General features: G+C 48.9%; 1 protein-coding gene across 2 annotated transcripts; it reads right to left on the bottom strand.

Moving 5' to 3' along the window:
- Nucleotides 1–11,648: 11,648 nt before the first annotated feature.
- On the bottom strand, nt 11,649–45,792 carry BPIFB1 (BPI fold containing family B member 1). 2 transcript variants are annotated; one of them, XM_016937714.2, is made up of 18 exons: nt 45,697–45,792; nt 44,853–45,168; nt 38,092–38,293; nt 35,152–35,307; nt 32,478–32,619; nt 31,381–31,488; nt 30,268–30,417; nt 29,381–29,462; nt 23,835–23,898; nt 21,423–21,508; nt 19,993–20,172; nt 18,995–19,048; nt 18,335–18,493; nt 17,384–17,451; nt 16,518–16,563; nt 15,340–15,403; nt 14,424–14,500; nt 11,649–14,157 (listed from the first exon to the last, which is right to left on the bottom strand). In XM_016937714.2, exons 4-18 carry the CDS (start codon nt 35,264–35,266, stop codon nt 14,107–14,109), a joined length of 1,446 nt encoding a protein of 481 aa, XP_016793203.1. In that variant the 5' UTR covers nt 35,267–35,307; nt 38,092–38,293; nt 44,853–45,168; nt 45,697–45,792; the 3' UTR covers nt 11,649–14,106. The 2 variants fall into 2 exon arrangements, with proteins under 2 accessions (XP_016793203.1, XP_016793202.1); XM_016937713.2 differs by having other exon boundaries at nt 11,649–11,819.
- Between the last annotated feature and the right edge of the window lie 24,921 nt (nt 45,793–70,713).

The following is a 70,713-nucleotide window of genomic DNA, read 5'->3' as shown; positions in this document are numbered from 1 at the left end:
TCTCTAGTTTGCTGTGGTCCCCACCAGGCCAGTGGTCAGGTTCCATTTTTACTGCACTATCCCTACAAGGGGAATGATGTGTTTACCATATTGCAGAGAAATATTTCTCTGTGTCCATGTGTCTATCAAAGAAATATTTATTTGTACTCATATCTCTATTAAAAGGGGGAAGTTTGGCCAGGCGCGGTGGCTCACCCCTGTAATCCCGGCACTTTGGAAGGCTGAGGCGGGTGGATTACTTGAGGCCAGGAGTTTGAAACCAGCCTGGCCAACATGGTGAAACCCTGTCTTTACTAAAAATAAAAAAATTACCTGGGTGTGGTGGCGCATGCCTGTGATCCTAGCTACTAGGGAGTCTGAGGCATGAGAATTGCTTGAATCTGGGAGGCAGAGGTTGTGGCGAGCCCAGATCGCGCCACTGCACTCCAGCCTGGGCAACAGAGCAAGATTCTGTCTGAAAAAAATAAAAAATAAGAAAAAAAGGTGGAAGCTAGATGAAGAGAGCCAAATTTTACAAGAAAAACAAGAGTGGACACATTCCTAAAGGGCATTTAGGAATATTTCTGTTTTACTTGCAAACACTGGTTTGTATCACTGCCTCTGTTGGCTGTTGTGTTTGCAACCTCTGGTCTGTCCAACCAGCTGCAGTTCAGAATTTTGCAGGTGAACTCTCACAACAGCCTAGTGCAGCAGAAAACCAGAATTATATCTTTTTTTTTTTTTTTTGAGACGGAGTCTTTCTCTATCGCCCAGGCTGGAGTGCAATGGCACAATCTTGGCTCACTGCAACCTCCATCTCCCAGGTTCAAGCGATTCTCCTGCCTCAGCCTCTCAAGTAGCTGGGATTACAGGCGCCCACCACCATGCCCAGCTAATTTTTGTGTTTTTAGTAGAGACAAGGCTTCACCATGTTGGCCAGGCTAGTCTCAAGCTCCTCACCTCAAGTGATCTGCCCACCTCAGCTTCCCAAAGTGCTGGGATTACAGGCCTGAGCCATCGTGCCTGGCCAATTATACCCATTTTATAGATGAGGAAGCTGAAGCCCAGAGAATGGACACCTCTTGCCCAAGTTGCCCAGCCCAGGAGTGCCAGACTCCAAGGCGTGCTTGAACCATACCTTCCTCGGGTAATCCTGTTAATACACTGTCCTGCCCATTTGCTCAGATGGGCTCACGTCCCCTGACATGAAAGTCAGAGGGTTTTATGCAACCTGCACCACCGACTTACTGTGTGTTCCTGGGCAGGTTCCTCTCCCACTCCGTGCTTCAGTTTCCTTATCAGTAAAAATGGCTTTGAAACATGCCCAAGTGGAAAGGATCGTGTGGTGACATGAGGCATGTGACTTTTGCTAGCCCTGCATGGCTGCCTCTTGATTCATGGCAGTGAGGGGTTGGTCTGCCTGGCACCCAAATGGGTGATGCGGAAGTGCCCGTGTGTACTTACTCCTGGAGTGAGAGGTACAGTTTGCAGCGCAACGTGACCTGCAGCAGGCTATCACTTAGGATTTGCAGGGTGATCTCAGGTCTTTTGGCGTCTTCTATGACCAACCTGTGAGAGGCATGGAGGATGTTGGTGTGGCCTGGCCAGGCCTCTGTGACTCTGTGGGGTGTGAGTATCTGGATCTGCTGGAATAGGGGCAGAGCCCAGGAGGGGTGGGAGCAGCTTTGGGACAACCCCTTCCCTTGCCCCCAGCCCAGCTGTAGAACGCTGAGCTCTAGTTCCATTCTCCAAGGCTGGACGACCCAGGCAAGTCCCTTCCCTTCTCTGGGCCTCCGTGTCAGCCTCTGTAAAATGGGGGAGGGAACAGTAGAGGAGCGTAAGCATCTGCAAAAGAGAAGCAGGCCAGCGAGTCAGGGAAGGCAAGGTGGCAGGTAAGCCCTCTGCCATCTGCTCAGGACCCATCTGCTCTGCTCCCTTCTGCACTATCAGCTACCAGCACCTCCCTGAGCTGAGAGGAGCCGAGTTTTAGGTATTTTTTGAATGTTAGGTACAAGCTGGTGACTCCTCTGGTGCCCACTGGAAGAGGCAGCAACAAATTCAAATGCCAGAGGAAAACTTTTCTGGGTCAGGCTCCCTGCTGTATATCTGCCTTTAGCACGGATTTTTTTTTTTTTTTTGAGATGGTGTCTCGCTATGTTGTCCAGGCTGGAATGCAGTGGCTATTCACAGGTGCAATCACATTACAAATTCCTGGGCTCAAGCGATCCTCCTCTCCAGCCTCCTGAGAAGCTGGGACTACAGGTGTGTGTCACTGTGCCAGCTCTGGTGGGTTTTGTTTGTTTGTTTGTTTTTGAGATGGAGTCTCACTCTGTTGCCCAGGTTGGAGTGCAGTGGTGTGATCTTGGCTTACTGCAATCTCTGCCTCCCAGGTTCAGGTGATTCTCCTGCCTCAGCCTCCCAGTCAGCTGGAATTACAGGTGCGTGCCACCACACCTGGCTGATTTTTGTATTTTTATTAGAGACTGGTCTTTACCATGTTGACCAGGCTGTTCTCGAACTCCTGATCTCAAGTGATCCACCCGCCTTGGCCTCCCGAAGTGCTGGGATTACAGGTGCGAGCCCCCTTGCCTTACCTGGAGGTTTTGTTTTGAGACAGAGACTTACTCTGTTGCCCAGGCTGGAGTTGCAGTGTCACAATCATGGATTGCTGCAGCCTTGAACTCCCGGGCTCAGGTGATCCTCACACCTCAGATTCCAGGGTAGCTGGGACTACAGGCACGTGTCACCATGCCTGGCTAATTTTTGTATTTTTTGTGGAGATGGGGTTTCATCATGTTGCCCAGGCTGGTTTTGAACTCCTAGGTTCAAATGATCTGCCCATCTTGGCCTCCCAAAGTGCTGGGATTACTGATGTCAGCCGCTGTGCCTGGTGACAATATGTTTCTGTTGTCCAGGGTGCTCAGTTTGTATTAATAGTACTTTGTTATGGCAGTCCTCACAATCTAATACAATTGGGAAACCCAGATTTTGATTAAAATCTTCTTGATTTTTATATGTTGGCAATTCATTAAAAATATTTTTCAAAAACCTATGTAGGTTTGCAGAAAACCCAGTTGTAGGCTGAATGTAGAGAGCAGGAGGGCTGCCGGGCTGAGGTCCCAGATTGAGACCCTACTTTCTTCCTAGGAAGATTTCAAGCAGCTTGGAGAGACATAGGGTCAAGAAAAGTAGACTTGCTTAGCACTTTCCAGGCTATAGAGAACCTCCAAAGACACCGTGCTGAGAACACAGCTGCTCAGGGTACCAGGAAAGGCCAGAGGCAGTCCTAGCCCTCCACTTATCCACCTGCCCCGAGTAGCTCCCACAGCTGGGGGAGGCTCTTCCCTGAAAGCAGTTCCCCGACCGACCTGCGACAGGTCCAGCCCACTGCTCTTCTTGGAGAGGCGTTTGCCTAGAAAGGGCAGGTGGTCCAGGACAGCAACACCTTTGCTCCTGGCCCCTGTCACAGGCAGGCTGAGCATGCAGTCCAGGGTGCAGTGCTCTGAGAACAGGTCTGAACTGTCCGAGGATGCAAGCCCCGCTTCAGTGTGGGGCTGTACCGTTCTTTCAACCTTTCACCAAATTCACTCAGTCATTTGGCAGCCAGCACTTACTGAGCGCTTACTCTCTCCTGGGCTCAGGGGACAGAAGCAGTGTGGCTCCTGCCCTCATGGAGTTTACTTCCTGGTAGGGAGAGAGACAAAAGCCGAGCACTCAGATCAGCAAGCAAGGCAATATTCCAGAGTGATCTGTGCAAAAGAAAAAATACAGTGGAGTCGGAGCATGACTGGGTGAAGATCTGTTTCTGATGGGGTGAAAAGGAAGCGCCTCTCTGAGGAGGAGGCCTCTGAGCTGAGGCCTGAGTGAGGTGGAGGAATCCATCATGCAGGCTGACCTCGGGGACAGCCATGGTGGCAGAGGGAACAGAACGTGCAAAGGCCCTGAGGTGCTGGTGAGCCTGGCGTGGTAGGAAACAGAAAGATAAGTGAGGCTGCAGCGTGGCGAGCGGGGACGGGGCTGGATGGATGACAAACAGCTCAGTCAGGAGTTAGGGACAGAGGCAGCCAGCCCTACAGACAGATGGGACAGCAGGCGCAGCACACTTGGATAAGGCCGCAGAGGAGACGTCACCAAAGGGCTGTGGGAACTCAGAGGAAGGAGAGATCCCTTCTGCCTGGGGAAATTGAGAGGAATTCCCAGAGGAGGTGGTTAGAACTTTGCGTTCAAGCATGGGCCCAGATGCACCAGGTTGAGCAGGAGGGAAAGACATTTCAGGCCAGAGGAACAGCCTAGCACAGGAGGGAGCTGTGAAGTCTGTGGGGGTGGTCAGGGAAGGAGGCAGTGGAAGAGGCTGGAGATGCAGGGCCTTGAATGCCAGGATAAGGGGCTCAGAGGTTCTCCTGAGGGCACTGAGGAGCCATGGCAAGTGTTAGAGCAGGGGAGAGACAGGATCAGCTCTGGGTGAGGGAAGGTGAATTCTGCGGCAAAGGGGAGGCCTGTACAGGAGAAGCATTGAGCAGGGAGGTGGTGCCGTCTCCCACCCCTGGCCTTTCCTGAGTTCGTGCCTCTGACACTCACCCCTTAACATTTACCTGTTTCCCGCTGATTCTTGTCCTCTGAAGGCAGAGTAGGTGCTGGGCCTTCCCCTGGGCCTGGGGCAGCAGCGTCCAGCAAGCAGTGACATCCAGAGCAGCAGCATCCTCTTGGCCAGGACCTGCAGACACAGAGGTGGGAGCCTTGACGTCCTCACCGGGGCCCTGTCACTGTGTATCTCCCAGCTCTGCCTCTCCTAGGACCATCTCTCCAGCTTTCCTTCCCTTGCCTCTGCCCCCAGCTCCAGATCCGCTAGTCCTCGAACACAGCCTGCACTTCCTGCCACTGTACATTTGTGCTTGTGGATCCCTCGGCCTGGAGTGCCCTTCTCCAGAGTGTGGGCTGGCTTCAAAGCTGGGCCCTGCCACTTCCTGAGGGTGGGACCTGAGCAAGTCACAGGACCTCTTCATGCCTCGGTTTTCTCATCTGTAAAATGGGGACAATTCTAGGTCGTTGTGAGGAATATGTTCCATAATATGTGCAAAGCACTTAGCAAGCAGTGAGTGCCCAACAGCTGTTAATATGGCTGGATGACATTGTGAGAGGTTAAAGGATGTATTACTTCCCCCTTTTTTTTGAGACAGGGTCTTGCCTTGTCACCCAGGCTGGAATGTAGTGGCACAATCTTGGCTCACTGCAGCCTCGACTTCCCAGACTCAAGGAATCCTCCTGCCTCAGCCTCCAAGTAGCTGAGACTACACGAGCATGCCACTATGCACAGCTAATTTTTGTATTTTTAGCAGAGGCTAGATTTCGCCATGTTGCCCAGTTTGGTCTCGAACTCTTGGACTCAAGCGATCCTCCTGCGTTGGTCTCCTAAAGTGCCGCGATTACAAGTGTGAGTCATTCCTCATAGCCTGGCACTCCCTTTTAACACTGGAGGCTTCTGGATCTTGAGTTTGCTATGGGATAGAGGCTCTGGGGGAGGTGTCAGAGAGGTGGTAGGGGTAGGCACCTGGGTTGCTTAAAGCTACAGATCTTTACCAGCTAGCAGAGAAATATTCCAAACACTGCATTTGTACCACCAGTTCCTACCAGCAGAACCTCAGCCCTGCCACGTGTCTGAAAGGGCATAGCTGGGACCCCAGAATCTGCAGGCAGGGGCTGCCTGGGTGGGCAGGAGCATTCCACTAGGAAACGAAGCTTCTGGAACTGCAAGGCAGGGACCAGCCAAAATGCAGACATCTCTAGGGCAGATGTCACTATAAACAGGGCCCACAGAGGAGCTACCATTGCCCTCCATGCCACGCCCATGAAGAAGCCACCCAGAGGGTAGACGCTGCCCTTGAGCAAGGTGAGGAGACCCCTGAAGTGGCTAAGCCTACGCTGGAGTGCCTTAGAATGTCCTGGCATTGCCTTGAGTATCCAGTTTTTTGCTACTTGGTGGCACAGGATTTCAAAACAGTGACCAAATCGGATAACGGAAAGAGAATGGTTTTGTGTTTGTTTGCATACACAAACTGCTTTGTATTGATTGGGCTGTGAAATTTGTGCTTGTGGCTTTGCTCTTCCAAGCTGATGTCAAATGCATCCACTATTCATCCAACCAGCACTTAGTCAGTCTCTGTGTCAGACACTTTTCTCTATCAGTTCACTCAAGTCAGATCTCTTTCCCCCATTGCCCTCAGCACAGCACACTCATCTTTCCACCCTCTCCACTTCCTGGGTTGAGCCAGCCATACCAACCCTGACTTCTGGAGTCCATACTATATGCCAGGCACCATGCTGAGGGCTGCACAAGCTTCATCGCATCATTGAGTCCTCACCCCAATGGTCTCAGATCATTGATATCAGGCCCAAGATACAGATGATGAAACTGAGGCTCAGAATGGAGAGATAACTTACCCAAGGTGACACAGGTAGTGAGTGGCAGAGCCGGCATTCCGGCCCAGGTTCGCCTGGTGCTAAAAATCTGTGTGCCACTTCACAACGTTTTTATAGGTGCTCAAGAAATATTTGAGAAATGCCCCATTGACCTCCTTGGCCTTACATCTCCAAGAATGGGGTTATCTGGAATCTCTCCTTGGCCTCTGTCTCCAGCTTCCCAGAAAGAAAACTTTTTAAACCTGAGCTCAGAAGCCCAGGCGGGTGGGTACCCGGGCAGGAAGTCCAGCCCCTTGGCCGGGCTTGCGGCTCAGAGGAACTCTTCAGTGGAGGGAGAGGTCCTCTTGGCACTGGGTGGCAAGGGGCTTCTGGCCAAAACTGAGGCTTGAGGGGCAGGCCCTGAGTCCTGGACCAACAGGCTTTAGGGAGGAGGTGGGTGGGGCCCTGTGATTTTGAGAGTGGGTCATTTCCGTTTGGAACGTCCTTGGAGCTGTGGAGCCCTGGTAGGGACCCCAGCTCTCGGGAGGGGCCCTGCGGGGGCTCCTAGTACAGGATGTGGCAGTCATAGAACCCACGGGAGTGATTGTGTGGGGGTGAGGCAGAGGGAGGAGAGCAGGTGGGTGGCAAGGGCCAGGCAGGGAGGCTCTGGGGTCCACCTTCTGGTAGCCATTCTCTATAGTCTTTAAAAAATTTTTTTAATTTTAAAATTACTTTCAAGCTCTGCCAAGTCTCAGGACCTATGCCCTTTCTGTCTAGGTTATCCAAGCCATCAGTTTTTGCTATGACGTGGTCACCAATGGCATGATCTCTGCAGCCAGACAGGCCTGGGCTCAAACTGCCACCTTCAATCAGGAGCTGTGTGACTGTGGGCAAGTGGCTTTCTCTTCTGAGCCTCACTTTTCATGTCTGTAACATGGGAATGATAGATCCATTTATGTCTTTTGGGTATGGTGAAGGTTCGTTGAGGCAATTCAGTACAGGGCCTAGCATATAGGAAGTGTTCAAAAAGTTATTTCTTTTAACTTCCATTTTATGGATGAGAAAACTGAGACTCAGAGACGTTAAGTACCTTGCTCTGGGTCACACAGCATGTCCATGATAAAGCTGGGATTTGAAATCAGGGCCCAGAGAGGGGTCTGACCACTCAGTGAAAGAGAAATTTGGTGTCACTATGCCACGCAGCTCCAAGACTCGGAGACCTAGCTCCCAACCAAACTGCTGTGCCAGGGTCCTTTGATGTGGGAATCCTGGCATCCCCACTGCGAGTGTGCACAGCTGGCTGTGTCAGCTTTGACGGCTTCATTAATTGCTGTCTAGTATGGGCACCCCAATGGCAGGTGTGACTCTTCTCTAGGTGGATTTTGGATTTTTCACAGGGTTTCCTCCTGGGGTTAATGTCTTTCCCTTTCACAACTCAGAGGCATGGACAGAGCAGGTGTTAAACTGTGTTCTTTGGCTGGAGACCTGGGGCAGAGAGGCTGACAATGGAAGGGCAAGTTCTTTTTTTTTTTTTCTTTTTTTGAGATGGAGTCTCTCTCTGTTGCCCAGGCTAGAGTGCAGTGGCGTGATCTCGGCTCACTGCAACCTCCGCCTCCCAGGTTCAAGCGATTCTCCTGCCTCAGCCTCCCGAGTAGCTGGGACTACAGGTGCGTGCCACCATGTCTGGCTAATTTTTGTATTTTTATTAGAGACGGGGTTTCTCCATGTTGGCCAGGCTGGTCTCGATCTCTTGACCTCGTGATCTGCCTGCCTCAGCCTCCCAAAGTGCTGGGATTACAGGCATGAGCCACCGTGCCCAGCCTGAAGGGTGGGGTCTAGAAGACAGCAGCTGTGCAGGAAGCACAAGGTCAATGGCAGCTCTGAAGTTCTCATTTTGGCTAACCTCAAAAGCAAAGGGCTAGTGTCAGTATTAAGTTGCTGCATCAACCTAATATGACTTGGCAGCATAGATTAGATGGGATATTCTTATTTTAGAATCTCAGATTTTTTGGGTTAGAATACGATTTAAGAGTTGATAGGTCCCCTTCATTTCGCAAACTGGTTCTCAATATTATTGTGAAGGGCTGTCTTCCTTCTGCCAAGGGCAGAGAAAAGCTTTTGGGTTAACTGCTCACCTGAGTCACCAGGAAGGCGCAGGGTGTTAGTGGAACCACTGAGGTCTTCTTTCCTTCCCAAATCTGGTCTCTAAATGAAAAAGACCGGAGCCCCACGGCCTCCATATGCTAATTGACTAATCTCTGCTGAGAGATGGGAGGTTTCATGGGGGTGTCTTCCACAAAAGGGAAGCCCTAGGCAGGACACGGAGATGGGCAAGACACTGTCACTGCCTCTCTCTGAGCCTCAGTTTATTGATCTGTAAAAGGGGAATGCTCAACTCACAGGAAGTAGATAACACTCTGCTGGGAGCAGAGGCTGCTGGTTGTTACCGTTATTTTGAAGAAAAAGAAAACTGGGGCCCGGCGCGGTGGCTCATGCCTGTAATCCCAGCACTCTGAGAGGCCGAGGCGGGTGGATCACTTGAGGTCAGGAGTTCGAGACCAGCCTGGCCAGCATGGCGAAACCCCGTCTCTACTAATAACACAAAAATCAGCCGGGCATGATGGCACATGCCTGTAATCCCAGCTACTCGGCAGGCTGAAGCAGGAGAATTGCTTGAGCCTGGGAAGGCGGAGGTTGTAGTGAGCAGAGATTGCACCACTGTACTCTAGCCTGGGCGACAGAGTGAGACCCTGTCTCAAAAAAAAAAAGACATAAAGAAAGAAAGAAAATTGGATCTATAACCTGCTGTGGATTCAGCTGGGAGGCTCAGGGCAAAGTGGGTGAGGCCTGGGTTCCCGCCCCAGCCCCATCACATCACCAGCTGTTTGTTACTTCATCTCCCATCTGTAAGACAAACACAGTACTAATTCCTGCAAGGCACGATGATTTAATGAGAGCTCTTGGTGTTTTCTCTTTGCTGCTGCTGCTAAGACAGCAGGAAATTGAGGAGTTTTCCTCCCGCAGCCCAGCAAGGCAGTGGAGTCGTGGAATTCCCAGTCTGGAGGAGCCTCAGCAGTTCATGGAGGGTGGTTGTGTTTCAAGGCCCAAATCAGGAGGCTGGCACAGGAGAACGACCCCTCTCTTTTTTTGGGGGAGGTGGAAACCCAAGTGGGTAGGTGATAAAGGAGCAGAGAGAAGAAGGAGGTGGTGTGGGGTAATAGTTGGGGGCTGCTTGGGAGTGGTGCAGAGTTGTCAGAGCCTTGGTTTCTTCATTTGTCAGGTGCAGGTGTGGGGGGAGCCTGTGCCACAGGCGCTGGGGAAGGTGGCGTGACTGAAGGTCTGGAAGATCCTTAGAATAGTGCCTGCCTGGAGCAAATGGCTATCTTGATTGAGGTTCACCGGAAGCAGACCCTGAGAACAGGATTGGAGTGCAGGTAGTTGATTTGGGAGATGACCCCAGGGAACACTGGTAGGGGAGTGGGGAAGTGAGGTGGGGAGGTGAGGCAACCTATAAAGAGCATATTGGGCCGGGCATGGTGATGCACATCTATAATTCAAGCTACTTGGAATGTTGAGGCAGGAGGATAACTTGAATCTAGGAGTTTGAGGCTGCAGTAAACAGATTGTGTCATTGCACTCCAGCCTGGGCAACAGAGCAAGACCTTGTCTCAAAAAACAAAACAAAACAAAACAAAACAAAACCCCAAACCCCCCCCCCCCCCCAAAAAAAAACACTGTGTCAGCACGCTGGTTATCAGCATGGACAACTGGGGCCCAGTCCCGCTGGGGAGCTGGGAGCCTGTCTACAGCAGGTGTCCTAGAGTTGTTCCCTCCCCCAAAGGGTGAGGAAGCCAGGGTTATGTATCTGCTGACCCCCAGGAAGCCCCAGAGGGTGTGGGTGATGGGACCCGGAGGATACACGACTCGGGCTGTTTTGGAGAAGGATCCCTGTGCCCCGCTTGGCTGGGGTGGAGGAGCTACTTGCCTCTGACAGGGTCACGTGGACTGGGACAGGGATCCCTTCATTGGGACTAGGTGGGACCCAGACTAGAGGGGCTACCCCATCCTCCAGGCTCCCTGGAAGCCCCCAAAAGATCCTTGTATGACCCTAGGGAGCCAGAAGAGTCCAACCCTAGGCAAGATGGAGATGGACTTTGTCACCTCCTTTGTGAATGGGAGTTCAAATGCAGATTGAATATGATTTAGAAAAATAATGGAATGTGATGTGTGGGGAACAAAATCCTACCCAAAGTGTGGCTGGGATCTGGGATGCGTGGGGAGCTCCCACATAGCCCTGGCACTGGGCAGCTGTTTGGCTGGGAGCTGGGATGTGTGGGGAACTTCCACACAGCCCTGGCACTCAGTAGCTGTTGGGTAAGTGGTCATTGACAATGGCGTAGGCACCTTGTGCAAGGCTGTGGCCTGGCCCCTCTGTGTCCCTCTTGGCCTGGCCAATGTCCCTGGCTGCCCTTTTGGGCTGTGAGCTGTATATCTTATGCCTGTTTGCGCTCTCATGATGAGCAATGCATTTTCCTGGGATGCCTACCCTATCCCTTCCTGCAAGGCCCTCGTGTAACTGAAGGTACTGGGCAGGCCTGAGGTCTGGAGAACAGGGACCCTATTGTCTGTCCCAAGCGCCCTGACATCAGGGAGGCCAGAAAGACAAGGCAGTCATGCACTGTCTGAGCAGGATGGCACTTTGGTGATAAGGCTGAACACTCCAGAGGCCAGGCAACAGCAGTAATGACTTCACCCACAGACGACATTGTCTGAGTACCTACCATGTATCTGGAACTGTTCTCTCATTTACTCCTCACCAAAGCCCTCCAAGGCAGAGACAATGACTATCCCCATTTTATGGAGAAGGAAACTGAGGCCCACAGAGGGGAAACTACATCCCAGAGTCAAAGAAGCATTAAGAGGCCAGGCCAGAGCTCCAAGCCTAGGTCATCTGCCCCCAGATCCACATTGTTCAGAGAGTCCTCTGTCTACCACACTGCCAAGATAAACAAAACATATGTCCCCCACCCTAAAGCCATCCCACTGAAGATGGTCTTGAGGCTGACATGAAGGCAGGTGGGAAGAGCTGGCTTTCTGATTCCTGAAGCACGGGGAGGTGGTCAAGACTGTGGACATCATCCACATGTGGCCCAGACATCACCCAGATTGGCTCAGATGTGCCTGAACATGACCCAGGTGTGGCTCAGCCATCCAGTCCCCAAGCCTGCCAGGGGCAAAATGATTCCTGTGCCGGGACAAAGAGACTCCAGACGGCAGGCAACACCGGCAAGTGTTTATTGATTGCAGAGAGGGATGGTCTATGGAGCTCACACCCATACTCCCAGCTGGGACCCAGCCTTCCCTGATGGCTGCCATCCAAGTCTTCACTGGGAGACAGGAGAGGTGGGTTTCCACAAGGAGGCTGGAGTAAGCACAAGGGCATCCTGGAATTGGAGGGGAAAAGTCAGAAAACAGGTTTCTTTAACCTTTTGCCTTGTGGTTTATGCTGGTTTTGTCCTCCATAAGGTGACTGCTGGCACTGGGGGACCATGACCCTGAACCCACAAATACAGAATTCTTAGAAGGGTCGGGGTGGAGGGTCTGTGTGTGAACATTAATGCCACACCAGGTCCTGATGTCATCTCCATTTTGCAGATGGGGACACTGAGACTTGAAGATGGCAAAAGCCCCTTTCCAAAGTCACGCACTCAGTAGGTGGCAGAAGTGGGATTTGCACTTAGCACCCGCCTTGATCACCCCCTGCTTTGGGCCCCTCCTCTGCATGAGCTAATGACAGTAAGGTGTCCATCTCAGTTAGCAGGCATTTACTAAACACCTACTGTGTGCAGCCACTGATCACAACAGAGAACAAAGCAGACAGAAACCCCTGCCTTCTTGGAGTTTTGGCTCCACTCTAGAGGGGGAGAGATGCCCCAGAGCCTGGCACACAGTGACTGCGAGCTGTTCTTCTTAAGGGTAGTATTTGGGAGCGAGGGTGACACTGCCATAGATCCTCTCCCCAGCAGATGCCACGGAGAGTCATTTGCTCACCAAGCATTTATTGAACACCTACTGTGTGCCAGGCCATGCTGAGCACCGGGGACAGAGGCATGGACAAGATGGACATGATCCTGGCCTTGAGCTGAGACCATCTGGCCACATGGTGTGTGTGTGTGTGTGTATGTGTATGTGCATGTGTAGTGTGTGTATGTGTGTATATGTGTATGTGTGCGTCTCTGTGTATGTGTGTGTATGTGTGTGGTGTGTGTGTAGTGTGTATGTGTGTGGTGTGTGTATTGTGTGTGTGTAGTGTGTATGTGTGTGGTGTGTGTATTATGTGTGTGTGTAGTGTGTATGTGTGTGGTGTGTACGTGTGCAATATATATGTGTGTGTGTATGTATGTGTATAGGTGTATAAAGGTGTGTGTGTATGTATGTGTATAAAGGTGTATGTGTGTGTGTATGTGCGTGTGTATGTGTATAGGTGTATAAAGGTGTGTGTGTATGTATGTGTATAAAGGTGTATGTGTGTGTGTATGTGCGTGTGTATGTATGTGTATAGGTGTATAAAGGTGCGCGTGTGTGTGTGTATATGTGTGTGTGCATGCATGCTTCTCAGGCCTATGAGGTTACCTGCCTTGGATGTTGCCTCAGATCCTGGGCCTCCTTCCTCATCTTTCCTGGAACACCAACAATCCCTGCCTCAGGGCCTTTGCACTTGACATCTGATATGGTTTAGATCTGTGTCCCTGCCCAAATCTCATGTAGAACCCGATGTTGGAGGTGGGGTCTAAGCTGATTGGATCATGGGGCTGGTTTCTTGTGAATGGTTTAGCGCCATCCCCTTGGTGCTGTTCTCGTGATGGTGAGTGTGTTCTTGTGAGATCTGGTTGTTTAAAAGTGTGTAGCACCTCCCACCCCTTGCTCCTGCTTGGGCCATGTGATGTGCAGTCTTCCCCTTTGCCTTCCGCCATGATTGGAAGTTTCCTGAAGCCTCCCCAGAAGCTGAGCAGATGCCAGCATCATGTTTCCTGTACAGCCTGCAGAACCACAAGCCAATTAAACCTCTTTTCTTCATGAATTACCCAGTCTCAGGTATTTATTTTCTTTCCTTTTTTTTTTTTTTGTGGGGGGATGGATTTCACTCTTGTTGCCCAGGCTGGAGTGCAATGGCGTGATCTCAGGTCACTGCAACCTCCGCCTCCTGGGTTCAAGCAATTCTTCTGCCTCAGCCTTCCGAGTAGCTGGGATTACAGGTACCCGCCATCACGCCCAGCTAATTTTTGTATTTTTAGTAGAGACTGGGTTTTGCATGTTGGCCAGGCTGGTCTCGAACTCTTGACCTCAGGTGATCTGCCCACCTTGGCCTCCCAAAGTGCTGGGATTATAGGCACAAGCCACTGAGCCCAGCCTCAGGTATTTCTTTATAGCAGTGTGAGAACGGCCTAATACCCTGTCCCTCTGACAGGACACTTCTCCCAGCTACCCACAGGGCTCACCCCTCACCTCCTCAGGCATTGGCTCAAATGTTACCTCCTCAGAGAGGCCCTCCCTGACCACCCCATCTGAAAGAGCACCCCCTTCCCTGACATCACTCTCTCCTCCTGAGCCTGCTTTATTTTTCTCCTCAGCCTTCCTCCACTCAGCCTGATGTTACATCTTTAGGGCTTGTGTATCTGCCTCTTCTGCTAAAAGGTAGGCTTGAAAAAGATGGGAGTGTTTTCCATTTGTTCATTTCGGTGGCCTCGAGCACTCAGAAGCATGGCTTGCGTATAGAAGACCCTTGAAAAATATTTAGTGAATTACTGAATGAATGAATGAATGACAAGGGGGTGGAAAAAGTGTACTGACCCCAGGCTAGGAGGGCTCCATCCTCAGCACAGCCAGCCTTCTCACTTGCAGATGAGGAGGTGAGGCCCTGAGAGGGGAAGGGACTTGCCCAGGGTCACCTGCAGGCTGGGGTTGGAGTGCAGGCCCCACCTCCCAGCCAGGGCTCTCAGTGGCTGTGCCCTCCCTGGGGCAGGATGTTTAGGGCCACACCCACTCACCTTGGTCAGTGAGGACTCAGCTGCCTCGAATCCCAAGGCCTTCACCAATGACACTGGGACCCCAGATCTTAATTTGCCTGAAATAACAAATGTGGTCAGAAACTGATGGGCCTGGGGTGAGACTGGGCAGCCAGGGGCAGGCTCAGGGTTCCTGAAGGGGAGCCCTGGCCTGGCAGGCCTGATCAGACAGCCCCCTCTGCCTCTGCTCGCCTGTTCTCTGGCCCCAGCATTGACCCAGCCTCGTCTACCCTCCCTTTGCCTCTGGCACTGGCTTCTGGCCAAAATGCAGTCCTCACATTCTCTTACGCTCTTGCTCAAGAACCATCAGGGGCTCCCATTATCCCCAGCAGAGGTTTCTATACTTTGAGATTTTTCCAGTCTAATAAAATAAAGAAATTAAAAAGGTGGAACTGTATAGGTTACAAACCCTTCCCACCCCTCATTCAACCTGGGGCTGAATTAGAGTATTGGGCACTGACTGTGCCAGGCACCTCCTGATTTGTGCCTCTGAAGAAGGTACTTCTACGTCCCCATTTTACAGATGGAGAAACTGAGGCTCAGAAGGATTGTGCAGCTTGACCAAGGCCAGGCACTAGCAAGAGGGGGAACAGGGTCTGCTGAGGCACCTCCAGTTGTCTCTTACACCTCTCTCATTGCTCTCATTGTCTGCTTATGCCTCTGTCTCCTTCCAGCCCTGCAAGTCTGGCCCACTGCTTGGTTCATCTTTACGAGCCCAGCCTCTGGCACTAGCAAAGGAATTGGGCTGAGAAGGTTCTTGGGAGGAGGCAGATTTTGAAGTAGGCTCTGAGGGATGGCTGGGAGATGAATGAAAGGGGCCCCATTCATGGAGATGAGGGCAGGGGAAGTAAAGCCAAGCCCTGGGGAGAGAGGGGGCACAGATGGCAGAGGTACGCACCATTCTGGTTCGGCAGCAGGATGGAGTGGATGATCTCAGTGATGATGTTTTTCAGAACATCAGGCTGTGAGAGAGAGAAGGGGCACTGTCACCCTGGTTGAGCATCTGAAGTTCCCCTCCATCATTCTTCGTGGGTGTGGCTCCTCCCCATGGGTGAGGTGGCTGGTGGAGATGTAGGAATTCCAGGTCCCCTGCTGATCAGAGCTGTGGGGGCTCCCAGGGACCAGATGGGCTGGGTTGGGGCATGAACTCAGCCGCCCCTGGGGCCTGGTAGATGGGGGGATTGGGGTGCATTGGAGGATGCCCCATCCTCAGGGGCCCCACCACTCTGTTGCAGCTGAATTTGCCCTGAGGGAATTTTGCCCTGCATTGCCTGAACTTCTGACTTCTGGAGGGAAGCCAGAAGTCCTGATTTGCATGTGGAACTCTCCCTGTTTTAAAATATTAGTCACCGGGCATGGTGGCTCATGCCTGTAATCCCAGCACTTTGGGAGGCCAAGGCGGGCAGATCATGAGGTCAGGAGATCAAGACCATCTTGGCTAACATGGTGAAACCCTGTCTCTACTAAAAGTACAAAAAATTAGCCGGGCGTGGTGGTGGGCGCCTGTAGTCCCAGCTACTCAGGAGGCTGAGGCAGGAGAATTGCTTGAACCCGGGAGATGGAGGTTGCAGTGAGCCAAGATCACACCACTGCACTCCAGCCTGGGCGACAGAGCGAGACTCCATCTCAAAAAAAAAAAAAAAAAAAAAAAGTCAAAAATAGTGAAAAACAAACCATAAAAACCAGAGAAAACACGCCAGACTGAGGTATTGGGGTTCGGTCTGAATCCCAGCAGGAAGGGGCTGTCTAGGGGCACTGAGGCACGTCTACGTGTGCAGAATGAGATTGTGAGTCAAGGGCACTTGTGTTCTAATTCAGGATCAAAACTTCACTGAAAGAAAGTGTGTACCTGTGAGTGTATTTGTGTGTGCGTGTGTGTGTTCTCAGCTGTGTCTGACACACAGTGGCTTCTCTGTAAACATTCGAGGGAAGTTGGACTTTGGTGGAGACCGGCCAGCCCCCCATGGTGCTTCTGTGGGGACCTTGTTTGAAGCAAATCCTGGGCAATATCTGTTTTGAGAGTGGACCATTCCAGGCCACCCCCTGTGCCCTCAGGCACCACCTGTTAACACTTACTTGGAACCAGCCAATCCCAGAGTTCATCAGCTGGATCCGATCAGAGCTGCAATGGAAGATGCCTGTGAGAGCGGCCCCTGAAGTCCCACTCATTCACCATCCACTCATTCAACAGTGATTTATTGAGCACCTATTATGTGCCAGGCACAGTGCGGGCTCCAGTGAACCACATGAAGTCCTTGCGTCGTGGAGCTTGCATTCTAATGGCAGGGGTGGGGTGGGGGGCATAGAGGGGGCACAGAAAACAAATAGCAGTCCAATGAGCAGAAAAATCAACCTCAGGAGTCAGGGCTGTGGTGGACAAGGAGGCCCAAGCTCCTTCAAAGGGCGCCCCAATTCCTGGCTCGACAGTTTGTTGCTATGTAGGATTGTGGGCACAGGGCAGCCAGATAGTCTGATTTGATATGTGCACAACTCATTTATATTAAACAGCCCAGCCCTATGTGGGCTGATCAAAAGAGCCCTGGGCCTGACTTGTCCCCAGAGGCTCCAGCTGGCAGCCCCTGCACTCACTCTGGGGCCACAGGAAAGTGGTGGGGAGGGAGAACAGGCAGGGTGCAGGAGGCAGCTGGAGCCCTGCACTTCTGTGCCGGGTGACTGTCACTGCCAGGGCCTGGGAGGTGTCCAGAGTGGGCTGCCCGCGGCTAGGGTTTGCCTGTGCTATGGCTGCTGCAAAGCCTACTTCATTTTCCTCCCCATTCCCTCACATGCAGTCCTTGTCAGCAGGAGCATCCGGAAGGACCTCCCTGCCCACCCTGGAGCCGCCTTCACCTGACAGCCACAAAGTCGGTGTTTAAAGAAACCCATGGTTACCAGGCGGGACTCATTTCCGTCAGCAGAATCTTCATGATGATTTGTGTGTTTACCTGATGTTATTCAAGTTGAGTATAAGTTGGTCACCTTTGGTGTAAAACTGAGCTTCCGAGCTGGCTTCCTGCAACAAGAGAAGCCCAGGCCCCATTGTTCTCAAGAGGATCCGAGTGTGGAGTTAGGGGTTATGCAGGGAGGCTCTGGGGTCTGAATCTCAGTTCCTAGCTCTGTGACCTTGGCAAAGGGTTTGACCTCTCTGGGCCTCACCTGCCTCATCTGTTAAATGAGATAGTACTTGCCTCCACTCCCCATTTAACAGATGACAATCTAGGCTTGCTGTGGGGAACGATAATGATGATGATGACAACAACGAAAGCAGCCACTATTCATAGAGCCCTCACTCCCTTACCCTAGTGTGTAGGTGGCCCAGCTCAGGAAGTTTTCATATTCCATTTTTCTGGACACACTGATTGGCTCAAGAATGGGCAACTGACTCAGGCTCATTCAGTGAGAGTCAGCCCTGAGATGTTTGCTGGAACTATTGGAAAGATAGGTTCTTCCTGCAGTGATTGCCAAGCTGATAGGATATGAGCCTAATGCAGCCTGGGGCACTTCCATGAGGGAATAGCTTGCCTGAGGATGAAGGCAGCACAGAGGAAAACAAGGCTGCTAGGTGGGAGAGAGGAGAATGAAGAGGATATTGTTTGAGCACCTGGGTCCAGCTATTCCCGAAGTCAATAGCATCTAGACTTTTTAGTTATAGGAACTAATACAATTCCTTTTGTGCATATGAGTTGAGTTTCTGTCCAGAGATTCCTGACTAAGAAAGTCACAGGGTTAGAATTGGACCCACAAAGCTTCTGGCTCTTGGTTCAGAGCTCCCTGTCCCCTGTCCCTGCTAAGTGATGAGAGTGGTGGAAATGTTTAACAAAGCAAGAGGGTGAACAGGAAAAGTAGACAGAAGGGTCCCCCTGGTTGCTGCCAATATTGCAGACAACTGAACTCACGATGCCCAGGGTGAACAAAGGGCGGAGGGCTTCACTGGAGGGAAACACTTCCAGCACGATCAGTTGGGCCACCTTGGCACGGCCTTGGTCTATAAAAAACTCGGGAGTGTCCTGAGTTAGGATCTTCACGATCTGGGTAGACCCCAGCTTATCTGCAGCCTGGAAGGAGATCAGACCCACATGTGGCCTCCCAAGTGCCCACCACGGCCCACAGGCTCTGTGTGGCCTGGCCCCTGCCTGCCTTCCTGGGCTCCCTGCTCCCTCTCGTGTTCCAGCCACCCTGTCCTTCTTGCAGATCCTTGAATGTTGTGTTGTTCTCCCTACCTGGCAGCCTTTGGTCTCCTGTTCCCTCTGTCTGGAATGCCCTTCCCTTCAGGGAGGCCTCCCTGACGTCCCAGACTATATCAGGGGCCCAGAGTGTTCTCACGGCCCCTAGAACCTGTCCTGTGTTACTGCACCTGTAATGGAAATACTATCCATGTGATGATTTGCTTCAGGTCAAACTGGCCTGCTAGACTGAAATCTCTGTGCGGACAGGGATGCGGTTTGAGTGTCCCAGTGATGGAATGAAACACTAGTCCCACTAGATTCTCCTCCCCAGAGGCCTGTGTCCAGACCACAGCAAACACCCCTCAAGCTGCAGATGGCAAACAGACCAACCTTTTCATTGATCAGCCCGATGCTTGACTTCAGCCGATGGGCAATCTCAGGAAGCTGAGGGTGAGAGGAGCCAGAGAAGGTCAGTTGGAGGGCACAGGGAGGCACATCTCCTGCACCCCACTGCTGGGAGGAAGGTTTCCCAGGACCCCAGAAAAGCTGGGTGGGCCCAGTGACCCAAGCCATGTGTCTGTCATTGGTGGAAAAACAGCCCCTAGGTCAGCTTCTATGGGGCATGGGGTCCTGCTGGCCTGGACTTTTACTGTGGGCTGGTGATGGTTGTGGGTCTGGGGCAGCTTCCTGATCTCAGAGGACATAGAGAGGTGATTTCATTCTTACTGCAATCATGAATGGGCTAGTTGGTGACCACTCCCTATTTTCTCACCATCCCAGTCCCCTGAGAGCTTGGTTATTGGTTGTCTGTCAGCTGCCCTGAAGTTCTGCCATCCTCCCATAACGTTGGACCAAACATTCCCCCTCTGGACCTCAATTTCCCCGTCAGTCACCCGGGAGGAGGTGGCACAACATAGTTGACTGGTGGTGGTTATCGGCTGTGCCCTGTTAATAAGGATTCCAAGGTTGTGTCAGCATCCAGACTCAGTAGAAAGGAGAGCCTTGATTGATTAGTGATGTCTGCCATGAGTGTCATAGTGGTGAGCAGTGGCACAGTCGCCATCCCTGGACTACTCACTATCTGAGATGTATTTATCACCCCTGGACTACTGCATATCTAAGATGCCTTTTGATTTCACAAGACTGTTATTTGGTAGAGGAAACATTTGCATCAGATTCCAGAGGGTAGAACCATGACTGGGGCTGGATGTTACAGGGAGGATTTTAGGTTTAGAGCTATGTCAGAGGCAGGGTCTATTAGGGGAGGGAGTGAGATCTCCATTAAACTGAGCCTGATGGAGGATTCCTGCTTAGGGGCACCCTGTGTTCAGGAAATTCCTATGATGCGGCCTGGGCGGCCCTATTCTCTGCCTTGTGCTGAGGTTTACCACAGAGTCCAACAGGACCATGAATTCTTCTGGAGGGAGCGCAGCAGCCACTGCAGCTTTCACCACGTCCTGACTCACGATGAGGCTGAACGGGATGTTGTCCAGGGTGGGCATTGTCAGGGAAGCTGCAGAGTTATTGAACCACTTGGTCACCTTTCCCTGTGAGTCCAACAACTTGGCCTGAGGAGACAGAGCAGGGAGTCGGCTAAGAATTTTAACTCTGCAGCTTACCCAATAGCAACCTAGAAGGAAATGACACCATTCAGCCTGTTTCCTTTTTGTGCATTTGTTGCCAGGAAGCTTAGCCTGGAGCTCAGGTGCGTGGCAACATCTACTCCATCTTTGCCCCTCGGATAATCTCTGACTTTTATTTTTTGTACCAGATATCTTAGTTTTTTTCCCCATGCTTCAACTTCTCAGACACCTCAAACCCTTTGGACGGAGGGAAAATTAAAAACTACAACAAAATGGAAGAAACGATTTGATGCTGCAGTTTTCCAAAGGATCCATAGAAACTAGTCCAGGGGCCAGGCGTGGTGGCTCATGCTTGTAATCTTAGCACTTTGGGAGGCCGAAGTGGGAGGATCATTTGAGCCCAGGAGTTTGAGACCAGCCTGGGCAACATGGCAGAACCCCATCTTTACAAAAAATACAGAAAATTAGCCAGGCGTGGTGGCGAGTGCCTGCAGTCCCAGCTACTCAGGAGGTTGAGGTGAGAGGATCGCTTGAGCCCAGGAGGTCAAGGCTGCAGTGAGCTGTGATGGCACCACTGCACTCCAGCCTGGGTGACAGAGTGAGACTCAGTCTCAAAAAAACAAAACAAAAGAAACCTAGTCTGGGATTCATGCTACCAGGATGGTCTGGCCCTTTGGGGCGTCCAGCCACAGCATGGCTGTGCAGCTCCACATTGGAAAGGGAGCTGACAGTTACTGGGCACTTCTGGTCTGCCAGGCATGGTGTGGTCTCATTTCATCCTCTCCTCAGTGGCCATTATTACTGACATTTTGCAGACAAGGAAACTGAGGCTCAGGGAGGTAAAGGAACTTGCCCAAAGTCACACAGCCAGGGAATCATAGAGCTGGGAGAGAAACTTAGGTCTGTGTTTCTTGATCCTTGGCTTTTGTTTCAAGGTTGTCATAGGTTTGGGGATTGGCAGGGACTTGCCTGAGAGAAAGGCTGAGGGCCCAGTGTCCCCACTCGGACCCCCCCATGTCACTCTGGGTGACAGAGTGAGACTCAGTCTCAAAAAAACAAAACAAAACCAACTTGCATGGGACATATTCAGCCTGCAATGATTTTTCTAGATCAGCCCGTGTCCTAACGGTGACCAGGATTTTCTCTCCTAACACAGGCCCATGCTATCTGACTCCTGGTGGTCAGAGAAGGGCAGCAATGTCCCCACTTCACCCTCAAGGTCCTGGGACACTCACCCCCAGGTAGAGCTGAATGGTGTCACCCTTGATGGCAGGATACAGAAGGTCAAACTCCAGACGGTCAATGCTGAGGGAAATGGGCACTGCTCAAGGACAAGAAGAAAGTTCTGTGAGGGTGGAGGGCAGTACTGGAGGGGGAAGTTGGGGGGGCTGCTTCCAGGTGGAGCTGTACTGTTGCATGGGGGGCAGGTAGGGAGGAGCAGATAATAATGATGTTGATAATAATGATGCAAACAGTGATGACAGTGACATTTATCGAGCATCCACTAAGTGCCAGGCCTCTGCATGTCAGCTGGTTCATCTGCATGATAACGTTAGGAAGTAGGTTTTATTATTACCCCCTTTTACAGATGGTGAAACCAAGTCTGAGGAAAGGGAAATGACCTGTTCAAAGCCGTACTATGAGAGCATGGGAACCCAGTCGGTTTTATGCCAAAGTCCCGGTTTGGAACGGAACTGAACTGTTGTATGTAACACTCCACCGCCCCTACCAGACTGAAAGCCGCGTCCCCGACGCAGGTGGTTCTGGGTCTGGACACCCTATGAGCACCTGGATCTCAAGGAAGCTTAGGCTGGAAGCCAGAGGCCTGGTAACATCTACTCTGAAATCCAAACTGGCTCCTCTGCTCCCCCAAAGATCTCGTGTTCGCGTCAGAATTCCCCACTTGGCCGCCAGGTGGCGGTGGCGTGTCACCTGCCCCGGTGTATGGCCGAGGATGGGGAGTGCTGGAGGGCCAGGGACCGGCCGCCTACCGCTCCAGGGAGACCTCCGGGCCCGTCCTCGGGGCAGCGGAGGAGCCAGCTGGACTTCGGTTTGAGCCCCAGTGACCTTGGCTGGTCTCTTCTCGAGTCTGAATCTGTTTCCTCGTCTTAAAATGAGGGTATAGTGCCCGCCAGGGCAGCACATGTACTAAAATCGGAAGGACATAGAGACGATGAGCATGACTCCTGTAAAAATTACTTTAAAAAAAGAAAAAAGGTCCGTCTCCGAAAAAAAAAAAAAAGTATATTAGAGTCAATAAGGTCCCCGAAAATGGCTATAACAACAACAAAAAAATGTGATTTACAAAGAGAAATCTACAGACTTGTCAACAAAATGTAATGTGTGAACTCTGGATCCTACTCTGAATACTGACCAAATATCTGACGATTGGAAGAACTCTTTGGGAATTAAAAAAAAAAAAAGAAAAAAGGAAAGAAACGGCGGTAGAATAGTAATTCCTGCTTCATGTATACAACTGGCACCTAGTAACGGCTCAATCCGAATGACACTCGCTCAGAACTCAAGTCTTCCTCTATCACCAACTGCCTCTGTGAACTTGGACAGTGACTTCATTGCTCGGAGCCTCTTTCATCACAGTGAAGGGGGGTCATGACTGCCACCTCATGGAGTTGTCTGAGGAGTCAGTGAGATGTGCCTACAAAACACCCAGCGGGAGGGCGTGGCCCATGGCAGATGCCCTGTGGTGCTCAGTGCATGCTGCTCTCCCTTCTCCTCTCTGGTCGCCCTTGGAATGAGCCTCTTCTGATCCCAAAGAGCAGTTGGTAGACTTTTCTTCTTCTCCGCCAGTTTCCACTCTGGGGGCCTGAGCATGGCAGAGTTCTGATGTGGGGGCAGGAGCCTGTGCCCTCCCGTATCTGCTATGCTGGGGGAGGGAGAAATGACTTCCTTCCATCTTTGCCCTTCGAATCATCTCTGATTTTTATTTTTTAAACCAGATATCTCAGTTTTTAACCCATGCTTTAACTTCTCAGATACCTCAAACCCTTTGGATGGAGGGAAAATTTGAAACTGCAACGAGATGGATAGAACTATTTGATGCTGCAGTTTTCCAAAGTATCCATAAAAACTAGTCCGGGGGCTGCGTGTGATGGCTCATGCTTGTAATCTTAGCATCTTCTGTCTGTCCATCCATCCATCCATCCATCCATCTATCCATCCATCCATCTATCCATCCATCCATTTAGCATGTATTTGTAAGTGCTTCTCTGTGCCAAGAGGAACACCTGCTATGTGCCCAGAACTTTCCTGTAGACTTTTATTCCTCACTAACAATCCTATGTTGTAGGGATGGTTAAGCCCCATTTTATGGATGAGGAAACCGAGGATGAGGAGGTAAATTAGCTTTCCCAAAGTCATGGAGCAAGTCAGGGGCAGAGCTGGGATTTGAACTTGGGGCATCCACTGACCTGACAACTGTACAAATAGTAAGAGCTCATGAAGTCCTAGTCGTGGCGAATTTCTGTCTGCGCGTCTGGGGCAGGGATCAACTGATGCTTGTCTCACCTGCTTCTGGGCCTGAGTTGCAGCTCAGGCCTGACTTGGGGAGGCCTTCCCTTGGTGGAGTCAGGGTCTGGAGGCCAGCTCCGTAGTAAAGGAAAAAGTGGGAGAGAGAGCAGAGCACCTACCCTTCACCAGCTGCAGGAGGTCTGCATACATGCCATTGAAGGAAGCCTCGATCACAGGACACAGCTGCAACAGCATAAGCAAGGGGCTCCATCAGGGAGGGGCCAGAATGCAGCCCCACAGCAGCCCCGGGCTGTGCCCGGCCCACCTGGCCTGTGTCCTACTGCTGTGCCCATGGCCAGCCAGGTTCCATCCATGGGTTGAGGATTCATTCGTGTGTTGAACCCAGCCTGCAGGGCCACCTGGGACCTTTTGCAGTGGTTTGTCCCTTTCCCTGTGCCCAGGGTATACTTGGCCTGCCAGCAGCCCTCCCTCTCTGACTCCTTGTCTTGCTCACAGGTGTCTGTGTTTTCCATGAGAGTGAAATGGAGGCTGGGCGCAATGGCTCATGCCTGTAATCCCAGCACTTTGGGAAGCCAAGGTGGGTGGATCGCTTGAGGCCAGGAGTTTGAGACCAGCCTGGCCAGCATGGTGAAACCTCATCTCTACTAAAGATACAAAAAGCCAGGCATGGTGGTGCACTCCTGTAATCCCAGCTACTTGGTTGGCTGAAGCACAAGGATTGCTTGAACCTGGGAGGTCGTGGTTGCAGTGAGCTGGAATCGTGCTACTGCACTCCAGCCTGGGTGACAGAGCAAGACTCTACTTTAAAAGAGAAAACAAAAGAGTTAAATGGAGAATTTGTTTATTCATACAGCAAGTTGCTACTGAGTTCTTTTCACATGTCAGACTCTGGAACAGAGGCCAGCAAGGCAGACCCGACCAGACTCCTGGGCAATCTCTTTGTGCCCTTTGTGGCTTTCCAGCCCAACACATCCCTTTGCTCACTGGGCACTTCTCTTCCTAAAATTGCCAGCAGTTCTCAACAGGGGGCGATTTTGTCCCCAAGGAGACATTTGGAAATTTCTAGAGACATTTTTAGTTGTCACAACTTGGAGGGGATGACAACTAGCGGGTAGAGGCATCTAGTGGGTAGAGGCCAGGGATGCAGCTAAACATCCTACTGTGCATAGGACAGCATCCAGACAGAGAATTATCCAGCCCAAAATGTCAGTACCACCAAGGCTGAGAAACTCTGACCTAACCTAACCCTGACCTGAGCTGTTCTGCTTAGGGAGAAGGTCAAACATTTGACTCACTTTTCAGGGCAGTGCTCCAAGATTATTGAGGGCATTTTTGTCTTGTTGACCACCCCTTAATACTCTTGAGGAATGACAATGCCTCTGAGAAATGTTAACTCCTATGAATAACCGTTCCCTGCTCCTGGCTGCATTGCCAATCTAGAGCCCAGAGAGGATGGAAGAGTTTCAGCTCAGAGACTCCCAGCAGGCACTGCCAGGGGAGCCTGTTTCTCACCGGAAAGGTGTCCCGGGGAACCTCTGCATTTTATCCCACAATTCCCCATCCTTCATTTCTATCAGCAGGTCTCAACCCTGGCTACACAGTAGAGTCCTCTGGGATACTAGGACCCACCCAGACCAGTTACTTCTGAATCTCGGGTAGGGCCTAGCTATTAGTATTTTTTAAAGGCTTCTCAGGTTCTGATGGCTCTGATGTGCAACGAGGGTTGAGACCCATGGATTTACACTGAAAAAGATTTCAACATTTTCCCTCCCTCCCTCCCTTCCTTCCTTCCCTCCCTCCCTCCCTCTCTCTCTCTTTCCGTCCTTCCTTCCTTCCTTCCCTTTCCCTTCCCCTTCCTTCCTTCCTTCCTTCTTTCCTTCCTTCCTTCCTTCCTTCCTTCCTTCTCTCTCTCTTTCTCTCTCTCTCTCCTTCCTTCCTTCCCTCTCTCTCTTTTTCCTTCCTTGCTTCCTTTTCTCCCTTTCTTTCTTTTCTTTCTTTCTTTCTTTCTTTCTTTCTTTCTTTCTTTCTTTCTTTCTTTCTTTCTTTCGTTCTTTCTCTCTTTCTTTCTTTCTTTTTCTCTCTTTCTTTCTTCTTTTGAGTCTCACTCTGTCACCCAGGCTGGAGTGCAGTGGTGCAGTCTCGGCTCACTGCAACCTCCACCTCCCAGGTTCAAGCAATTCTCCTGCCTCATCCTCCCGAGTAACTGGGATTACAGGCGCCCACCACCATGTCTGGCTAATTTTTGTATTTTTAGTAGAGATGGGATTTCACCATGTTGGCCAGGCTGGTCTCAAGCTCCTGATCTCAGGGGATCCTCCTGCCTTGGCCTCCCAAAGTGCTGGGATTACAGGAGTGAGCCGCCACGACCAGCCTAGCTAGATTTTTTTCCATGCATCTTATGGAATACTCACAATTATATAAAGCAAGTCATTCCATCATCCCCATTTTATTTATTTATTTATTTTTAATTTTTTTTTTTTGAGATAGAGTCTCTCTCTGTCGCCCAGGCTGGAGTGCAGTGGCGTTATCTCAGCTCACTGCAACCTCCGCCTCTTGGGTTCAAGTGATTCTTCTGCCTCAGCCTCCCAAGTAGTTAGGATTACAGGCCTGCGCCACTGCGCCCAGCTAATTTTTGTATTTTTAGTAGAGATGGGGTTTTGCCATGTTGGCCAGCCTGGTCTCTAGCTCCTGATCTCAGGGGATCCTCCTGCCTTGGCCTCCCGAAGTGCTGGGATTACAGATGTGGGCCACTGCGCCTGGCCTCAACATTTTCTAAATGAGCTCCTACCAGACGCTCACCTCTTAAACGTGCTGTGCCTTTTCTCTTCATGCCAAATAAAATATTTCTATGACCGTCATATCAAATCCAGTGAACGTAGTGGATTTGCTGATGATAATGGGATGCCGGCTTTCGCACATTGTTCTTTCTACTTAGCTTTTCACCATTAAAGACAGATACTATGCAAGGAGCATTGTATAATTCCAAGTTTTTGTCATCTTTTCTACTGGAAAATATATTTTTAACTATTAAAGTGTGATGCCAGATAAAATATGATTTTGCTGGAGGCTGGGAAGAAAATCTACAGCTGTGTCCTACTTTATGAAATTCCCACCTTGAAACAGATAAATAAAATTATTCAAAGAAGCAAAATTTTCTTTCTTACATAAGAAAATTCCAATGTTATGAAATTTTTCACTTTTGGATTCCCTTTAAAAAACTCCCTGGATACGTACCTTTGCTAACAGGTCGGAGTCTCAACATTCTACCTATAAGAAGCCATTGTCTTGAACTTTGAGATCACACAATTCATTATATTCATTGTTCATTATATTCATTATATCACACAATTCATTAATTCATTATATTGGTTCCCTCCCTTCTCATCTCTCTCTGTCTCTCCCCATTCTCTTCCAAAAAAGTACTGGAGAAAGGTAGCTTGAATTGGGCTGAATCAGTATTGCTTCTGAAATTAACCTTTTAAGATCTTATTTGAGCTTTATTTAGTTTTTGATTATTCACTTATTTTTCCCTGGCCTCTTTAATATGTAGATATTTCGACTATTAAAATAATGGATCTTCCTTTGACTATACATGCTACTCTTAAGCTTTACTAGTGCAGAAGCAGAAGTTGAAAATCATAACTCCAGCTTATTAGAGAAACAAACGTAATTGTATATTGTACAGTTGATGTATATTTCACAAAATGGAGATTAAATGTTTTACTGTATTTTTCTTGAAGGTAAGGACATGGAAGCCAACTTGGAGAAAAATAAAAATCTCCATTGTTTTAAAGTACTCTTAATAAGAATCACATTGTTTATATAAAGCATTGTGTTATTTATTTATTTAGTTTTTGAGACAGAGTCTTGCCGTGTTGCCTAGGCTGGAGTGCAGTGGCACAATTGTGACTCACTGCAGCCTCAACATCCTAGACTCAAGCGATCCTTCTGCCTCAGCCACCTGAGTAGCTGGGACCATAGGGACACACCATCATGCCCAGCTATTCTAATTTTTTATTTTTTTGTAGAGATGGGTTTCTCTGTGTTTTCCAGGCAAGTCTCAAATCCTGGGCTCAAGTGATCCTCCCGCCTCGACCTGCCAAAGTGCTGAGATTACAGGTGTGAGCCACTGGCCCTGGCCTAAAATACTGTTTTAAATATTGCTACTGTCATTTTAAAGTACTCTTAATAAAATCACATTATTTTAAAAAGGATTTGCTGGAATGTTTTCATAAATTATTAAACACAATGTACCTATTTAATAATTACAAGTATTGTATAATGACTTCGAAACATAGATCTGATTTAAAGGCTGACACCAAGAGCAGCCTCTTAAAAACACTAGTGCGTGTGGATGGAGGTGGGAAGGCAATCTGCAAAAGATCAAAGCGCTCCTGGGTGAAAGTAAAAGGATTAGGGATTCTTTTTTCCCCAAATTTTTTCATTTATTACATCATCTTTTCAAAGAAAAAAGTCGCCAGGCACAGTGGCTCATGCCTATAATCCCAGCACTTTGGGAGGCTGAGGCAGGCGGATCACCTGAGGTCAGGGGTTTGAGACCAGCCTGGCCAACATGGCGAAAACCTTGTCTCTACAAAAAATATAAAAACTAGCCATGCCTGGTGGTGCTCATCTGTCATCCCAGCCACTTGGGAGGCTGAGGCATGAGAATTGCTTGAACCTGGGAGGCGGAGGTTGCAGTGAGCTGAGATTGCGCCACTGCACTCCCACCTGGGCGACAGAGCAAGACTCTGTCTCAAAACAAACAAAAACAAAAATCAAAGAAAAAAGTCTTATTCCAAGAAATATTAGCTATTTGACAAGGTGTTTTGACCCTAGATAGGGTGGCCCATTGTTACGAACACATCTTGGAATTTACAGTGGAAATCGCTGGTCAATGTGGATGAATTCAATTTACAAAGTTTTAGTATACCTGTGACAAATAGGGGCAACTAAAGTGAGAGTCACCTGTGTTTACTGACTCAGAAAAAAAATCCAACAGGACCTGGTGGGTGGTGCAGCCCTGAATACCACAGCCAGATTGATGTGTGACAGTGCCATGCTAGAGCCAGCTTGTACTAGCTTTTAGAAACAATTGTTAAATTTCCACAAATTTCTGAGCTGGGTACTAAGCCCAGACATTGTTACAGATTAGACATATAAACTTACAGTTAAATAAATTATATTAAAACAAATTTAATAAAAATTTAAAACGCATTGCTTCCTAATTATTTTGCTGTATTTTACTACTATCTATTACTCCTGAGGTCATGTTTATGTATCTGTTTAGTGGAAATATACAATCGTGTGCTATTGTACATCTTTTCCCAACTCTGTTCAGTGACATCACACTGGTCGCCTAAAATTGGCCCCGAAGGGAGTATTTCCACCAGGGAAATCCGCAAAAGCTACAAATCAGGGTTGCCTCCCTTCAACAACCCCTCCAGGGACAATTGCTAAAAATTTATCAGCACGTCACTGTTCACGGGCTCCTGGCTGACTTTTAGCAGTCCCATGACCTTGCCTGTCTGCCTGGGTCAATGGCCCACCCCACTCCATGACTCTTTGCTATCCAGCCCCAGATAATCCTTTCAGCAAAACCCACCCAAGGAGACTCCAGTCACTTAGCACCAACTTGCAGTTCCACCCAAGCCCCACAGGGGGCGCAATGTCCACAGGCCAGAGAGGCCCTGATTCCACTCACCTGGTTTTTCACTAGATTGGGCAGGGATGGCACTAGCAGGTTCATGACCTGCTTAGCTAAGGCGTTCACCAGGAAGGAGAGCCTTTCAGGGAAGAGAGCACGAGAGACATTAGGAAGGGTCAGAGATGATCACCCCCTCCTCTATTTTACAGAGGGGGAGGCTGAGTCTAAGGGAGGAAGGAACCTGCCCAAGGTCACAGGACGTGTTAGAGACGGGGCTGGGAGTAGCCCCTGAGCCAGGTGTAGGCAGTGGCAAAGAGTTATCAGAAAGCAGCGGCTGGGTGTTGCCATTGGAACTTTATGCTGGGCATTGGGATGATGGGAGCTGGCATTTCTCCCTGTCCTCCTGCTAAGAAGGGAAGGGGGGGGGGGGCGCCATGTTTTTTGGCACCACCATGCGCTTGCACTATTCTGAGTGCTTGATGGCTGTTGTCTGATCAGTTTTCTCACCACTGCCTGGAAGGTGTCATTACCTGCACTTTACAGGTGAGGAAAGTGAGACACAGGGTGGCCACTTGGCCACCATCACCCGGAGAGCAAATGAAGAGAATGTGTTGGCCTGACCCAAAGCCTATGTTTTTGCCCCTGGCTCCACCTACACCTGCCCTGGTGTTTGGAGGAGCTTCTAGGCCTCCCCCTTCAAAGATTTGCCCCACCTCCCGGTGTCATGCCTGAAACCCACCATGGTTGCTTCCGACCTTGATGTCCTGAACTTCCCTTGGCATCACAGATTCCCTGGAAGGAGCCCCAGATCAGGAATCAGGAGGGGATAAGTCCCTTTCTTTCTCTAGGCCTCAGCGTTCTCCATTTGTAAAATGGGGGAAGTCCACTGCCTGGCGTTCCTTCCAGGCAGGATGGGAGCCCGGCTGGTGGCCAGCAACACTCACTTATGCAGCAGTTGGATGCGCAGGCTCCCATGGCTGGTGGCACAGTCACTGAGGACCAGGCGAGTGGGGCCACTTGCACTGGTGTCCATGCGGACGATGGCTTGGGCCTCAGTCGTCATGTGGAACTCCACGATGGTCTTGACCAAGGGCCTAGTGGATGGAGGCACCTGACCATGTGAGCACCAGGCAAGCTCGGGCTGGAGCAACCCTGCCATCCATCTCTGTCTTCCAGCCCTCACCTCCTTCCTCAGTCTCCTTTGCTGGTTTCTCCTCATCTCCACCCACCTTCACCCCAGCATGTCCCAGGCTCAGTTTTCAGAGTCCTCTTTGGTTGAAACTTCTTTCGTCTGCTGACAGCTTCCAAACTTACCCCCAGCCCCCTACTCCGATGTCTCACGGGCTTCTCAAGTTTAGCGCATGCAACACTGGACTGGCTCTTCCCCAGACCTGCTCCTCTCATGGCCTTGCCTGTCTTGGTTACTGACCACTCCATCCTGCCAGTAGTGCAGGCAGAACTCTTGGAGTCATCCTTGACTTCTCTCTCTTTCCCCCTGAATACACATGCATATTCAGTTCCCCGGGATATCCTGGTGTCCCACCTACCTCCAAAACATATCCAGAATCCAATCAACTTCTCAGCACCTCCCTGCCCCAAACCCTGGTCTAAGCCATCATTATCTGCTCCTGAATTGTTGCAGTAGCTTTGGGATAGCCTTTCTGTCTCCACTCTTGCCCCCAGAAAGTCTTTTTTCCCCACAGCAGCCAGGAGTCTTTAAAAATGTGAAAGCACAGCATATCCCTCCTCTGCTCAGAATCCTCTCTGGCTCCCGTCCTACTCAGCAAAAGCCAAGTCCTTATCTTCTCCCAAGAGGCCTTGTATGTTCTGGCCTCGGCTGCCTGCTGGCCTCATCTCCTACCATGCCCCCTCTCTCTTTCCCCTGTCTTTGCCATTCTTTGAGCAAGGCAAGTACACTGCTGCCGCAGGGCCTCTGCACTTGCTCTTCTCTCTGCTCGGAACTCTCTTTTCCAGACACCTGCATGGTGGGGGCGGGGGAGGGGGAACGAGCAGATGAGCCTATCAAGCCTACTGTACTTGATGGAGGGGTCACTCACGTGTTGAATCCGGCCACCATGTCCAGGGGGATCTTGACTAGCAGCTCCTGGTCATTGGCCGAGGGCTTCACCTGCAGCTGGAGGATGTTAGCTGTGATGACCTTCAGCCTGGATGGGGTTTAGGAGAGATCAGAATCATGCCTCCGGCTCATTGTTCCCAAATCTACTCCCTCTCTATCTTTTCCATCTCCCTGGGGTGCCTAGGCAACAGCGGGACCCTGGCCCTGCCCACTGACTCCTCTCCAGATGGTCTTGCCTCCATCCCTCCACTCCTGCTCACAATGCTATTATGGTGCCTTCTCTTCTAGGTGGTGACTCCCAGCTCCTTGAGCTGACTCATAAGACCCTCTGTGACCTGACCCTGCTGATCCCTTACTCCTTGCCTTGAGGTTTGAGCTCTAGCCATTCTGACCGACTGTCACTTCTCCATGCCTTTGCCCAGCCTGATTCTTCTACCTGGATGCCATTTGCTTCTTGTCTCCTGGTGATCATTGAGTCGTCGGCTCCACTGTCACCTCCAGTGAGAAGCATCACCTCATCCCTTCCCTGTGCCACCCCAGACAACCTTGCTCTGGGTTTTTTTTTTTTTTTTTTTTTTGAGACAGAGTCTCACTCTTGTCACCCAGGCTGGAGTGCAATGGCACCATCTCAGCTCACTGCAACTTCCACTTCCCAGGTTCAAGCGATTCTCCTGCCTCAGCCTCCTGAGTAGCTGGGATTACAGGCTTCTGCCACCATGCCTGGCTAATTTTTATATTTTTAGTAGAGATGGGGTTTTGCCACGTTGGCCAGGCTGGTCTCGAACTCCTAACCTCAGGTGATCCACCCACCTTGGCCTCCCAAAGTGCTGGGATTACAGGCTTGAGCCACCGTCCCTGGCCTTGCTCTGGGGTTGTTGTATTAGGGTTCCTGCATCACTGTCTTATGGTTCTTGTTAACTATTCTGGGAGCTTCTTGACGGAGGGGCTTTGTTTGATCCACTCTTTGTGATCTGACACAAGTCGATGCTTACAGACTGGTTGACTGAGCATGCAGAGCGTGTCCCGGGCAAAGGTGTGGGAAGGGGCTAGCTCCTGGTGTGGTCCCGCTGCACTCACCAGATGATGTGCTTCAGGACGGTGTTCACCAGGCTGCCCAGCACAGGGATGCCTCCGGCTGGCTTTTCCCGCATGGCACTGAGCAGCGGCAGCTGCTGCAGGATGCTGGTGGCGTTGTGGTCCTTCAGCTCCTGTGTCAGCTCTGGAGGCAGACCCCAGGGATTAGGGCCCAGGAGGAGGGGCAAGAAGGAAGGCTTGGTGGGGGCTCCAGGCTGGGGAGGGGTATCACTCGAGGCTCCCTGAGGTAAGGCGAGGGTGTAGCCGTCTCTACTGTGGTGGAGGTCAGGACCAGCCTGTGTAGATGTAGCCTTGAGGACAGTAGCCCAGATGGGTCGTTTTCACATCAGGAGTGAGGCTGGGACCATTCACACCCCTGAGCATTGCCAGCCTCTGTGAGGAGTGTCGGCCACTGCACTCAGCACCTGGACCTACACTCATCTCCTGAGCCAGTTGCAAGCATTTCTAGGGCCAACAGGCAGGGAACCCTCAAAACTCTGTTTGGGGCTGTTTTGCTGCCAAAGCACACTTGTTAACAATTGTCTGGCATCCATATCCTATGGATGTGTTGTCCAAAAAGCCTCAGGTGCTGAGCAGAGGAAGAAGGAGCCAGGACAGTGGCATAAGTGTCAGGAGCCCTGGGTTCTTGTCCCAGTTGGCTTTTTGTGAGCAGCTAGAGCCCATCTGGCTCATGTGCAGAGCAGGTCAGAAGTGCTGGAGAGCTGATGCCCCAGGAGCAGACTTCAGCCAGTGATTGGTGAGAGTTGTATCAATATCCCAGCTCCCTCACCCCTCAGGCAGGATAGCTCAGATGTGTGTCCCTCATTGTGTATCAGAGCTCCTGGGTTATAGCCTCTCAGCTGCAAATCCACCCACTTTGCCTGCTCTGTGGTAATGGAACTGGGCCCAGTGAATATTTCTTTTTTGCCATTTGGCACAGTGTTAAGCCATTTCAGTGGAGACTCTGGAGGGGCATGGGGGGGATTCCCTTCATGGCTCTGGTGTGCTTCTCTTTCCAGGTTCCTATGGTGTCACTGCCCAGTGGCTTTTGCTGAGTGAGTTCTGCAGGCACCCCGGCTAGCTTCTAGGCAGTTCCCCAGAGACAGCTTCCCCGTGAGTTAACAGCAGCCCCCTTCCTCCAGGGGCAGCTTCCCAGAGAATTTTATTGGCCCCCTGGCAGGTAGTTCTCCACCCACTAGCGTCAGATTGCCAACTGTGGACCAGCTCTGGCCTGGGACAAGCCAGCAAACTTCTCCACCACACAGTGGGCTTCAACCACACCCTCTACAAAGAGGGCTGGGGAGGATTCTCTACCTCTGAACTTGCTGTCCTTGGCTACCCCCTCCATCCCTAGGTTATCCTTTAGAGCTCTGTCTCTTTTCCCTCTTAGCCAATTCCTCATTCTTCCAATCCCCTGGTAATACTTCTTTACATTAAACTTACCTGTTGGGATTACCGTGTGGTTTCTGTCTCCTGAATGGCCCTAATAGATGCAGTTGCTAGGCAGGACTGAGCTCCAGTCACCACAGTGGTAACTGGCTTGGACATGCACCCCTCATGGGATGCCTTTCCTTCCCTGCCTTGCCTCCCCACACTCCTGTAGGTGTTTCTGGGGTCACCTTCAAAACCAACCACTTGTACACAACTCCTTATAGGAGAACCTAAAGCATGGTTGTTCATCTCTAAGCTCCTTCTGGCTGAAATTCCACATGCTTGAGCTTCACAGTGTGGATCCAGGCCACCTCTGCCTCCCTCCAACCTCTCAGGGCCCTCTGCTTCCTGTCCTTACTTGGGAATCCATCCTCTGGCTACAGAGCCTGTTGGTCCCACAGGACCTGCCCCTGCCCCTCTGGCCATGACCCAGGCCCCTAGTCCCCCTGAATGCAGAGGTCTGGTCCTCTAAGTGCTCAAGTGGCCTCCAGAGCTGACAGGTGAGTCCCCTCTAAGGGGATAGACTTTAGAGCAGTCGTTCTCCACTGAGATGATTTTGTCCCCTAAGAGATATTTGTCAATGTCTGGAGACCTTTTTGGTTGTCACAGTTGGGTTAGGGATGCTGTTAAACATCCTAAAGTGCCCAGGACACCCCCCATAATAAATAGTTGTTTGGTCCACAACATCAGAAGTGCTGAGATTGAAAGCATGGTCATAGCATTCATAAAGCTCTAGTCAATTCCAACCACCCAGTGAGGAAGGCCCTCTTATTTGTGTCCCAAGGTGGAAGCTGAGGCTCAGGGACTGGCCCAGTGCCCCAGAGCTGGAAAGTGATACACTGTGCCTGGGACCCAGGCTGCCACACTTGCAGTCAAGGGTCTCTGCTCTGGGGAGGAGGAGCACACTGGCTCTAACTAAGACGGGGTGCTCTGATGATGGGATTTCAGGTGAAGGCAGTGGGAGAGGCAGCTGCATCACTGCACGCAGTGGCTGCATGCCCCTTCTGCAGGCTGTGGAAACTCAGGGTCTTTGGAACTGTGGAATTTAAGAAGGAGTTCTTGGAATCGTGGACTCTTGAGATCACAGACTCTCCAGACCTTTACAACCCCCCACTCATGTTCACCCACGTTCTGGGATCTCAGCCATGCACATCCCCCATGATGAGGAACTCTCTCCCTCCTTTGGGAAGCTGTTCCACCTACCCCCTTGTCTTATGGCAGCCAGGTCTGGAGGGACAAAACTTACTTTCTTTGATGACTTTTGGGCCGAGGATGAGAACTGCAGTGGGACTGAGGGTGGCTTGGATCAAGGCGGCTGCCAGCAAACCACAGAGAAGGGTGAAGGTCCACGGGCCGGCCATCTTCCCAGGTGTCAGAGAGCAGCAAGTGCAGGATGCCAGACCTGGGGTGAGCACAGAGGGACCTGAGGCAGAGGGGCCAAGGGCAGGCCCACGATGCCCGGTGACCTGGGGCACGGTGTCCAGGAGAGGCTGTTTAGTGCAGTGTTTAACTGCCTGGGCTAGCTGTGTAGCCTTAGGCAATCAACGTAACCTCTTTGTGCCTCAGTTTTCTTATCAGACAAATGGGGATAATGACCCCAGCTTCCCAGAGTTGAGGGATTAAGTGAGTTAATATCTGGAAAGCATTTAGCACGGTGTCTTTCACATGGTAAGCACTTGGAATGTATTAGCTATTTTCTTTTTTTTTTTTTTTTTTTTTTTTGAGACAGAGTCTCGCTCTGTCACCCAGGCTGGAGTGCAGTGGTGCCATCTCGGCTCACTGTAAGCTCCGCCTCCTGAGTTCACGCCATTCTCCTGCCTCAGCCTCCTGAGTAGTTGGGACTACAGACACCCACCACCGCGCCAGGCTAATTTTTTTTTTTTGTATTTTTAGTAGAGACGGGGTTTCACCGTGTCAGCCAGGATGGTCTCGATCTCCTGACCTCGTGATCTGCCCACCTCGGCCTCCCAAAGTGCTGGGATTACAGGCGTGAGCCACCGCGCCCAGCCTGTATTAGCTATTTTCTTACAGAAAATCCAGCAACAATGCTCAGAACAAAGAACTTCTGCTTCCCGTGTCTCCCACCCCTCAGTCTGACACTTAAAACCCTCTGTGGTTCACTCTCTGCTGACCTCACCTCCTGCTTTCTCTCCCCTTGTTCTAGCAAGTTCCAAGCAGTTGGAAGGTCTCAGAACATACTGTGTTCTCTCCTGTGTCCATGCCTTTGCTCTTGCTCTTCCTTGCTTCCTGGAATGCTTTTCTCCTCCCATATCTCCCTGATGAACTCCTATTCATCCTTTAAAACCCTGCCAAGATTTTTCACTTTCCCTATAAAGCTTCCCCTGTCCTGCAGACAGGGAACCTGGACCACACTTGGAGAAATGTTGTCCTGGGGCCCAAGACATGAAGGTTGGAGGCAGGAAGGAAATGAGGAGCCAGGTAGGACTCAAAGTTGTGAAAAAGCTCTTTGCTTAATCTGCAATACTAAGGGGGCTGGAGAGGGACTGAATGGCTTCTTGGAGCCAGGAAAAGAAGGGCAGAGAGACAGAGAGAGAAAGAGAGAGAGAGAAAGGGCCCTGTGGCTCATGCCAGGGAGAGGAGCTTGGGGGTATTCTGGCCCCTTGGCTGCTCTGTCCCCTCCCTCCACAGGGGTGTGGCATCAACATCTGTAATCCAGTCCTGAGCTCTCCAGCTTGCACCCTGGCTCTGTCTGCCAGCCCCCCATGGAAGCTCCTGCCCCTGTGGACTGTCCTGCTTGGAGGGAGGGGAGACGCTGCAGAGATCTGAGCCCCTCGCTTGGTTTAGCATGTGGATTTCTTTTTGCCAAAGACAAATGTGGCATCCGGATGACATGTGTCTCCTGTGCCCTGGAGCAGTGTGAGCTCTTCTGAGACCCTTGCAATAATGATTCAGCCTCTGCTTCCCTGACCAAGCTGTGAGCTCTGGGAGGGAGGGCTGGGTCTGCCTGCTCCCTGCTGTGTCCCTGGCATCCAGTATAGTGGTTGGCATAGACCAGGTGCTTAATAAATGGCTGCTGAATAAATGCATAGTCTCTGGAAGCCCCGAAAGAATTGGAAATCTGAGCCTGCTAAGCTGAAAAGGTTAGTGTTAGGAGGCCTGAAGGTGGAGGGGAAAATATTATTGGCTTGGCAGCCAGATGAACCCTAGTTGGAGGCCTGCCTCTACCACTTGCTCTGTGATCTTTGACAAGTGACTTACCCTTTCTGAGCCTCCATTTACTCATCTATAAAATGGGGAATAATTATAGTACTTATGTCATAGGCTTTTTGGGAAGATTAAATGAGACAATCTATTTGTGGCCTGGCATGGCCAAGCGTTCAGTAGATGGTAGCTCCCACCATAATTATGACAGGTATTATTACTAATATTGGAGTCAGAAGGAGACACCTTGCAGCCAAAGCCAGAAGACAGAGCTGAACCCCGGCATCCAGGCACCCCTGTGGCCCCACTCCATATTTTCCTTGCAAATATCTTGACTCTGTCTGTCCTGCATTATCTGTACACACTGCTCAGTCCTCTTTGGATCAGAGAAACCCAGGGACCCACGAGGATGGTAGCACCCCTGTTTCCCTCCTGTGGAAAAGACTCTCCTCTCCCAGATCCAGGCACAACACACGCCCCTGTCATATGGCACCTCCTCTCCCGGCCTTTGCTTCTGCTAGTTCCCCTTCGTGGAATATCTTTCTCTCCTCCTTTGCCCAATCGCCTTCTACTCGGCTTTGCAACCAACACATCACCTCTTCCAGGAACCCTTCTTTGACTGTCCTCCACTCCCATGTCCCTGGGTCTTCCTTGGGCACCACATTGTCCTGCACTGGGAGTTCTTTGAGGGACAGAGTCTGCGTCTCATGCTTCTTTTGTCCCAGCACCACCGCAGCACAGCTGGGACAGAGCAACTGGTATGTGCAGAGTGGGTTTATGTCACTAGGACGAGGTCAGGAAAACACTCAGCCAGCCCCATCCCTTCGTCACTGCCCTTTGGTCCTCTGGGCGAGGGAGCTGGGCATCTCTCTACACCTGGCCCTGACCCTCAGCGGATCCTGACTCACCGAGGGCCCTTCCCTGAGGGCGAGCCTCCCCTGTGCTCCTGACCTGACCCCAACAGGTATCTCTAGCTCAGAACCTTCCTGGCAACCTTGGCTTTCAGCCCCTTCCCTACTTTTACCTGGGCACGGTGGAGTCCTCGGCCCGCTCCTCTCCTCTCCTGGGCAGTGGGTCTGGAAGTCCAACCTTATATCCTGCACACCCCAGCACAGGCTTTGTCTTTAGGCAGAGGCCTCAGACCAGGCCGAGGTCTCCAAGGTAAATATTTGTGCCTTCTGCTGAACCACAGCCCCGCCCGGAGGCAGCCTTGGGACTCCAGCTTCCTGAGGTTTGGAGAAAGGAAGGTCCAGGCTGAGAGAAGCACAGTGCATATAGCAGAATAAGCACTCCATAAATGTGAGTAGCCGTTGCCATTAATATTATTATTGCTTATAATAGGATGAGCCTTTGTAGAGGGATTACAACAATTGTTTAGTCCAGATAATCAATTTGGGAAAATGAAGGAGTAGCCTTACCCACCCCTTATTCCTAAATACATCAAGGATACACATCTCCATCAATTAATTCACCCAGGAGAATAGATTCGAATCCTATTTTTGCCACTGCTTTGCTGTGTGCCCTTGGGCAAGGTACTTCACCTCTCTGGGCCCCAATGACCTCATCTATAGCATGGGGATAATAGTAGCTCCTCCTCATAGGTTGTTAAGAGCATGAGTTGAAGTGCATGCCTACACAGTGCTTAGCATGGGCTTTCATTTCATTCATTCATTCATTCCGCAGCAATTAAAACCTGCTGTACCTTGTCTGCATCTTTAGGAATCTCCATGAGCACTTGTGGACCAAAAGAATAAGGAGGGATGACCATGAACCTAAAGGACAAATGTCAGAGCCCAGCAGGACGCTGTCATCCACCACCTGGGCCCAGGTCTTGGCTCACGCAGCCTGCACAGTCACCCAGAGGTGGGCGTCAGCAGCCTTAATGTTACAGAGGGCACCTGAGGCTCAGAGAGGCAAGTGACTTGCTCAAGGTCACATGACCAGGGATTCCAGCTTTGGGACCTGAACCCGATCATCAGTCCAGACCGGACCCTCTTAACCGCCACACTGTCCTTCCCCTGAGACTTCAATTTAGCACTGGAGGTGGTGGTGACACCAACATGGCCTTTTGATGTCATCTGGGGAATTATCCTTGCTACCCAGTTTTTGTCTAGAAGAATGGAATTGTGGTTTAGAGCTGGGATGGCCATTGTTGAATCCTGTCTCCATCTGCAGCAGACAAGTCAGGGGCAGTAAGTGTTCTGAGGTCACAAAGTATGTGGCCAGGCCCTGGCTGGTCTCTTCTTCCTGCTTTTTGACAAGAAGAACAAGGTGAAGAGCGTTCGCTGTCCTGCCATGTTTGCAAACACACCAAAAGCCCTGAATACATAAAGGTGAGGTGTTTTGAGAGAGCTCTTGGGAGGACCCTGCCAATCCCTTGGGCACATCTCCAGAGAGGCAAATGCCCCTGCTTGGCTTCCCAGCTGGCCATGCCCACTGCCCATGGACAATGCCCCTCTCTGCGGTGCTCAGGCCCAATGCCAAGACCTGGGGCCGCATCAGCTCCTGCTTCCTGCCACGTGCTGGGACAGCAAAGCTGGCTGCATCTCTGCAGGCCCATGGTCCCCAGACTCCACACCTGCCCTCAGTACCGCGTGGCCCCTCCTCAGGTTGCTGGCGTCTCTTGGCCTTGGCTCCACCTCTCTTCAGCTCCCAGGCCTTTTTGTGCCGTGTCCTCTTTCTGGAGTACCTCCTTCACCCTCCTGAAAACCTAATTGTGCCCTGTCTGGGAAGAAGCGCAGGAGTGCAGGAGGAAGCCTGTGGAGGCCGACAGACACGGCTCAGATTCCTGCTCCTGTACTGACAGCTGTCAGCTTTGGGAAAATTGCTTCTTCTCTATGAGACTGTTTCCTCCATTGTGAAATGGGATTATTTTGAGGGTCTCGTAAGGTCATGAGAAATGCTTGAAACATCAGAGAATTCAGCAAGTGGTAAATTCACACCTGTAATACCAGCATTTTGGGAGGCAAATACTGATGGATCACCTGAGGTCAGGAGTTTGAGATCAGCCTGGTCAACATGGTGAAACCCTGTCTCTAATTAAAAAAAAAAAAAATTAGACGGGCATGGTTTTTAGGTGGCACGTGCCTGTAGACCCAGTTACTCAGAAGGCTGAGGCAGGGGAACCACTTGAACCCAGGAGGCAGAGGTTGCAGTGAGCCAAGATCGCACCACTGCACTCCCGCCCGGGCTACAGAGCAAGACTCTGTCTCACACACACAAAAAAGAAGGCAACATCTGCATAAAGCTGCCTGACTGCTGCTCCACCTGGCCCGGATGTCCTCTTCCCAGCATGTTTGGCTGCTGGCCACCTTTCAGCCCTCACCTCTCTCTACTTCATCCCTCGCTCCTCTCACTCCCACCCCAGGGCCTGCGCACATGCTGGCCTTATCCCAGGAGTGCTCTCCTTCCAGCTCTCATTCTGGCTTCTTCTAATTCACCAAGTCTCAGCTTCAGTGTTGCCTCCTGGGGTGGGGTGGGGTGGGAGGGCGGGGGACAAGGGGACCACCCTCTCTAAGGTAGGGCTCTTTTTGCTGCACACTGAGGGTGTCCTTACTAGCATTTACTGGAACTGGGTCTGAAAACTTGAGTGTTGTTCTAGGCACCATGATTTCCCAGATGCTGTATACCAAGGAGAGGTCCTGGGCCACAGCCCAAGCAGTGGCTAAAAACCAGTTGCACAGCTCCTGCGTCTCTCATGCAGGGGGCCCTGACCCAGATTAAGGCAACGAAAGGGCCAAGAAGGGACAGGAAGAAGAAGGCAGAGGTATTTCTTGGGAGACAGCTGTGGTCCCTCCTCCTCTCCCAGGGAGGAGGGCAGGAGGTGTTTGGGCCTCAATGCAGGCCTAGCAGGAGGGACCTTTTCAGGGACCACTTGGGGGCTTGAAGTTTGTCTCCCCTGGAGTTGGGGCTTGCAGTAGACTGGGTTGTGTCTCCTGATGAGTTGAAGTCATGTTGGGCAAAGTGACTTCCGTAAGTGGAAAATTACTGCTCTCTGTTCCCTCTGGGCAGGGTCAAAGCGCATGTGTGTGTGTGTTTTCCCAGGGCCGGGTGTGGACCCTGCAAGACGAAGATCGGTCTGGGGCTGCTTGAAGTCCTTCCTAGTATCACCACCTGGAGAGGACGCTAGAGAACCAGGGGCTGGGAGTGGCTGGGGTGGCCTGCGGGACAGTTAGCCATCAAAGAGGCTCTGCCCTGGTGTGGGGGGTGCAGCTCAAGAAGCCCCACAGGGAGGTAAGACTACCTCCTTGAAGGTGCCGACAAGACTTGGCTCTCAACATTTTTTGGGCTCCCCAGAGAGTTGGGAACTACCTGGCAACAATATCAGTCAAAGGAAAATTCTCCTGCCCCTTTTCTTCCTTCTGGATGGAGAGAGAGAGAGAGAGAGAGAAAGAGAAGGAGAGGGAAGTGCAGGGAGAGAACACACACCTCTTCTCCCCTTTCCCACCAAGCTGATCCACAGAAGCCTCGGTTAGGGGTGGGGAGATAATCTGATGTTAAATCAAAGCTGGATGCTCAGACACAGCAAGATGGCAGAGTGGAAAAGATCATCTCCATTCTACAGATCACCAAACTGAGGCCAAGAGAGGAGAAAATAGGGGTTTTTATCCTCCCATTTTCCAGATGAAGTAGGACCTTGGAGAAGGGAATTGACTTGCCTAAGGTCCCACAACCATAAAGCAGAGGGCCAGGATTGGGACCCATTTCTGTCTGAATTGAGAGCCCATGCTCCACGCACTGACCCAGCCTGCCCTACCATCTCCAGCCGGAACGAGGGCCAAGCTCTCCTGGGAAGACTGCAGTCATGCGGAAAACCAGAGAGGGTTTCTGATGACGTGGACAGATGGAAATCAGAGGCCTTGCCAACTGTCACTGGCTCGAAAGAAAGAAGGAAAGCAAGAATTCAAGCCACTCCTAAAAAAGCTCACGTCCTCAATTGTTGCCACCAAAGATGCTCCACCAGCATGGTAGAAGCATTTTGCTCTTGTACCAATTTCAGCTGCCTGGTGATGGCTCTTGAAGCTTTCAAGGGTCTGGGCTCAGCAGAAGAGAATGTGGTGATTGATTAACAATGTCGGCCATGAGCAGACACAGACGCTTCATCCTTGCTACATCCCACCAGCATCCTTGTTAGAGATTATGGATTTTCTTGCAAAATATTAAAGATAATGGAGTGGGGAGAAAATCCCTAGATGACATGGAGTTTGCCACTACCTTTGGGCTGGTTTTGGATAAGTCAGTTCTCTCTGGGCCTCAGTCTCCCCAGCTACAGGATAAAGATGTTGGGCTCCACGATGCAGTGGCCAGGCTGGCTGTGATGACATTTGCTTATAGTGGAGGGGGCTCAGTTCTTACGCAATGAGGACTGGGCTGTTTCTGAGGTCAAGTATGTTGTTAGGAAGATCAAACCCATTGACCCAGGGTCAGTGGAGGTTCTGCCAGGGGAACTGGCCAGTGGTTTGAGCACAGAGAACTGTGAGGATGCTCACTGCAGCCTTACCTGGAATAGCCCTAAAGTGGGACCCGCCTTAACGTCCAGCAATGGGATTTATTAAATAAACCATGGGCCACCAGGCAGCCATCACAAAACAATGTAGACCAACCAACAGAAGTAAGTGAAAAGGGAAACTGTTTCTTCTATTTTTTAACAAAAAAAATTTTTTTTTAATCTAGAAAAAAATACTGGAAGGAAATGCATCAACAGTACATGTTTCTTGGTGGTGTGATCACAGGTCACTTTCACCATCTTCTTGGTATTTTTCAGAATTAAAAAAATGTTTACACTAAATATATGTATTGGATATGTAAACAACCCCACTAAATGGCTTGCAAATGAGTCAATAAAGGTTGGGCGCAGGACAAGGGAGTGGAGGAAACCTCATTCCTTTCCCAATGCCCGACCCACAGCCCCCACCAACCTGGGACTCTGAGGAATTATTGTGATGCCATTGCTGATAGCAGCAACAAAAGCCCAGTCATGCGGGTCCCGGAACCACCAGGAAAGAAATAAAGAAATCATTACTGGAACCTCACAACATAATCCCTCTTTTGTGGGACAGGAATAGATTAAATTCAGTGCAAATGAACCCTGGCTAAGTTGGAAGCTGTCCTAGCTCTGGGGGGGAGACAAAGACCAGATCTCTGCCCTCGTGGGGCCCACAGTCCAGTTGATGAAGGTGTGTTGGGTGACCCAACAGAGGTGGATGCAGGCAGCAGGCTGAGTGCTGGGATTTTCATCCACGTGGGCAGCATGTGCATAGGCTCAGAGCTCTAGGAATGGGAACCCACGCAGGGTGATGTGTTGCTTTCACTGCTGTGAGCCTTGGCCAAGTGTGCAAAGTACCAGGATAGAGGTGACACAGGGATTGTTATTAGGGCCAGACGAGCAATACAAATGCCAGGGTGCAGACAGGCTGGGCTTAATAAGGCCAGCACAGGTCAAGTATGTCAAACAGTAGAACAGGGGCAAACACACAGATGGTGTGGTCAGCACTGAGAGAGCGGGAGGCTGGCACCTGCCTCGTGTGTGACAGTCGCTGGCAGCTCGGTGGGGCCCAGAAGGGGATACCCTGCCTGATTGGGGAGGGGAAAAATGATTTCTTTCTTTCTTTCCTGGTGATTCTGGAACTGGCATGACTGGGCTTTTGTTGCTGCTATCAGCAATGGCATCACAATGCTTCCCTGGGGAATAGTTCAGAGACGGCTTCCTGGAAGAGGTGACATTTGATCTGGGCTTAAGGGATAGGGATGTGTTAGGAGGGGAGGGCATTCCAGAGCGGGAGCATTTCAGGGGCAAAGGAAGGAGGGTGGGTTTTGGAAAGAGTGTCTGGGAGCTTGCCTGAGTCGCTTGAAGGGGAAGGGAGTGGGGTGGGTGGCAGGGAAGGTGAGCTGGAGGGGAAGGGAGTGGGGTGGGTGGCAGGGAAGGTGGGCTGGAGGGGAAGGGAGTGGGGTGGGTGGCAGGGAAGGTGAGCTGGAGGGGAAGGCAGTGGGGTGGGTGGCAGGGAAGGTGGGCTGGAGGGGAAGGGAGTGGGGTGGGTGGCAGGGAAGGTGGGCTGGAGGGGAAGGGAGTGGGGTGGGTGGCAGGGAAGGTGGGCTGGAGGGGAAGGGAGTGGGGTGGGTGGCAGGGAAGGTGAGCTGGAGGGGAAGGGAGTGGGGTGGGTGGCAGGGAAGGTGAGCTGGAGGGGAAGAGAGTGGGGTGGGTGGCAGGGAAGGTGGGCTGGAGGGGAAGGGAGTGGGGTGGGTGGCAGGGAAGGTGGGCTGGAGGGGAAGGGAGTGGGGTGGGTGGCAGGGAAGGTGAGCTGGAGGGGAAGGGAGTGGGGTGGGTGGCAGGGAAGGTGAGCTGGGGATGTTCTCATGAGGAGCCAGAACCAGGGGCTGGAGGTGAGATGGGATTAGGGATGGGAATGGAGCACAAGCAGGGCTGGGGTCCTGAGGCCCTCAGTGCCTCCCAGAACGCTGTGGGCTGCATGGAGCCTCCCCCAAGGCAGGGGACAGTGTGCTCAGATCCTCAAAACCAGGCCTCGGGTAGCCTGCTTGTCTTCACTGTCTGGCTTTCCCAGAGGTCTCTGTCTTGCTCTTGCCATCCCCTTCTCTTTCTGTCTCTCCTTCCCTCGTCCTCAGGCTGTCCCTGCCCTGTCTCTCTCTTACCCACTGTCTCTCCTCTCTGCCCATCTCTTGGGTGCTTTCTGAAGCTCAGGAGGGAGCTGGGCGGCCTGTGGAGAGCGCACCTGGACACACTACGCGGTGACCCGCCCCTACTGTGTGGCCTCAGGCAAATGTCCTCACCTCTCTGTGCCTGCAGTCTGTGCCTGGCAAAAGGGGCTCTGGGCCCCAGCTGTCGGCCTGTGCTGTGCCTGGGCTTGACACGGAAACCACCCAATCAGATGAGCAAGTCCTCTTTCCAGGCCCTGCTCTGAGCATGGTGTTAACTCACTTCGACTTCACAACAGCGGTGCTGCAGGGGACAGGAGCTGGGACGTACTCACAGCACGCTCACTTAAAGCAAAGCGGGGAACCCCAGAAGGAGCTCTTGACACTGGGATTTCTGTGACTGGTATTGCAGTTGCTCTGATTGATATCGTATCATATTGTCTAGCTGTAACTAGATAAAGGAAGACAGGAAGGTGTGACTTACAAAGTTCAGCTGTTGTGAGAACCCTCACTTACCAGTGGCTACCTGTCCTTGAAAACGGTGTGGCTATTGAGTGGGGGGCTTGGGAAATGGGCAGGTCCCTGGGAGATGGGGGAATCACTGGACCAGGCCCCTGGGGGCAGCTGAGTCCCTCAAGTTGGGAGCCTCAGTTTGGGGTGCTTGGAGGTTTAACCTCATCTGCCCTCAAATGGCCATCCTTGGAGATAGATTCTAGAGGCAGCCCCCACCCGCACCCCATCTCCAGTCTCTCCAGGTCAGGAGGGCGGGAGAGGTTCCACTAGCAGCCCAGGGCAGGGCCAGAGAGGCTGGAGCAGGCTAGAGCCTAAGACTTTGCTATGTTGCAGGGCTTGTATGATTTTAGGGGTCAGTCCCCCAGTATTTCTCTCCCAACCCTCTCATTTTCTTTAGTAATTCAAGACTGGTGGCACAGACAGATGCAGTCGGCTAGCAGGTCAGTTAGTCAGTCAGCAAACGCACCTTACACACCCTCTGTGTGGACACAGAGCTGGGTGCCTTGGATATAGCAGGGAGCCCACAGATCAGCGCCTGCCCTCCTGGGGCTCACAGTGTCCTGGGGAGACAGAGACGGAGGGAGAGCAAGAAACAGACAAGTAAATATACAGTCACAATGTGCGATTATCTCAGTCATGAGGATGCGGAACAAAAATGAGAACATGTGTAGGATCCTGAAACGAAACCATCAGAGGCTCATGAGAAGTTTCAGCCTCCTGGGAACACCCTGGATGCCCTCCCCCAACCAACACCCAACACCCCCGCCACACACACACACACACATACACACACACACACACACGTGACCCTCCCTCTATTCATCTTCCACGCATTTGACTTGGAACACAGTTTTGGGGGCCAAAAATGTATGAAAGGAAGGGAGCTTTATGAAATGTAGAATATAAATAGCCCTACTATTTCTTCTTTTCTTTTTTTTGAGACAGAGTCTTGCTCTGTCTTGGAGTGCAGTGGCGTGATCTCAGCTCACTGCAACCTCTGCTTTACAGGTTCAAGTGATTCTCCTGCCTCAGCCTCCTGAGTAGCTGAGATTACAGGCGTGTGCCATGACGCCCGGCTAATTTTATATTTTTAATGGAGACGGGGTTTCACCATGTTGGGAAGGCTGGTCTCGAACTCCTGGTCTCAAGTGATCCACCTGCCTCGGCCTCCCAAAGTGCTGGGATTACAGGCGTGAGCCACCGTGCCCAGCCAATGGCCCTCCCATTCCTGAGTGCTCACTACTGGCCTAGCTGAGCCTCAGACCTGCCGGTTCACTGTTATCCCCTATGGCACAGAGAAGGAAATGGAGATACAAAAAGGCCTGGTAACTTGCTCGAGGTCACACAGCTACTGTGACAAAAAGCCAGGATATAAACTTGGGTCTATCTGACTGCAAAGCCTATGCTCTTCACCTTCGGCCAGCATCTCCCAAGCACCTGTCATTTATATACTGTCCTCACCTACCCCTGACAACTACCTTTAGCTTCTCCATATCTGCCAATGCCTGGGTTTTTATGGACTTAGCATGCATCTTGGCAAATGAAATAACTTTTGAAAACTCAAATAAATTTGATCTATTTCTTTTTTCTTTCTTTCTTTCTTTCTTTTTTTTTTAATACGGAGTTTCGCTCTTGTTGCCCAGGCTGGAGTGCAATGGTGTGATCTTGGCTCACCACATCCTCCGCCTCCCAGGTTCAAGTGATTCTCCTTCCTCAGCCTCCCGAGTAGCTGGGATTACAGGCATGCGCCAACACGCCTGGCTAGTTTTGTGTTTTTAGTAGCGATGGGGTTTCTCCATGTTGGTCAGGCTGGTCTTGAACTCCCGACTTCAGATGATCCACCTGCCTCGGCCTCACAAAGTGCTGGGATTACAGGTGTGAGCCACTGTGCCCGGCCAATTAGATCTATTTCTAACAGAAAACTGTGTTTGCTACCCAAAGTGAAAAAAACAATATCACTTGCCATAAATAGCCAGTGATGATGGGACTATAGTGACCATAATAAGGGTGGCGATTAAGCTTAATGATTACTTATCACGTGCCAGGTTCGCTTTTACTCCCAAGAGCACTTGGCACGTGATAAGTACTCATTAAACTCGTCGCCCTTTTCATCATCACTATAGTCCCATCATCACTGACTGTTTATGGCAAGTGATGTTGTTTACAGAGGTGAAATGCCCTTTCCAAAGTCACAATGAAAACAAGTAGAAACATTTTGTTGAACTCTGGCTAGCAAATGTTGCCTGCTTTCTTTCTAAAGGGGAAGGTAGCGAGTGGTTGGAGAGGCATTGAAGACATTTCAGCACTGTGCCGAGCCTTTCTCCGTGATATCTTCAGAACAACTGAGAGAGAGTAGGAAGGTGACTCATTTTCTCACCACCACCAATGGCGTGGTAGGCAGCCAACACTTCCAGGCAACCCTCAACCAAGCTCTCTAGGATGCATCAAGAATGACTTTGCTCTCTTTTTGAGAGTGTGTGAGTCAGATTAAGATCTCTTACCGTGTCCACCTGCGGAGGCTCCCAAACCAAATGAAGTGAGTTCTCCAAACCCTTTGTACCTTTCCGGACTGTGTGACCTCCCTGGACTGTGAATGTCGTGTTCTTTGCTTGTCCTGATTCCTGGTGGCCAGGAGGGAAGCATGGGGCAACCACAGGGCACCTCCCTTGAAGTTGTGCATAGGGGTTGGGTTTCTGCGCTAACATTTACTCACTTAATCAGCAAGTTTCCCAGGAGGGGAGAAAGAGGCAACGAGGAGCCCAGCCCCGTGGAGTGGGTGAGCGAGGACACCCACTGAAAGGTGGGGCCATCACAGATGCTCATCCACTGTTTTCTTTAGTGGTGGAAAGGAGCATTCAGGACCGCTGCTTTCCCCAGCCCCCCTCACCTTTCTGCACTTTCAGCATCTGCTGCTCCTGAGAGAGGCCACTCCTGGGTTTCCTTGCAGGCTAGGCCTGACTTCTGATCTGTCTCCCCTCATTCCTCACTGCGCCCCTCGTCTCCTGAGTCTCCCAACAAACGATGCCTCTGGCTCTCCCTCCTCTCAACCCTTCTGCCCTGGCCTCCCCCCAGGCCTCCTCATTTCTTGCCTGGGAAAATTGCCACAGTCTTCTCACTGGCTTCCCTGAATCTCATCTGGGCCCCTCAAATTCATTTTCCATCACTATAGTCAGCACCATCTTTCTTCCCTCCAATAGTTTACAATGAAAAATTTCAAACATAGAGAAAAGTTAGTTTTACAGAGAACACTATATCCAACACCTAAGTTCTACCATTCACATTTTACGGCACTTCTTTAAATATCTATCCATTTGTCCATCTTATTTGATGCATTTCAAAGTAAGTTGTAGACATCTGTACCCTCCCTTCTAGGTACTTCAGCCTAAAGTTCAATATTTGTTTACAGTTGGGCTTTCTGCTCAGAGGAGAACAAGGTGCAACTTTCTTTGATCACTCAGCATCCGGGTTCAAGTGACACCAGCCACGTCCTTCACATGGCCCAGGTTCAACCCCAAGGAAATCAAAGTCTTGTAGCTGATGTGCACTGGTGGGGAAGTTGTGCCACATCTGCCCTGGCCACCAAGATGGGCACCCTGGGGCTGTCTCCTAAAAAATGGTTGGTGATGATATCACCAAGGCAATTGGTGGGTTTAAGGAAGGGTTTAAGGATGACAGGGAAACGGATCATTTGGGACAGACAGGCCCAGACTGAAGGAGTACCTTCTGCCTCTGCCTTGACCATCAAAGCTGTCAAAGGACCACTCAGAGACAGAGAAAAGCAGAAGCACATTAAGCACAGTGGACACGTAACTGTTGAAGAGATCGTCAACACTGCCGACATAGGCGGGAAAATCGTTAGCCAGAGAACTCTCTGGAGTCATTAAGAACTACAAAGGAAAATATCTCAGTATGCAACAAAAAGCGCGGATCCTAAGTGTCCATTTGCAGAGTTTTGACAGATGCATGCACCTGTGTGACCCAAACCCCATCAAGAGTCAGAATCTCCCCATCGACCCGGAAAGTTCTGTTCACCCCTTCCCAGCCAATCCCCACTCTTCCCCCACAGCGAGGGTGACGTTCTCATTTTTTTCCCCACTATGGATTAGTTTTGTCTAAGATTCCATATAAATGGAACATACAATATGTACTCTTTTGTGTCTGCCTTCTTTCGCCCAGCACAATGATTTTGATATTCATTCACATTGCTGCAGCTCTTGGTAGTTTATGCCTTTTTATAGATACACAGTATCCCATTGTGTGGATATACCATGATGTGTTTAGTCATTTTCATCCTGTTGATGGACACTTGGGTTGCTTCCAGTTTGGGGCTATTCTGAATACAGTTTCTATGAACGGTCTTGTACAAGTCTTTTTGTGAATACATGTTTTCATTTCTCTTGAAGTGGGATTGCCAGCTCCTAGGGTAGGTGTATGATTCGTTTTGTAAGAAACCGCCAGAACTTTCCCCAAAGTGGCTGCATCGCTTTATACTCCCACCTGTAGTGTATGGGAGCTCTGGTTGCTTCACTCCATTACCAATGTTTGGCACTGTGAGTCTTTTTAATTTCAGTCTGCTGGCTTCCTACGGCTCTTAGGAGAAAGTCCAGCTCAAAGCCTCGTATTCAAGCCCTCCACTGTCCGGCCCTTGTCTCTCCAGCCTCACCTTCTCCCATTTAATTTTCCTACTACATTGACACCAGTGATTTCTCCTACATGCATCAGGTCAGTTCATTTTTCTCTGCTTTTACATGGGCTGGTTTTTCAGTTTAGGATGTGCTCCTGCCCTTGCCCATCTGGTGATGTACCAGTTATTTATTTATTTTTTTAGCCTGAGCTTAGGTGTCACCTCCTGCAGGAAGTCTTCCTGGATATCTCACTCAAGTCATTCCCTCCTTAGTGCCACTTTCCAGCAAGTTCTCCTGCAGCTGTGACCACCTTGTTCTGTAACTGTCTCAGCCTCTGGACTGTAAACTCCATGAGGAAGGCACCCATCAGATCTATGCCTGAGTCTCCAGCTTGCGATGGATTTAACAGCATGGACAGTGGCAGCAGTGGCAACTGTGGTGGCTGCTGATGTTTGCTGCATGCTCATGTGTGCTGGGCCCTGTGTGAAGCACATCAACACCTTCATTTAATCCCCATGACAACCCATGAGGAAGAGATGTTATCCCTGAAACAAAGATGTGGAAACTGAGGGTCAGAGAGACAAAGAGGCTTTCTCTAAGGAATAGCCAGCATGTGTTGACAATGGAATGCACCCTGGACCTTCTCATCCATCAGGGATCTGCTGGATCTTACATTTTCTTCCTGCACTCCCTGCCTCCAGCCCTGCAATCTTTCTCTCTTACTTCTTCCCACCTTATGGCCTTTGCAGCTCCCATCGCAGCCTGCAATGATCTTATTTATGTATGTGTTTACGTGCTTATCATCTGCCTCCCTTGCCCCCTGCCCTGAATGGTAAGCTCTCAAAAACATCAACTCATATCCACTCTGCTGCCCCAGTACATTGCCACACTGTGTGGCGCACAGTAGGAGCTCAGTAAGTGCTGGTAGAAAGTGAAGCAATGAACCTATACCTGCAGTCTTTAAAAAAAATTAAAGGCTGGCTCAGTGGCTCACACTTGTAATCCGAGTGCTTTGGGAGGCCGAGGCAGGGGGATCACTTGAGGCCAGGAGTTCAAGGCAAGCCTGGGCAACATAGCGAGACCTCGTCTCTCCAACAGCAACAACAAAATTAACTGGGCCTGGCAGTATGTGCTTGCAGTCCCAGCTACTCTAGCAGCTGAAGTAGGAGACTCGCTTGAGCCCAGTGAGCCAAGATTGCACCACTGCGCTCCAGCCTCGGTGACAGAGTGAGACCTCATTTCTAAAACCAAACCCAAACCAAACCAAACTAAACCAGATATAAAGTATAAAAGTTAGAAATAGATACACTGAAAGATTTGTGTATTTCATTGCATATAAATTTATCTTGAAGTTAAAAAATAAACAAATATTAAACTCTTGTTAATGGAATGCATCTTGAAAAAATATATATATATTCTCTCTCTCTCTCTCTCTCTCTTTTTCACTCTTTTTTTCACTCTTGTTGCATAGGCTAAAGTGCAATGGTGTGATCTCAGCTCACTGCAACATCTGCCTCACAGGTTCAAGCAATTCTCCTGCCTCAGCCTCCTGAGTAGCTGGGATTACAGGCGTGCACCATCATGCCTGGCTAATTTTTGTATTTTTAGTAGAGAGGAGGTTTCACCATGTTGGCCAGGCTGGTCTTGAACTCCTGACCAGAGGTGATCCACCTGCTTCGGCTTCCCAAAGTGCTGGGATTACAGGCCTGAGCCACCATGCCTGGCCAGCATCCTGAAATATTTAGGGATAAAGTAATTTGCCACTTTTTAAATTTACTTGAAATGCGTCGAAAAGTAAGATGGTTAGATGGAAGGCTGGATGGAAGGATGGATAGATAGGCAGATATATAAGGCAAGTATAGCAAAATATTAATTATAGAATCTAGTTAGTGGGTATATGGGTGCTTACTATACAATTATTTTAAATTTTCTGCATGTATGAATATTTTTATAATAAAATGTTTGGGGAAAAGTGATTCATGGACAGGATGAAAATTCTACCAGTGCAGAAGGATAGCGAGTGAAGCAAGACATACAAGCTCCTTACCCCAGCCCTTTCTGCTCCCTGTAGTTTAATCACTGTAAACCCTTTCTTGCCTGGCCTTCCAGAAAGGACTTGTCCTTTTACAGTCATTGTTGGAGGATCAAACTGGATATTAGGTTTTGCACCTTGTTCCCCGTCTCACTCATGAACATGTTTTGGAAGTTTTCCCATATTGGCACATATAGTTTTAATATTTCATTTCACAGGCTGTATCATACCATCACTTTCCCCCTTGTCTCCAATAATGAGCACCTTGCTCACATGAAATCACTTCCTCCTCAGTGCCCCAGCGATACCTTCCGCTATTTCAACTGCAGCTCTGATTGCCAGTTCTGTAAAGGGGTTTCCTATTTCTCTGTCAGCCTTGGGCACGTGTCAGGGTGAGTTCCTGGGTGTGGGGTTGCTGGGTTTAAGGTCACTCATGTTTTAGTTTTAGATACTGGCAAACTGCCATCCCTGGTGACTATTTCTATTGATAAGCCCTGAGAGTGCCTGTGCCCATGGCTAATGTGTAACATTAATAGTCAAATTTATTGACATACTTTGAATTTCTTTCTTTTTCTTTTCTCTTCTTTTTCTTTTTTTGAGACAGGGTCTTGCTCTGTTGCCCAGGCTGGAGTGCAGTGGCACAATCACAGCTCACTGCAGCCTTGACCTCCTGGACTCAAACAATCTTCTCACCTCAGCCTCCTGAATACCTGGGACCACAGGAATGTGGCCACCATGCCTGGCTAATTTTTAAAAATTTTTAGTGAGATGGGGTCTTGCTATGTTGCCCAGGCTGGTCTTGAACTCTTGGGCTCAAGCAATCCTCCTCTCTTGGCCTCCCAAAGTGCTGGGATTACAGGTGTGAGCCAACCACCCTGCCTTGCTTTGGATTTCTTTTCTTTTTTTTTTTTTTTTGAGACAAAGTATCTCTCTGTCACCCAGGCTGGAGTTGCAGTGGCACAATCTCAGCTCACTGCAATCTCTGCCTCCCGGGTTCAAGCAAATCTCTTGCCTCAGCCTCCTGAGTAGCTGGGATTACAGGCATGCACCACTACGCCTGGCTAATTTTTGTGTTTTTAGTAGAGAAGGAGTTTCACCATGTTGGCCAGGCTGTTCTCGAACTCCTGACCTCAAGTGGTCTGCCCACCTCAGCCTCACAAACTGTTGGGATTACAGGCGTGAGCCACCGCGCCTGGCCAGATTTCTTAGATTACAGATATGTCTGAGCACTTTTGCCTATGATGATTGGGCATTCAGGTTTTCTTTTCTGTGAACTGCCTGCTCATACCTGTTTTGGATCATGTTCCTGAGAGGTGGAGCCTGGAATGGGGATCCTGGGGAATGCGATTTACTGGGGGAGTCCTCTTCTGGGAAAAGTTATAAGGGAGGGAAGGAAGCAGGATGGGGTGGTGGAGGAGCAGAGCAACATGTGGTCTCAGGGACGTCTGGTACTGGGGGCTCTGGCGCGGATAGCCCACAACAGAGTTGCTCCATCTTGCAGCAAGGGAGATAGCCTTCTTCACTCTTAGTCAGTCGTTGGCTGTGGGCTGTCCCTTAAGGGGATGAGCCTAACTTAGAGGTGCCCTCCTGTCAGTTGAGGGCACTTCCCTAGAGAGGGAGGAAGCTGTGGGTTGTTAGCCCTCACTGACAGCAGCTGGGGGTTAGCGCCCAGTGCAGGGGATCTGTAGGGCAATGCCGGTGTCTACAGTCCACCTCTTACACATCAAATTCACTCTGTTCAGGCACAGGTGCTCCAGGATTCTGCTTGGTCACTGTTATGGACTGAATTGTATCTCCCAAATTCATATGTTGAACCCTAACTCCCAGTATCTCAGAATGGGACTGTATTTGGACATAGGGGCTGTTAAAGAGCTGATCAAGTTAAACTGAGGCCGTTAGGGCCACCCTTATTTTATTTTATTTTTTGAGAGAGGGTCTCACTTTGTCACCCAGGCTGGAGTGCAGCGGCATGAACACAGCTCATTGCAGCCTCAGCCTCCTGGACTCAAGAGATTCTCTTACATCAACCTCCCGAGTAGCTAGGACTACAGACACATGACACCACACCCGATTAATTTTTGTATTTTTTGTAGAGATGGGGGTTTCACCATGTTGCCCAGGCTGGTCTTGAGCCCCTGACCTCAAGTGATCCTACTGCCTCGGCCTCCCAAAGTGCTGGGATTACAGGCATGAGCCACCGCGCCTGGCCTTAGGGCAGGCCTTAATTTAATCTGACTAGTGTCCTTATGAGAAGAGGAGGTTAGGACACACAGAGAGCCACAAGGTACGGCCATGTGAAGAGGCAGCAAGAGGGCAGTTGTTTTAGTCCATTTGTGCTGCTATAACATTATAACATTACCTGAGACTAGGTAATTTATCAAGATCAGAAATCCATTTCTCACAGTTCTGGGTGCCAGGAAGTCCAAGATTAAGGTACCAGCAGGTTCATTATGTGGTGAGGGCTGGTCTCTGCTTCCAAGATGGCACCTTGAGTGCTGTGTCCTCTTGAGTGAAGGAACACTATGTGCTCATGTGGTGGAAGGCAGAAGGGCAAAAAGGGGCTTTCTCCATCAGGCTCTTTTATATGGGCACTTGATCCCATTCATGAAAGAGGAGCCTTCATAACCTAATCACCTCTTAAGAACCTCACTTGTTAATACTATAACATTGGCTATTAAGTTTCAACACATGAATTTTGGTGGGGCAGGGGGACATATTCAAACCATAGCAGTGGCCATCTGCAAGCCAAAGAGGAGAGGTCTCAGGGGCAATCAGTCCTGCTGGCACCTTGATCTTGGACTTCCAGTCTCCAAAACCGTGAGAAAATAAATTTCTGTTGTCTAAACCACCCAGTCTCTGGTATTTTGTTATGGCAGCCTATGTGGACTAATCCAGTCATAATTCACGGGAAACTTGCAAGACCAACAAGAGTCTCTGATGCTGCAATTGATGATGAGGCTGCAGCAGATACTCACAGTCTCCCTCCTCTACTATGTGTTCCAAATTGTCCTCATCCTCAGCGATCCTGTTGTCCAGGTGGCTTGTCTTGGTGGGGTGATCGGGACCTCATGTCTGAAGGATCTGAGCACCCTGGTCATCAAGCCTTTATCAAGCTGTGGTTATTATCCTTGTCTCTTTAGAGTCAAAGCTGGGCATGGGACTATGGGAGTCACCCCATGGATGACCTGAGTTTCAAACACATTCCTGCTTTTCCCCAGCCACCTGCGTCCTCAGGGTTTATTACCCCTGCAGTAATGAAAACTCCTTTCTTCATCTGCTGTTCTACTGGCATGAAAAGTCCAAAGCAACCCAATGACAGTGGTAGCTTGAAGTTTAGTGAGATCCTCATTGAGTTCCCTAGAGAAAGGATCCTTCCCACTCTGGGAACCAGAGACTCTAGACTCACAGAGACTAAAGTTTTGGGAATGGAAAGTTCAAAGTCTCCATGTGTGTCACTGGAAGTGATGTTGAATGGGAGATACTTGTACTTGATTTCTAGACCAATGCATTCTATGTAGTGAGCACCCAGCATCATAAAATAGCCCAGGGTTTAAGGTGTGTATCACATCCTAAGGGATGATGCCCATGGCAGCCAGCCTGCAAGTTGGCCTCCAATTCCCCACCTCCTGGTATCCACACCCTTGTGTTGTCCCCTCTCACCCTGTACTAGGGTGGTCTGTGTGACCAATAGAATATGGCAGAAGTTGTGCTATGTCATTTCTGAGATTAGGTTATAAGACTGTGGGTTCCATGTTGAGCTCTTGGATCACATACTCTAGGGAAAGCCAGTCGCCATACTATTAGGACAACACCACCTGTGGAGAGGCTCACGTGGTGAGGAAAGAGGCCTCTGATCAATGGCCGGTGAGGAATTGAGGAAGACCAACAACCACTTGAGTAAACTTGAAAGCATGTTCACTCAGTCGAGCCTTCAGATGAAACTGCAGCACCAGCCAACAACTCAACTGCAACCTCATAACAGACTCAGAGCCAGAATGCCCAGTCCAGCAGCTCCCAAATTCCTGATTCAAAAAAACCATTAAATTACACATGTTTATTATTTTAGAGTCCTGAGTTTGGGATAATTTGTTACACAGCAGTAGACAGTACCATACTGCATCCTTGCAGTGTATCGCCCACAAGATTGTGCCTCTTCAAGAGCCTTCCCATCATTCTACCAGGCTGGCAGCTTCTGGATGGTGTGATACATAGTAAAACCAGTGGATCTCACAACCATGTGCCCACTTCACAATGCCTTTGCTGAAATGGCTCCATTGGTCCAAGGTGATGATGTGTGGGACCTGGTGTCAGTGAATCAGACATTCTGCCAGCCTTTGTTTAGTGATGGCAGTTTAGGCTTAGCAGGTGGGAAAGGCAAACCCATTCTGAAAATATACGCCAGTCCTAGTCAGGGTGAATCAATGCCTTTTCCAGGACTGAAGGGGTCTGTTGTAATCAACTTGCCACAAACTGGCTGGTTGAGCTCTTGAATGGATGGTACCATAGCAGGAGGTCAGTGTTTGTCTGTGGTTGACAGGTCACACACTCACTGGCAGTTACTAGATCAGCCTTGGTGTCCCCAGTCTTCCAATCTTGTTTCTTCCAGGTCCCTGACTAAACAATTAAACCATTTTCCCCAGCCCAAGTGTCTGTACATTTTTTTTTGAGACAGCATCTCTCTGTCACCCAGGCTGAAGTCTAGTGCATAATCATGACCCACTACGGCTTCCACTTCCCAGGCTCAAGTGATTCTCCCACCTCAGCCTCCCGAGTAGCTGGGACTACAGGCATACACCACCTCGCCTGGCTCATTTTTTATATTTTGTAGAGAGAGGGTTTTGTCATGTTGCCCAGGTTGGTCTCAAACCCCTGGGCTCAAGTGATCTCCCACCTTGGCCTCCCAAAGTGCTGGGATTATAGGTATGAGTCACTGCACCTGGCCTATAAATCTTACCTCCAGTTGTTTTTTTGTCAAAGTGGATGAGCAAGTGCACAGCCTGAAGCTTTACTCCTGGGGGGATTTCCTCAGGTTGCTGTCTTTCAGGGTCACTCCTGAGGGTGTGAAACATCGTCGATTTTTGGCTTCCTCTAACATACTGAGCTGACCTACTCATGAATCAAGCTTAGAATTTTTCCTTCTCCATCAGCTGATCCTCGGGAACATCTATGGGGCCATGGGTGTGCACCCAGGGAGAAGCTGGGTGCAACACTAGTAGGTGATGCGAAAGTCTGGGTAGCTTACTTATGCCCCCTGGACCTTTTTGAGCCCCCACTAGATCAGACACCACTTCTGCCTGATGAAGGATTGCTGTTGGTCCTGCTGACCTGATGACTTGGTGGATGACAGTGACCAGTTCCTGATGGGCAGTTCTGGCCTCATGGTTACTGATGCCCTGTGATCAGGCGCCCCTTCCTGACCAGGGCCCTGTAGCATGTCAGAAGCTGTTTTACTCATGGTATAAAGTTCCCTGCTGAAGGCAGCATGGCTTTGCTCCAGAAATCTAGCAGTCTGTAACTCCCTCACTGGGGCTTGCCAGAAAGTCCACATGGCATCTTTATAGATCCCAGAGAGTTTCAGTACCATGGCGGGGCGGTGGGGGGTCTGCCTGACCACCACATAGATGAAGCATCAGGGCTGTTTGCAGCCTGCTGCAGAGCCTTTTGTTTCTCTGCGTCCCACTCAAAACCAGCACATAGTAGATTCTCTATAAATATTCCCCTCTGTGGGGGAATGAGGGACAGAGCAGGAGTTTCAAATGCAAAGATGCTTTTAGAGTAAGCGTAAGTTCTCACGTTGCTATGAAGAAACACCCAAGACTGGGTAATTTATAAAGAAAGAGGTTTAATTGACTCATGGTTCTGCATAGCTGGGGAGGCCTCAGGAAACTTACAATCATGGCAGAAGGCACCTCTTCACAAGGCGGCAGGAGAGAGAATGAGTGCCCAGTGAAGGGGAAAGCCCCTTAGAAAACCACCAGATCTCATGAGAACTAACTTGCTATCACAAGAACAGGATGGGGGAAACTGCCCCCATGATTCAATTATCTCCACCTGGTGCCTCCCATGATCTGTGGGGATTATGGGAACTACAGAGATGAGATTTGGATAGGGACACAGCCAAACCATATCAGTAAGGTTGACAGGTAAAATATAGAAAGCCCAGTTATATTTAAATTTCAGATATATGATGAAATTTTTTTTAGTGTAAGTATGTCCCATGAAATATTTGGGACATACTTACACTAGAAATTATTTGTCGTTGATTTGAAATGTAAATTTCACTGGGTGTCCTGTATTTTTACTGGTAAATCTGAAAATCTGCTTTAGGAGCTAAACAGTTAATAATGTAAGACAACTTGGTATGCTAGTTGGGGGATATGATGAGTGCATTTGTATTTAGCATCCAGCTGGAGAACAATCAAGCATTCAAAGCAAAATCTAAAAAAATAACAATGCATCGGATTTGGCTGGAGCTCATGAGTTTTCAACCTATGACAAATAGCCTGAGCTCCAGAGTCTGACTGCTGGGATTTGGATTCTGGATCAGCTGCTCACAAGCTCTGTGACTTTGGGCCTTAGAGACCCCATCTCTGGGAAGATTAGATGCAATCCTTAAAGGAGTTACTGCTACATAGATGTTAGTGTTCATCCCCAGGGTGGTAGCTGGGAAGTACATATATGTGCAACAGCTTCCTCTAGTGGCCACAGGACATACAGTGTGAGCGCTGGTGCAAGGTTAGGGGCCTGGAGAGCTTGGCTTCAGGAAATCCAGTAGCCAGGCTGGTCAGGCATTGGAGGCATGGTCCCTAAGCTCCCCGAATTCCAGTCATTCACATATCACCTCTGCGACTTGTGCCATATACAGGCAACCATTACTTTTATTTACTTAATATTTTCCTTTTGGGTGTCTTCCTATTTTTAAAGAAATCTATTATAATATAACAGGAACTTTTACATATTTTAAGTTTCACCATCAACTTCCTGAAATACAGGGTAACTGCTAAGTAGATGCAAATGGAAGAGAAAAACGTTATTAAGTTTTCCTGGATAATGTGGTGAGAAGAAGAACTGGAGTCCAGCTCTCTCTCTCTCTCTCTCTCTCTCTCTCTCTCTCCCCCTCTTCTCCTTTCTCTTTCATAAAAAAGAGATTGCGGCAGCATCACCCAGAGCATTCAAGACAGGCTAGCTCCCAACTGACACTCTTTCCTTGTTGCAATCAGAATTAGGAAAGAAAAATTACAAAAGGAACAGAAACATTTCCCCTTAGTGACTCAAGGTTGTTTCATGCTGTATCTGGGAACCATCTAAAGTCATCTCATGCCTGCCAACACTGGAGGAGACACGACAGATGGCAGAGATGTTGAAACTGTGCCCCTCACCCCCACTTCCACTAGATTATTTCTGTTTTTATCTGGTCTGAATGAAGCAGGAAGGAAAAATTACCATTAAATGAATAATCAAAACAAGAATAGAAAACAAAAACACCGGACTATAGCCATTTGCACTTTCAAGAGAGATTGAAGAATTTACCTAAGGAGGAAAGACTCATTTATTTAAGAAAGTCTGCTCCTGGGACTTTGGCCACTGAAGGAAATGCCCAGGGTAACTTCCGGAATGGAGGGGAGTATAGTTGTTTATAATATATCCACAATCCTTTGATGCTCCCTCTTAAGAGGGAGAGCCTCGTTCTCCTTTCCTTGCATGTGGGGTGGATTTACTCACTTCTAGTGAATAGGTTATGGCCCAAAGTGATGGTGTGTGACTTCTGAGGTGAGGTCAAAAAGAGGTACTGCAGCTTCCTTCTTTCTGTCTCTTGCTCTCTTGGATCACGTGTTTTGGGGAAGCCGGCTGCCATGTTGTGAGGACACTCAAGCAGCCCAGTGCGGATATTCTGGTGGCCAGGAACTGAGAATTCTCCAGCCACAGCCATGTGTGTGAACCCTCTTGTATTCTCTGGGGCTCTAGTCAAGCCTTTGGATGATCGTGGCAAACATCCTGACTCCAGACTCGCAAGAGCCAGAGCCACCCAGCTAAGCAGTTTCTATATTCCTGACCCACAGAAACATGAGGGTAATACCTATGAGATAATACATGTTATTTTAAGCCACGAAGTTTTGGGATACTTTGTTATGTATTAGTGATAGATAACTAATACAAGGGAGAAACTAAGGGAGCTACGTTTAGCTTTAGCATACGTCAGGTGGTGATCTTCCTGGGGACAGAGTTTCATCTGAAGCAAAGACTCAACAGCTAAAAGCTTCCCATTTCTTACCTTGGAAGACTGAGCCCCAAAGAGGAGGATGTTGTGCAGTGAGTTCTGCGGTTGCACTGCTGTTCATACTCAAGAGGGCTGTGGGAATCAGAACTTTGGGAAGCCGAGGCGGGCAGATCACGAGGTCAGGAGATCAAGACCATCCTGGCTAACACGGTGAAACCCCGTCTCTGCTAAAAATACAAAAAATTAGCCGGGTGTGGTGGCGGGTGCCTGTAGTCCCAGCTACTCAGGAGGCTGAGGCAGGAGAATGGCGTGAACCCAGGAGGTGGAGCTTGCAGTGAGCCAAGATTGCGCTACTGCACTCTAGCCTGGGCAACAGAGCAAGACTCCGTTTCAAGAAAAAAAAAAAAGAGGGCTGTGGGATTGTGACTGGTCTTGGCTACTTTGCATTCAGGGTCACACACAGTGGGGGCAGTGTCTGGACTAGCACCCAGTCTCTGGCTTCTATTCCATGGCCTTACCAAACGCCCAGACTCTCAAATGTGTTCACTGAAGGAGCAGGAAACCTTCCTTGTGCCCCTGCATCTGTGGACTTGGAGGTGCAGAGACCCTAAAGCAGGTTTCAGTTTTTCTTTGTTCTTCCTCACTTCACATCCATCTCCTCTTCCTGTCTACCCGCCCTGCTGGGTTGAAGCTCCAGCACCAGATGCAAAACAACAGCCTAACAAGGACTATTTAACCCACTCCCATGGTTCTGTAAGATCAAATCTCTACAATAGATCTCTTATCCTATGAAGGTCTCCGAAAAGCTTATGGAAAATGCATATTATGAAGAAACTATGCCTGCATTTCCAAATTCTTTTTGCACCAAAATAAACTTGAACTAATTTGTTATAACATGTTGAACGGGATCTAGTTTGAGGCACTAAGAAGGATAAGACATCACTTAAAAAAAAAAACCCTATCAAAGCCACGTGAATCCTGCTAAAATTGAAGCAAGAATACACATCAAATTTATGGTGAAACTTGGATGGGTGAATGGTGAAATCATTGAGGCTTTATGAAAAGTTTATGGAGACAATGCCCTAAAGAAATCAGCAATTTACAAATGGATAGCTTTTTTTTTTTTTTTTTTTTTGAGACAGGGTCTCACTCTGTCACCTAGGCTGGAGTGCAGTGGTGCAATCTTGGCTCACTGCAAACTCCGCCTCCTGGGTTCAAGCAATTCTCATGCCTCAGCTTCCTGAGTAGCTAGGACCACGCCCAGCTAATTTTTGTATTTTCAGTAGAGACGAGGTTTCATTATGTTGCCCAGGCTGGTCTCAAACTCCTGAGCTCAAAGCGATCAACCCACCTCAGCCTCCCAAAGTGCTGGGATTACAGGTGAGAGCCACTGTGCCCAGCCATGGATAACTTGTTTTAAGAACAAGAGAGAGCAGGGGCAAGACTGAGTGTGTACCGTTATTTATCCCAAGTGAGTGCAATTTGCTTCTGAGCTTGTTACCTTGAGTATTGAAAAGAACACATTTTCCAGATTAAAAGCTCCATAGTAAGTACCTAAGGCTGCATTGGGCTGTTCCAGTAAAGATACTACAACAGTCAACGCACTGTGTTAAATTTCTGGAGGTCCACCCTCATCTGCCGTAATCCAGCTGGTTTTACAAACGGGAGAGTGGAAATGGATGGAGTAAGCCGTTCCACTCTGTATTTCCTACTGAATGAAACAAAAACCCTGGACACAGTGAATGAGAAAGCTCTCTGAGGGTTCTGAAAACAATAGTGGCAGGGACATTGGGAAGGAAGTCATAATTTAAAGTATGAATGATCTATAAGTGAGTTTCCTGGGTTTTTATTCCTCTTACATTTTTCAGAATTTATCTGCATCACAAACTTGAGCGTTAAACAAATAAAAATTCATATCTTCTTCCTGCTTTATAATGGCATGTCTTGACCTTTGATACCTATCAAATCATCCCTCAGGCAGACAATGAGAATTCGGATCCTCTTCCTAACTTCATTCAAGTTGTTGTGTAAACCAATATCTGTTCCTCTTCATTGCCCAGTAGTATTCTGTGGTATAGATGTACTGAAGTTTGTTTATTCACCTAATGAAAGGCATTTGGGTTGTTTCCAGTTTTGGGATATTATGAAAAATTTGCTATAAACATTAAGGAACACGGCCAGGCGCGTTGGCTCACGCTTGTAATCCCAGCACTTTAGGAGGCCAAGGTGGGTAGATCACTTGAGGTCAGGAGTTTAAGACCAGCCTGGCCAACATAGTGAAACCCTGTCTCTACTAAAAATACAGAAGAATTAGCTGGCTATGGTCACGTGCATCTGTAATTCTAGCTACTCGGGAGGCTGAGGCATGAGAATTACTTGAACCTGGGAGGCGGAGGTTGCAGTGAGCCAAGATCGTGCCACTGCACTCTAGCCTGGGCAACAGAATGAGACTCTGACGCACACACGCAAAACCAAACGCCCCCCCACAGCCCCCCGTCACCAAAAAAAAAAAAAAATCCCCAAACATGAAGGAACAGGTTTTGCTGTGAGCATATTTCATTTCTCTAGCCTAAAAATCTAGAAGTAGGGTTGCTGGCTCATATGTTAAGTGTATGTTTAACATTTTTTTCCAAGTATACATTGTGATTAATTTTTATGAAGTTGAAGAAATGGCTAAAATAATGTATGTTACTAGAAATCAAAACAGGGGCTGCATATGGTAGAGTGAGTGGGTATTGGTTAAAACGTTACAAGGAGTTTTTTTTTGTTTTCTTTGTGACAGAGTCTCACTGTGTCACCCAGGCTGGAGTGCAGTGGTGCAATCTCAGCTCACTGCAGCGTCTGCCTCCCAGGTTCAAGTGATTCTTGTGCCTCAGCCTCCCGAGTAGCTGGGACTACAGGTGTTTGCCACCATGCTTGGCTAATTTTTGTATTTTTAGCAGTGATGGGGTTTTGCCATGTTGGCCAGGCTGGTCTTGAACTCCTGACCTCAAGTGACCTGCCCACCTCGGCCTCCCAAAGTGCTGGGATTACAAGCATGCGCCACAGCACCTGGCCACAAGGAAATATTTTATGAGTTAATAGACATGATCTATATATTGATAAGGCTGTGGTATACTATAAGGAATATAAAGTTTAAAACTCTATAAAGCCATGCATTTAACATGTGCACATTTTACTACATTTTAATTTTATATAGTTACAAAAACAGTGAGAAAGGAAAAGAAGAATGATCATTAGCAATAATGGACAAAACGTATTTTATTTATAAATTTTCTTCTTTCCTTTCCTTTTCTTTTTTTTTTTTTTTTTTTTGAGACAAAGTTTCACTGTTGTCACCCAGGCTGGAGTGCAATGGTGTGATTTCAGCTCACTGCAACTGAGGAATTCCGCTTCCTGAGTTCAAGCGATTCTCCTGCCTCAGCCTCCCGAGTAGCTGGGATTACAGGTGCCCACCACCACGCCTGGCTAATTTTTGTATTTTTAGTAAAGATGTGATTTCACCATGTTGGCCAGGCTGGTCTCGAACTCCTGACCTCAGGTGATCCACCCGCCTTGGCCTCCCAAAATGCTGGGATTACAGGCATGAGCCACTGCGCCTGGCCTAAATTTTCTTTTCTAACTGACCATAAAAGAGACCAATCCAGGCTTCCAGTTAATAGCTGGGTTCCATGTGGAATGCTGGGGTGTTCTTTGGTTTTTGCTATGGCTGTGGGATCCATGGTTGCTGGGCAGAGGCCTGTGGTGGCTGCAGTGCCATGCAGGGGCTGTGATCTTCTGCGGAGCTGGGCCCTAGGCTGACCCTCGGGAAGCTGGGCGAGGTGATAGTGGAGCTGCTGCCACATGACCTGAGTCCATGACTCATTTTCCATGGCCTCCAAGGGGAGATATTGGTGTGTCTGCCTCTTATCGGCTTAACATTTTAAGAAACTACCATACCGTCTTCCAGAGGGGCCATACTGTTTTTCATTCCCACCAGGAATGTATGAGAGTTTCACTGGCTCTGTGTTTTCACCATCACTCAGAATTGTCAGGTTTCTTTTTCCTTTTTTGGGTCATCCAATTAGGCAGGTAGTAGTGTCCCAAATTTAGGGAGTTTTAAAATATGTTAGGTTTCAACTGGCTCCCAAAACCATCATTGGTCATTTTTATTCTGTGTCTCTTCCTATCACAAGTTAAGTTAGACTCATTTCCCAGTTGCTTGCTTTTTAAAAATGGACAGATGTGTAGGATCATTTTTGATTCCTTGAACACTTAACTTGATAGCTTATTCTTGTTTATTAGTTTCATAAGCAATATGAAAACACTACTGATCTGAATCCTTTACTCTCAGCCTTCTTCCCATCTCCATTGAGAACTCTTGTCTTCTAATATCCTGTAGGAAAAAAACCTGGGGCCAACCTGGTTTTGCTTCCTTTGCAGGTAACCCCTGCCTTGGCCTCCCAAAGTGTTGGAATTATAGGCATGAGCCACTGCACCTGACCAAGAACTTCATCTCATGCTTAGCAATCCAGCTAGGATGCTTTCTATTACAGAAGTCTGAAACTGATAGTCACATATTGTATCCAGCCCATCTTTAAAGCTGGCTCAGCCAACAGTGTTTTTAATCTCCATATATTTGTAAATTTACCAAATTTCCTTCTGTTATTAATTTCTAATTTCATTCCATTGTGGTCAGATAACACACTTTGTATGATTGCCATCTTTTTAGAGGTATTGAAACTGTTTTATGACCTAACATATGTTCTATTCTGATAGGAGAACGCTCCATGTGTGCTTGGCAAGAATGTACATTCTGCTATTGTTGGAAAAAATGTTCTATAGATGTCTGTTAGCTCTAGGTGGTTTTGTAGACCTGTTCAAATCTTCCATTTTCTGTTGACCCTCTGTCTAGTTGTTCTATTGTTGAAAATTGTGTGTTTAAGTTTCTTGCTATTTTTGTTGAATTTTTAATTTTTTCCTTCAATTTTGACAATTTTGGTTTCATGTATTTTGGGGCTCTCTTGTTAGTTGCATACATGTTTATACTTGTTATATCTTCTTGAGGGATTGACCCCTTTATCGTTATAAATGTTCTTTGTATCACGTAACCGTGTTTGTCATAAAGTCTATTTTATCTGATGTTAGTATAGCTGCTCCAGCCTTCTTTGGTCACTGCATGGCATACCTTTTTTTTCATTCTTTTACTTTCAATCTGTTTTTATCTTTGACACTAAAATGTGTCTCTTGTAGAAAGAATATAACTGGATTATGTTTTTAAAATCCATTCTGCCAATCTCTGGTTTCAATTGGCAAGTTTAATCCATTTACATTTAATTAAATTACTGATAGAAAAGAATAGGATTTACTCATAGCATTTTGCTATTTGTTTTTTATATGTTTTATGTCTTATATGTGGCTCTATGCCTCAATTATTACTTCTTGTTATCTAAATAGATATTTTCTAGTGTCCCATTTAATTCTCTTGTCATTTCTTTCACTATATATTTTTAGTTATTTTCTCAATAGTTGCCCTAGGAATTATAATTAACGTAGAACAGTCTATTTCAATTAATGTGAATTTAATTTCAATAGTATATAGGAATTTTGTTCCTGTATACCTCTGTCACCCCTTTTCTTTATGCTGGTATTGCCATACAAATTACATATTTATACATTTGTATGCTCATTGACACATCTAAGTATTGCTTTATATAGTTGTCTTTTAGTCAGGTGAACAAAAAGAGTTACAAACAAAAAATACATTTATATTGTCTTTTATATTTAACTATGTAGTTATTGGTACTGATGTTCTTTACTTCCTCCTTTAGATTTAAATTGTTGACTAGTACACTTTCATTTCAGCCTGAAGGACTTCCTTTAAGCCATGTTTACTAGTGTCAGATTCTCTCAGTTTTTGTTGGTGTAGGAATCTCTTAATTTTTCCTTCATTTTTGAATATTAGTTTTTCTGGTTGGAGAATTCTTTGTTGACAGTCTTTTTTTTTCTTTCAGAACTTTGAATGTTATTCAACTGCCTTCTTACCACCGTTGTTTCTGATAAGAAATCAACTGTTAATCTTATTGAGGGTTTAATGTACTTGGTGAGTCACTTCTCTCTTGCTGCTTTTAAGATTCTTTCTGTCTTTGTCTCTTGACAATTTGATTACTATATGTCTAAATGTAGATCTCTTTGAATTTATCCTACTTGGATTTTGTTGAACTTCGTGGATGTGTAGATTAATGTTTTTCATAAAATTTGCGGAAATTTCAGCTACTCTTTCTTTATTTCTTTCTTTTTGTTTGGAGACAGAGTCTCGCTCTGTCACTCAGGCTGGAATACAGTGATGTGATCTTGGCTCACTGCATCCTCTGCCTCCTGGGTTCAAGTTATTCTCATGCCTCAACCTCCCTAGTAGCTGCGACTACAGGTATGCACCACCATGCCTGGCTATTTTTTTAGTAGAGGCAAGGTTTCACCATGTTGGCCAGGCTGGTCTTGAATGCCTGACCTCACATGATCCACCCACACGGCCTCCCAAAGTTCTGGGATCACAGGTGTGAACCGCCATACCTGGCCCAGTATTTTTTTTTCAAATGTTCTCCCTCCATCCCCATCTCTATCTCCTCTTGTTCTGGAATTCCTATGATATGTATGTTAGCATGCTTATGGTGGCCACAGCCTTTTGACACACTGTTTTTATTTTCTTCATTCTATTTTTTAATTTCTGTTCCTCAGACTAGGTAACTCCAATTGATTAACCTTCAAGTTTTCTGATTCTCACTATGTTGGAGAGACACCTGCACTCTCAAATTTGTCACAGCACTGTTCATAATAGCCAAAATTTAGAAGCAACCTAAGTTTCCATCAACAGATGAATGGATATTATTCACAATGGTACTTATTCACAATGGAGTACTATTCATCCATAAAAAGGATGAGATCCTGTCATTTGCAAAAGCATGGATGAAACTAAAGGTCATTATGCTAAGTGAAGTAAGCCAGGAACAGAAAGACAAACATTGTGTATTCTCACTGATTTGTGGGATCTAAAAATCAAAACAAATTCAGGGACATAGAGAGCAGCAGGATGGTTACCAGAGGCTAGGAAGGGTAATGCAAGGATGGGGGCAGGTGGGGATGGTTAATGAGGACCAAAAAATAGTTCAAAAGAATGAATAAGACCCAGCATTTGATAGCATAACAGGTTGACGATAGTCAATAATAATTTAATCATACATTTAAAAATAACTAAAAGAGTATAATTAGATTGTTTGTAACACAAAGGATAAATCCTTGAGGGGATGGATACCCCATTTTATATGATGTGGTTATTAAGCATTGTGTGCCTGTATTAAAACATTCCATGGCTGGGCTTGGTGGCTCATGCCTGTAATCCCATTACTTTGGGAGGCTGAGGTGGGCGGATCACCTGAGGTCAGCTGTTTGAGAACAGCCTGGCCAACATGGTGAAACCTCGTCTCTACTAAAAATGCAAAAAATTAGCCAGGTGTGGTGGCGCGTACCTATAGTCCTAGCTACTAGGGAGGCTGAAGCAGGAGAATTGCTTGAACCTGGGATGTGGAGGTTGCAGTGAACTGAGACTGTGCCACTGCACTCCAACGTGGGTGACAGAGAGAGACTCCATATCAAAAAAATAAAAAACAAAAAACAAAAATTGATTTCATGTACCATATATATACATGTAAATATATATATGTGTGTGTGTGTAGTATATATATGTACATACTATATATACTACATGTAGATATATAGTACCTACTATGTACCTACAAAAATTAAAATAAAAAATTAAAACAAGTTTTCTGGGCTGGGCGCAGTGGCTTACGCCTGTAATCCCAGCACTCTGGGAGGCCGAGGCAGGCAGATCACGAGGTCAGGAGATCGAGACCATCCTGGCTAACATGGTGAAACCCCCTCTCTACTAAAAAAAAAATACAACAAAATTAGCCGGGCTTAATGGCGGGCGCCTGTAGTCCCAGCTACTTGGTAGGCTGAGGCAGGAGAATGGCGTGAACCCGGGAGGCGGAGCTTGCAGTGAGCCAAGATCGCACCACTGCACTCCAGCCTGGGCGACAGAGCGAGACTCCATCTCAAAAAAAAAAAAAAAAAAAAAAAAGTTTTCTGTTTATTCAGCTTGCTAAAATCTGCTGGTTAGCCCCTCTAGTGAATTTTTTATTTGTTATGCTTCTAAACTTCAGTTTTTTATTTGGTTCTTTAAAACAATTTCTGTAATTTTACTGATATTCTTTATTTGTGAGACATCATTCTGATATTTTCCTTTAGTTCTAAGCCATGGTTTCTTAGACATATGTTCTTTGAACACATTTTAAATTTGCTGATTTAAAGTCTTTTTCTAGTAAGTTCAACGTCTGAGATTCTTCAGAGATAACTTCTATGGCTGTCATACTTGGGAAGTCATACTTCTTTCTTTGCGTATCTCATTTTTTTATTGTTGTTGAACACTGGTATTTTAAATAATATAACATGGCAGTTTCAGAAATTGGATTCTCCCTCCGCTCCAGAGTTTTTGGTTGTTACTTGTTCTTGTAGTTGTTTGTTTATTGATTTTTCTAAACAAATTCTGTAAAGTCTGTATTCTTTGTCATGTGTGGCTACTGCCGTGTCTGCTTAGTTAGCTTACTGGTCAGCTAATGATTGTGTTGGGAAAACCAGTCTCATGCATGCAGCCTTTCGACTCCCACTCAGTCATATAAGAACGGGTCTTGGACTTGGAACACTTCCTTACCAAGAGATAAAGGGCTCACGTGGCCTGTTCCAGGCCCTGCATGGGAATATATTTCCCTGTTTTAGATTCAATGTGTGCCCCTTTGTTCTGCTTAAGTGTATATGTCAATGGCCCTCAGATATGCCCCCAGCTTTTGGTATTTCTAACTCCACAGGAGAGGGGTCAGAGTCCATCCGTGGCATGAGAGGGGTGTCCATAGCCAATTGCCTTGCACTGGCTATTGGGGGGATCTGCTGGCATGGGGGACAAATGCATACGATTGAAGCTGATTTTGCTTTGTCTCTTCTCTACATAAGTAAAGTGTTATATTTTCCTTGGTGACTCCCATACCAAGATAAAATGGGCAGAAGTGTTTGGAGCCCTCTCCTAGGGTTGGTAACCTGTGCATGGTGTTCCTCTCCCCTGGGACTGGTCACTGGTGCAGGTTGTTCAGCTTAACAGTTTGACATAGTGTGCAGTGTTGCCAAGGAAATAGACCATCACATGGTGGAAAGGCAAAGGCTTGTCAGCCCCATTGCCCAAGGGTGGTACCAGCTCCTCTGAGGGGTCATAGACTGACTGAGGTACTCGCTGCCCAGGGATAAATGGAACATAATGTCAACTCCCATGGTGTCCCAGGGGCCACAGATGATGTCTGGGGGGAATGGGGGGCCCTGTGCAGGGAATCCTGCCTGGTCCAGGTTGCTTGCAGGCCTCAAGTAAGGCCTGTTTCCAAAAAGTGCTGAACAACAGAAGGCATTGCTGAAAACTAGACTATTGAAATGAGGTCATTCTCTGAAGAGGATATCAGACAATAAAAGGGAAAATGTGGACAAAAGCCAGAAAGTCTTATACAGCCCAGATGGTGTGTTTGTTTGATAAAGGGATATTGCAGACTCAAATGTCTCAGATTGAATGGCACAGTTAGGAATGGGGCCAAGGCCCCTGGCTTCCCACTGGAGACCAGTGATCTTATACCCCTGTCAGGATAAATGGGAAAAGAAAGAGATTCAGACTTTTCTGGGGCTCGTGGATACTCATTCCCATATGACAATATTTCTGGATTTCCTTAGGGGAAAAATTAAACTGATGTCATTGGATGGTTTGGGGGTTAACATGGTGATCCATGGTGCTTACCTGCTTGTGGTACTTATGTGCTTGCGAGTGAGGCTCTTTGAGCCATTTTGAGTGCTGGTGACCATGGTTCCTTGTGTCGAGTGCATTACGGGCATTGATATTTTGGCTGCTTGTAGCACAGAACATCACCACTGCCTGAGGGGGTATTCCCCCTCACAGCTGAGAATCTGAGCCATAACAGTGAGGTGTGTCCACTCTACCTGCCACTTAAATTCTTCAAGCCTCAGTAGGTTATTCCACAAATACAGTACTGCATACCAAGTGGAGAAGAGGATATTACTCTGTGAATTTGGGATGCACTCCTGCAGGAATGTTACAAACTACCCTGTCAATGTAACAGCTCAGTCTGGCTGATTGAAAAGCCTCCAGGGTATGGTGGCTGATGGTAGACGGAATGCAGGCTGAATGTTGGGGTTTGCCCTGGGCCCATGAGGTGTCAGATGTCATCACTGTCACTGAGGCAGTGGGAACCCTTACTGGAGATTAGCGTGCTGTTATTAACTTGGTTAGTGCTTTTACTCAATCCCCTTGTGACCAATTTGCATTCACAAGGAACTGCCTGCATAATACTTTCACTATTCTTCCTCAGGGATACCTCAATTCCCCTGCCATATGCCACCAGTGGGTGGGGCTTGACCCTCAACAAGCCCAAGTCCTCATAGAAGATTTAGTCATCCATTGCATAAATTACATCCTGATAGTAGGGCCTACTGAAAAACAGGCCATAGATACAATAACTGGTG

This window comes from Pan troglodytes, chromosome 21 (assembly GCF_028858775.2).
Source record: "Pan troglodytes isolate AG18354 chromosome 21, NHGRI_mPanTro3-v2.0_pri, whole genome shotgun sequence".
Lineage (NCBI taxonomy): Eukaryota > Metazoa > Chordata > Mammalia > Primates > Hominidae > Pan > Pan troglodytes.
The sequence above is the reverse complement of the archived record's forward strand: the minus strand, read 5'-3'. Positions and strand labels throughout refer to the sequence as shown.

Coding starts and splice junctions, on each gene's coding strand:
- BPIFB1 (XM_016937713.2), bottom strand. CDS start 35,266: ATGGCCGGCCCGTGGACCTTCACCCTTCTCTGTGGTTTGCTGGCAGCC. Junction 31,489..32,477: donor GTCCTGAAGCACATCATCTG/GTGAGTGCAGCG, acceptor AACCCCATCCAG/GCTGAAGGTCATCACAGCTA. Junction 21,509..23,834: donor CCTCCTGCAGCTGGTGAAGG/GTAGGTGCTCTG, acceptor GTCCTTGAGCAG/TGCCCATTTCCCTCAGCATT.